This window comes from Amblyomma americanum, chromosome 4, assembly GCF_052857255.1.
Source record: "Amblyomma americanum isolate KBUSLIRL-KWMA chromosome 4, ASM5285725v1, whole genome shotgun sequence".
In the NCBI taxonomy this organism is placed as follows: Eukaryota; Metazoa; Arthropoda; class Arachnida; order Ixodida; family Ixodidae; genus Amblyomma; species Amblyomma americanum.
This window is the reverse complement of record NC_135500.1, coordinates 51,921,911-51,991,774: the sequence shown is the minus strand read 5'-3', so window position 1 is coordinate 51,991,774 and position 69,864 is coordinate 51,921,911. Positions and strand designations below refer to the sequence as shown.

At 49.7% G+C, this 69,864-nt stretch overlaps 1 protein-coding gene across 1 annotated transcript; it reads right to left on the bottom strand.

The window, feature by feature from the left end:
• Positions 1-30,090: 30,090 nt before the first annotated feature.
• Positions 30,091-47,054, bottom strand: LOC144129495 (structural maintenance of chromosomes protein 5-like). Its single transcript, XM_077663660.1, has 5 exons — positions 47,046-47,054; positions 44,746-44,874; positions 37,284-37,379; positions 33,007-33,207; positions 30,091-30,189 (listed from the first exon to the last, which is right to left on the bottom strand). Exons 1-5 carry the CDS (start codon positions 47,052-47,054, stop codon positions 30,091-30,093), a joined length of 534 nt encoding a protein of 177 aa, XP_077519786.1.
• Between the last annotated feature and the right edge of the window lie 22,810 nt (positions 47,055-69,864).

The following is a 69,864-nucleotide window of genomic DNA, read 5'->3' as shown; positions in this document are numbered from 1 at the left end:
AGAGTGACTGAGTGAGCAAGGAAGGGAGCGAGCGAACGAGAACGAGTCACTGATTCAGTAAGGAAGAAAGCATGCGTGTGAGAGAGTAAGGAAGGCAGAGAGCGGGCGAGTGAGTGAGTAAGGAAGGGAGTGAACGAGCAAGCGAGAGAGTGATTGAGTGAGTAAGGAGGGAACCGAGAGAGAGAGATAGTGACTGAATAAGGAAGGGAGCGAGCGAACGAGAGTCACTGAGTGAGTAAGGAAGGGAGCGAGCGAGTGATAGAGTCAGTAAGGAAGGGAGCGAGCGAGCGATCGAGAGTGACTAAGTAAGGAAGGGAGCGAGAGAGAAACTGAGTGAGTAAGGCAGGGAGCGAGCGAGCGAGAGAGTCACTGCGTGAGTAAGGATGGAAGCGAGCGAGCGAGAGAGAGTAACTGAGTGAGTAAGGAATGGAGCGAGTGAGCGAGTGAGAGATTGACAATATGTAAGGAAGAGAGCGAGCGAGCAAGCGACTCAGTGACTGAGTGAGTAATGATGGGAGCGAGCGAGCGAGAGAGTGACTGAGTGAGTAAAGGGAGTTAGCGAGCAAGCGAGAGAGTGACTGAGTGTATAAGCAAGGGAGCGAGCGGGCGAAAAAGTGACTGAGTGAGTAAGGAAGGGAGATGGTCAGCGAGAGAGTGACTGAGTGAGTAAGGAAGGGAGTGAGCGGGCGAGAAAGTGACTGAGTGAGTGATGAAAGGAGCGAGCGAGCGATCGAGAGTGGCTTAGTAAGGAAGGAAGCGAGCAGGCGAGAGAGAAAGTGACTGAGTGAGTAAGGAAGGGAGCAAGCGAGCAAGCGAGAGAGTGACTGAGTGAGCAAGGAAGGGAGCGAGCGAGTGACAGTGACTGAATGTGTAAAGAAGCCAGCGAGCAAGCAAGCGAGACAGTGACTGAGTAAGTGAGGAAGGGGGTGGGCGAGCGAGAAAGAGGCACTGAGTGAGTAAGGAAGGGAGCGAGCGAAAGAGTGACTGAGTTAGTAAGGATAGGAGCGATCGAGAGAGAGTGACTGAGTGAGTAAGGAAGGGAGCGAGCGAGCGAGAGAGTGACTTAGTGAGTAAGGAAGGGAGTGAGCGAGCAAGCGAGAGAGTGACTGAGTAAGGAAGAGAGCGAGCGAGCAAGCGAGACAGTGACTGAGTGAGTAAGGGAGCGAGCGATCGAGAGAGGGACTGAGTGAATAAGGAAGGGAGTGAGCGGTCAAGCGAGAGAGTGATTGAGTGAGTAAGGAAGGAAGCGAGCGAGAGAGAGAGAGAGAGTGACTGAGTAAGAAAGGGAATGAGCCAGAGTGAATTAGTGAGTAAGGAAGAAAGCGAACAAGCGAGAGAGAAAGTTATTGAGTGGGTAGAGAAGGGAGCGAGCGAGCGAGAGAGGGAGTCACTGAGTAAGTAAGGAAGGGAGCGAGCGCGCAAGCGAGAAAGTGACTGAGTGAGCAAGGAAGGGAACGAGCTAGCGAGAGAGTCACTTAGTGAGTAAGGAAGGGAGCGAGCAAGTTAGAGAGTGATTGAGGAAGGAATTGAACGAGTGAGACAGAAAGAGAGTGACTGCGTTAGTAAGGAAGGGAGCGAGCAAGGGAGAGAGTGACTGAGTGAGTAAGGAAGGGAGTGAGCGGTCAAGCGAGGGAGTGATTGAGTGAGTAAGGAATGAACCGAGTGAGAGAGAGAGATAGTGACTGAGTGAGTAAGGAAGGGAGCGAGCGAGCGAGAGTGACTTAGTGAGTAAGGAAGAGAGCGAGCAAGCAAGAGAAAGAGAGTGACTGAGTGAGTAAGGAAGGGAGTGAGCGGGCGAGAAAGTGACTGAGTGAGTAAGGAAGGAAGCGAGCGAGCGATCGAGAGTGACTTAGTAAGGAAGGAAGCGAGCAGGCGAGAGAGAAAGTGACTGAGTAAGTAAGGAAGGGAGCAAGCGAGCAAGCGAGAGAGTGGCTGAGTGAGCAAGGAAGGGAGCGAGCGAGTGAGAGTGACTGAATGTGTAAAGAAGCCAGCGAGCAAGCAAGCGAGACAGTGACTGAGTAAGCGAGGAAGGGAGTGGGCGAGCGAGAAAGAGGCACTGAGTGAGTAGGGAAGGGAGCGAGCGAAAGAGTGACTGAGTTAGTAAGGATAGGAGCGATCGAGAGAGAGTGACTGAGTGAGTAAGGAAGGGAGCGAGCGAGCGAGAGAGTGACTTAGTGAGTAAGGAAGGGAGTGAGCGAGCAAGCGAGAGAGTGACTGAGTAAGGAAGAGAGCGAGCGAGCAAGCGAGACAGTGACTGAGTGAGTACGGAAGGGAGTGAGCGGTCAAGCGAGAGAGTGATTGAGTGAGTAAGGAAGGAACCGAGTGAGAGAGAGATAGTGACTGAGCGAGTAAGGAAGAGAGCGTGCGAGCGAGAGTGACTTAGTGAGTAAGGAAGAAAGCGGGCAAGCAAGAGAGAAAGTGACTGACTGAGAAAGGAAGGAAGCGATCGAGCAAGCGAGAGTGACTGAGTGAGCAAGAAAGGGAGCGAGCGATTGAGAGAGTGACTGAATGTTTAAAGAAGCGAGCGAGCAAACAACCGAGAGAGTGACTGTGTAAGTAAGGAAGGGAGCGAGCGCGAACGAGTCACTGACTGAGTAAGGAAGAAAGCGAGCGAGTGAGAGAGTAAGGAAGGCAGGGAGCGGGCGAGTGAGTGAGTGAGTAAGGAAGGCAGTGAACGAGCAAGCGAGAGAGTGATTGAGTGAGTAAGGAAGGAACTGAGAGAGAGATAGTGACTGAGTAAGTAATGAAGGGAGCGAGCGAGCGAGAGTGACTTAGTGAGTAAGGAAGAAAGCGAGCAAGCGAGACAGTGACTAAGTAAGGAAGGGAGTGAGCGAACGAGAGTCACTGAGTGAGCAAGGAAGGGAGCGAGCGAGTGATAGAGTCAGTAAGGAAGGGAGCGAACGGGCGAGCGAGCGAGAGAGTGACTAAGTAAGGATGGGACCGAACGAGGGAGAAACTGAGTGAGTAAGGCAGGGAGCGAGTGAGCGAGAGAGTAACTGAGTGAGCACAGTAGGAAGGAAGCGAGCGAGAGAGTGGCTGAGTGAGTAAGTAAGGAAGAGGCGAGCGAGCGAGAGAGAAAGTGACTGAGTGAGTAAGCAAGGGAGCGAATGAGCAAGCGAGAGAGTGACTGAATGAGTAAGGAAGGGAGCGAGCGAGCAAGCGAGAAAGCGACGAAGTGAATGAGGAAGGGAGCGAGCGAGCGAGAGAGAGAGTCACTACGTGAGTAAGGATGGAATCGAGCGAGCGAGAAAGAGAGTAACTGAGTGAGTAAGGAAAGGGCGAGCGGGCGAGAGAGAAGTGACTGAGTGAGTAAGGTAGGGAGCGAGCGAGCAAGAGAGAGAGTGACTAAGTGAGTAAGGAACGGAGCGAGCGAGCGAGTGAGAGATTGACAATGTGTAAGGAATTGAGCGAGCGAGCAAGCGACTCAGTGTTTGAGTGAGTAAGAAAGGCAGCAAGCGAGCGAGTGAGAGAGCGACTGAATGTGTAAGGAAGGAAGCGAGCGAGCAAGCGAGACAGTCACTGAGTGAGTAATGAAGGGAGCGAGCGAGAGAGGGAGTGACTGAGGGAGTAAAGGGAATGAGCGAGCAAGCGAGAGAGTGACTGAGTGAATAAGCAAGGGAGCGAGCGGGCGAGAAATTGACTGGGTGAGTAAGGAAGGAAGCCGGTCAGCGAGAGAGTGACTGAGTGAGTAAGGAAGGGAGCGAGCTAGCGAGAGAGTGACTCAAGTTGTTTGGAAGAGAGCGAGCTAGAGAGAGAGTGACTGAGTGAGTAAAGAGAGTGAGCGAACAAGCGAGAGAGTGACTGAGTGAATAAGCAAGGGAGCGAGCGGGCGAGAAAGTGACTGAGTGAGTAAGTAAGGGAGCTAGTCAGCGAGAAAGAGACTGAGTGAGTAAGGAAGGGAGTGAGCGAGCAAGCGAGAGAGTGACTGAGTGAGTAAGGAAGAGTGCGAGCGAGCGAAAGAGTGACTGAGTTAGTAAGGATGGGAGCGATCGAGAGAGAGTGACTGAGTGAGTAAGGAAGGGAGCAAGCGAGGGAGTGACTTAGTGAGTAAGGAAGGGAGTGAGCGAATAAGCGAGAGAGTGACTGAAAAAGAAAGGAATCGAGCGAGCGAGAGAGTAACTGAGTAAGGAAGGGAGCGAGCGAGCGAGATAGTGCTGATTGAGTAAGGATGGAGCGAGCGATCGAGAGAGTGACAGAGTGAGTAAGGAAGGCAGTCAGCGGTCAAGCGAGACAGTGATTGAGTGAGTAAGGAAGGAACCGAGTGAGAGAGAGAGAGAGATTGTGTCTGAGTGAGTAAGGAAGGGAGCGAGCGAGCGAAAGTGACTTAGTGAGTGAGGAAGAAAATGAGCAAGCAAGAGAGAAAGTGACTAAGTGAGTGAGGAAGGAAGCGATCGAGCAAGCGAGAGAGTGACTGAGTGAGCAAGGAAGGGAGCGAGCGAGCGAGAACGAGTCACTGATTCAGTAAGGAAGAAAGCATGCGAGTGAGAGAGTAAGGAAGGCAGAGAGCGGGCGAGTGAGTGAGTAAGGAAGGGAGTGAACAAGCAAGCGAGAGAGTGATTGAGTGAGTAAGGAAGGAACCGAGAGAGAGAGAAAGTGACTGAGTAAGGAAGGGAGCGAGCGAGTGATAGAGTCAGTAAGGAAGGGAGCGAGCGAGCGAGTGAGAGAGTGACTAAGTAAGGAAGGGAGCGAGCGAGAGAGAAATTGAGTGAGTAAGGCAGGGAGCGAGCGAGCGAGAGAGTAGCTGAGTAAGCAAGGAAGGAAGCGAGCGAGCGAGAGAGTAACTGAGCGAGTAAGGAAAAGGCGAGCGGGCGAGAGAGAAAGTGACTGAGTGAGTAAGGTAGGTACCGAGCGAGCAAGCGAGAGTCACTGAGTGAGTAAGGAAGGGAGCGAGCGAGTGATAGAGTCAGTAAGGAAGGGAGCGAGCGAGCGAGTGAGAGAGTGACTAAGTAAGGAAGGGAGCGAGCGAGAGAGAAACTGAGTGAGTAAGGGAGGGAGCGAGCGAGCGAGAGAGTAGCTGAGTGAGCAAGGAAGGAAGCGAGCGAGCGAGAGAGTAACTGAGCGAGTAAAGAAAAGGCGAGCGGACGAGAGAGAAAGTGACTGAGTGAGTAAGGTAGGTACCGAGCGAGCAAGCGAGAGAGTGACTGAGTGAGTAAAGGATGGACCGAGCGAACGAGTGAGAGATCGACAATGTGTAAGGAAGAGAGCGAGCGAGCAAGCGACTCAGTGATTGAGTGAGGAAGAAAGGGAGCAAGCGAGCGAGTGAGAGAGCGACTGAATGTGTAAGGAAGGGAGCGAGCGAGCAAGCGATACAGTCACTGAGTGAGTAATGAAGGGAGCGAGCGTGAGAGTGACTGAGTGAGTAAAGGGATTGAGCGAGCAAGCGAGAGTGACTGAGTAAATAAGCAAGGGAGCGAGCGGGCGAGAAAGTGACTGAGGGAGTAAGGAAGGGAGCTAGTCAGCGAGAGATCGACTGAGTGACTAAGGAAGGGAGCGAACGAGCAAGCGAGAGAGTGACTCAGGTAGTTAGGAAGGGAGCGCGAGAGAGAGAGTGACTGAGTGAGTAAGGAAGGAGCGAGCGGGCAAGCGAGAGAGTGACTGAGTGAGTAATGAAGGGACCGAGCGAGCGAGTGAGAGAGAGAGTGACTGACTGAGTAATAAAGGGAGCGAGCGAGCGAGAGTGACTTAGTAAGGAAGGAAGCGAGAAGGCGAGTGAGAGTGACTGAATGTGTAAAGAAGCGAGCGAGCAAGCGAGACTGTGACTGAGTAAGTGAGGAAGGGAGTGAGCGAGCGAGAAAGAGGCACTGAGTGAGTAAGGAAGGGAGCTTGCGAGCGTGCGAAAGAGTGACAAAGTTAGTCAGGATGGGAGCGATCGAGAGAGAGTGACTGAGTGAGTACGGAAGGGGGCAAGCGAGCAAGAGAGTGACTGAGGGAGTAACGAAGGGAGCGAGCGGGCGAGAAAGTGACTGAGTGAGTAAGGAAGGGAGCGAGTGAGCAAGCGAGAGAGTGACTGAGTGAGGAAGAGAGCGAGAGAGCAAGCGAGACAGGGACAGAGTGAGTAACGGAGCGAGAGATCGAGAGGGAGACGTAATGAGTAAGGAAGGAACCGAGCGAGAGAGAGATAGTGACTGAGTAAGAAAGAGAGTGAGCGAGAGTGAATTAGTGACTAAGGTAGAAAGCGAACAAGCGAGAGAGAAAGTGAGTGAATGAGTAAGGAAGAAAGCGAGCGAGCGAGAGAGAGAGTCACTGAGTAAGTAAGGAAGGGAGCGAGCGACCGTATGAGTGAGAGAGTAAGGAAGGGAGCGAGCGAGCAAGCGAGAAAGTGACTGAGTGAGCAAGGAAAGGAGTGATCGAGTAAGAGTGACTTAATGTGTAAAGAAGCGAGCGAGCAAGCAAGCGAGAGAGTGACTGAGTGAGCAAGGAAGGGAGCGAGCGAGTGAGAGAGCAAGGAATTAAGGGAGCGAGCGAGTGAGAGAGTGACTGAACGTGTAAAGAAGCAAGCGAGCAAGCAAGCGAGACTTTGACTGAGTAAGTAAGGAAGGGAGCGAGCGAGCGAGAAAGAGTCACGGAGTGAGTAAGGAAGAGAGCGAGCGAGTGAGAGAGTAAGGTAGGAAAGAATCAAACGAGCGAGAGAGAGAGTGACTGAGTTAGTAAGGAAGGAAGCGAGCGAGAGAGAGAGAGTGACTGAGTGAGTAAGGAAGGGAGCTAGTCAGCGAGATAGTGACTGAGTGAGTAAGGAAGAGAGCGAGCGAGCAAGCGAGAGAGTGACTGAGTGAGCAAGGAAGGGAACGAGCGAGTGAGAGTGACTGAATGTGTAAAGAAGCCAGCGAGCAAGCAAGCGAGACAGTGATTGAGTGAGTAAGAAAGGGAGCAAGCGAGTGAGTGAGAGAGTGACTGAATGTGTAAGCAAGGGAGAGAGCCAGAAAGTGAGACAGTCACTGAGTGAGTAATGAAGGGAGCGAACGAGCGAGAGAGCGACCGAGGGAGTAATGGGAGTGAGCGAGCAAGCGAGAGAGTGACTGAGTGAATAAGCAAGGGAGCGAGCTAGCGAGAAAGTGACCGAGTGAGTAAAGAAGGGAGATGGTCAGCGAGAGAGTGACTGAGTGAGTAAGGAAGGGAGCGAGCGAGCAAGCGAGAGAGTGACTCAAGTAGTTTGGAAGGGAGCGAGCTAGAGAGAGAGTGACTGAGTGAGTAAAGGGAGTGAGCGAACAAGCGAGAGAGTGACTGAGTGAATAAGCAAGGGAGTGAGCGGGCGAGAAAGTGACTGAGTGAGTAAGGAAGGGAGATGGTCAGCGAGAGAGTGACTGAGTGAGTAAGGAAGGGAGCTAGTCAGCGAGAAAGTGACTGAGTGAGCAAGGAAGGGAGCGAACGAGCAAGCGAGAGAGTGACTCAGGCAGTAAGGAAGGGAGCGAGCAAGAGACAGAGTGAGTGAGTGAGTAAGGAAAGAAGCGAGTGAGGGAGCGAGAGAGTCACTGAGTGAATAAGGAAGGGAGAGAGCGAGCAAGCGAGAGAGTGACTCAGTCAGTAACGAAGGGACCGAGCGAGCGAGAGAGAGACTGACTGAGTAATGAAGGGAGCGATCGAGCGATCGAGAGTGACTTAGTAAGGAAGGAAGCGAGCAGGCGAGAGAGAAATTGACTGAGTGAGTAAGGAAGGGAGTGAGCGAGCAAGCGAGAGAGTGACTGAGGGAGTAAGGAATGTAGCGAGCGAGCGAGTGAGAGATTGACAATGTGTAAGGAAGAGAGCGAGCGAGCAAGCGACTCAGTGAATGAGTGAGTAAGAAAGGAAGCAAGCGAGCGAGTGAGAGAGTGACTGAATGTGTAAGCAAGGGAGCGAGCCAGCAAGCGAGAGAGTGACTGAGTGAGTAAGAAAGGGAGCAAACGAGACAGCGACTGAGTGAGTAAGGAAGGGAGCGAGCGAGCGAGAGAGTGACTGAGTGAGCAAAGGGAGTGAGCGAGCGGCTTAGTGAATAGTGGCTTAGTGAGAGTGGCTTAGTGAATAAGCAAGGAAGTGAGCGGTCGAGAAAGTGACTGATTGAGTAAGGAAGGGAGCAAGTGAGCGAGAGAGGGACTGAGTGAGTAAGGAAGAGAGCGAGCAAGCGAGAGAGTGACTCAGGTAATAAAGAAGGGAGCGAGCGAGAGAGAGAGAGTGACTGAGTTGGTAAGGAAGGATGCGAGTGAGCGAGCGAGAGAGTCACTGAGTGAGAAAGGAAGGGAGAGAGCGAGCAAGCCAGAGAGTGACTGAGTGAGTAACGAAGGGGCCGAGCGAGCGAGAGAGAGAGTGACTGACTGAGTAATGAAGGGAGCGAGCGAGCGAGAGTGATTTAGTAAGTAGGTAAGCGACCAGGCGAGAGAGAAAGTGACAGACTAAAGATGGGAGCGTGCGAGCAAGCGAGAGAGTGACTGAGTGAGCAAGGAAGGGAGCGAGCGAGTGAGAGTGACTGAATATGTAAAGAAACGAGCGAGCACGCAAGCGAGACAGTGACTGAGTAGAGGGAGCGAGCGAGCGAGACAGAGGCACTGAGTGAGTAAGGAAGGGAAGGAGCGAGTGAGAGAGTGAGTAAGGAAGGGACGGAGCGAATGAGAGAGTAAGGAAGGGAGCGAGCGAGCGTGACAGTGACTGAGTGATTAAGGAACGGAGTGAGTGAGCAACCGAGAGTGACTGAATAAGGAAGGGATCGAGCGAGGAAGAGAGTAACTGAGTAAGGAAGGGAGCGAGCGAGATAGTGCTGATTGAGTAAGGAAGGGGCGAGCGAGCGAAAGTGACTGAGTGAGTAAGGAAAGGAGCGAGTGAGCAAGCGAGAGAGTTACTGAGTAAGGAAGAGAGCGAACGAGAAACCGAGACAGTGACTGAGTGAGTAAGGGAGCGAGCGATCGAGACAGTGACTAAATGAGTAAGGAAGGGAGCGAGCGAGCAAGCGACAGAGTGACTGAGTGAGTAAGGAAGGGGCGAGCGAGAGTGAGTGACTGAGTGAGTAGGGAAGGGAGCGAGCGAGAGAGGGACCGAATGGGTAAGGAAGGGAGTGATCTAACAAGCGAGAGAGTGACTGAGTAAGCAAGGAACCGAACAAGCGAGAGAGAAAGTGACTGAGTGAGTAAGGAAGGAGGAGAGCAAGCGAGAGAGAGAGTCACTGAGTAAGTAAGGAATGGAGCGAGTGACCGTATGAGTGAGAGAGTAAGGAACGGAGCGAGCCAGCAAGCGAGAAAGTGACTGAGTAAGCAAGGAAAGGAGCGAGCGAGTGAGAGTGACTGAATGTGTAAACAAGCGAGCGAGCAATCAAGCGAGACAGTGACTGATTGAGCAAGGAAGGGAGTTAGCGAGCGCGAAAGAGCCACAGAGTGAGTAAGGAAGGGAGCGAGCGAGTGAGAGAGTGAGTGAGAAAGGAATCGAACGAGCGAGAGAGAGAGTGACTGAGTTAGTAAGGAAGGGAGCGAGCGAGAGAGATAGTGACTGATTGAGTAAGCAAGGGAGCGAGAGAGTGACTGAGTAAGGAAGGCAGCGAGCGAGCGACCGAGTGATAGAGTCAGTAAGGAAGAGAGCGAGCGAGCGAGCGAGAGAGAAACTGAGTGAATAAGGCAGGGAGCGAGCGAGCACTGAGTGAGCAAGGAATGAAGCGAGCGAGCAAGAGAGTGGCTGAGTGAGTAAGGAAGGGGCGAGCGAGTTAGCGGGCGACAGAATTACTGAGTGAGTAAGGAAGGGAGTGAGCGAACAAGCGAGAGAGTGACTAAGTGAGTAATGAACTGAGCGAGCGAGTGTGAGACTGACTGAATGTGTAAGGAAGGGAGCGAGCGAGCAAGCGAAACATTGACTGGGTAAGGGAGCGAGCGATCGAGAAAATGACTGAGTGAGTAAGGAAGGGAGTGAGCGAACAAGCGAGAGAGTGACTGAGTGTAAAGGAAGGGAGCGAGCGGGCGAGAAAGTGACTGAGTGAGTAAGGAAGAGAGCTAGTTAGCGAGAGAGTGACTGAGTGACTAAGGAAGAGAGCGAACGAGCGAATGCCTGAGTGAGGAAGCAGGGGAGCGAGCGAGCAAGGGAGAGTGACTGAGTGAGTAAGGTAAGGAGCGAGCGAGAGAATGACTGATTGAGTTAGAAGGGAGTGAGCGAGCGAGAGAGTGACTAAGTGAGTAAGGAAGGAAGCGAGCAAGAGAGTGACTGAGTAAGGAAGGGAACGAGCGAGCGAGGGAGTGACTGAATGTGTAAGAAAGGGAGTGAGAGAGCAAGCGAGAAAGTGACTGAGTGAGTAAGGAAGGGACCGACGAGCGAGAGAGTCACTGAGTGAGTAATGAAATGAGCGAGCGAGCGATCGAGAAAGTGACTTAGTGAGTATGGAAGGAAGCGAGCGAGCCAGAGAGAAAGTGACTGAGTAAGGAAGGGAGCGAGCCAGCAAGAAAGAGAGTGACTGAGTGAACAAGGAAGGGAGCGAGCGAGTGAGAGAGTAACTGAACGTGTAAAGAAGCAAGCGATCAAGCAAGCGAGACTGTGACTAACGAAGGGAGCGAGCGAGCGAGAAAGAGTCACAAAGTGAGCAAGGAAGGGAGCGAGCGAGTGAGAGAGTGAGTGAGGAAGGAAGAGAGCGAGCGAGTGTGACTTAGTGAGTAAGGAAGAAAGCGAGCAAGCAAGAGAGAAAGTGAATGTGTGAGTAAGGAAGGAAGCGAGCGAGCAAGCGAGAGAGTGACTGAGTGAGCAAGGAAGGGAGCGAGCGAGTGTGAGAGTGACTGAATGTTTAAAGAAGCGAGCGAGCAAGCAACCGAGACAGTGACTGATTAAGTAAAGAAGGGAGCGAGCGATCGAGAACGAGTCACAGAGTGAGTAAGGAAGAAAGCGAGCGAGTGAGAGAGTAAGGAAGGGAGAGAGCGGGCGAGTGACTGAGTGAGTAAGGAAGGGACTGAACGAGCAAGCGAGAGAGTGATTGAGTGAGTAAGGAAGGCACCGAGCGAGAGAGAGAGATAGTGACTGAGTGAATAAGGAAGGGCGCGAGAGAGCGAGCGAGAGTGACTTAGTGAGTAAGGAAGAAAGCGAGCAAGCGAGACAGTGACTGAGTAAGGAAGGGAGCGAGCGAACGAGAGTCAATAAGTGAGTAAGGAAGGGAGCGAGCGAGTGATAGAGTCAGTAAGGAAGGGAGCGAGCGAACGAGCGAGAGAGTGACAAAGTAAGGAAGGGAGCGAGCGTGAGAGAAACTGGGTGAGTAAGGCAGGGAGCGAGCGAGCGAGAGAGTGGCTGAGTGAGTAAAGGGGCGAGCGAGTGAGAGAGAAAGTGACTGAGTGAGTATGCAAGGAAGCGAGTGAGCAAGCGAGAGAGTGACTGAGTGAGTAAGGAAGGGAGCGAGCGAGTGTGAGCGACTGAATGTGTAAGGAAGGGAGCGAGTCGGCAAGCGAGACAGTGACTGAGTGAGTAATGAAGAGAGCGACCGAGCGAGAGAGTGACTGAGTGAGTAAAGGGTGTGAGCGAGCAAGCGAGAGAGTGACTGAGTGAATAAGCAAGAGAGCGAGCGGGCGAGAAAGTGACTGAGTAAGGAAGGGCAAACAACCGAGACAGTGACTAAGTAAAGAAGGGAGCGAGCGAGCGAGAACGAGTCACTTAGTGAGTAAGGAAGAAAGCGAGCGACTGAGAGAGTAAGGAAGGGAGAGAGCGGGCGATTGACTGAGTGAGTAAGGAAGGGAGTGAATGAGCAAGCGAGAGAGTGATTGAGTGAGTAAGGAAGGAACCGAGCGAGAGAGAGAGATAGTGACTGAGTGAATAAGGAAGGGAGCGAGCGAGCGAGCGAGAGGGACTTAGTGAGTAAGGAAGAAAGCGAGCAAGCGAGACAGTGACTGAGTCAGTAAGGAAGGGAGCGAGCGAACGAGAGTCACTGAGTGAGTAAGGAAGGGAGCGAGCGAGTGATTAAGTCAGTAAGGCAGGGAGCGAGCGAGCGAGAGAGTGACTGAGTGAATAAGCAAGAGAGCGAGCGGGCGAGAAAGTGACTGAGTGAGTAAGGAAGGGAGCTAGTCAGCGAGAAAGTGACTGAGTGAGTAAGGAAGGGAGCGAGCGAGCAAGCGAGAGAGTGACTCAGGTAGTAAGGAAGGGAGCGAGCGAGAGAGAGAGAGACTGAGTGAGTAAGGAAGGAAGCGAGTGAGGGAGCGAGAAAGTCACTGAGTGAATAAGGAAGGGAGAGAGCGAGCAAGCGAGAGAGTAAGGAAGGGAGCGAGCGAGTGATGGAGTCAGTAAGGAAGGGAGCGAGCGGGCGAGCGAGAGAGTGACTAAGTAAGGAAGGGAGCGAGCGAGTTAGAGAGTAACTGAGTGAGCAAAGTAGGAAGCGAGCGAGCGAGAGAGTGGCTGAGTGAGTAAGGAAGGGTCGAGCAAGCGAGGGAGAAAGAGACTGAGTGAGTAAGCAAGGGAGCGCGCGAACAAGCGAGACAGCGACGAAGTGAATAAGGAAGGGAGCGAGCGAGCGAGAGAGAGAGTCACTACGTGAGTAAGGATGGAAGCGAGCGAGCGAGAAAGAGAGTAACTGAGTGAGTAAGGAAAGGGCGAGCGGGCGAGAGAGAAGTGACTGAGTGAGTAAGGTAGGGAGCGAGCGAGCAAGCGAGAAAATGACTGACTGAGTAAGGAACGGAGCGAGCGAGCGAGTGAGAGATTGACAATGTGTAAGGAATTGAGCGAGCGAGCAAGCGACTCAGTGATTAAGGGAGCAAGCGAGCGCGTGAGAGTGACCTGATGTATATGCAACGGAGCGAGCCAGGAAGTGAGACAGTGACTGAGTGAGTAAGAAAGGTAGCAAGCGAGCGAGTGAGAGAGCGACTGAATGTGTAAGGAAGGGAGCGAGAGAGCAAGCGAGACAGTCACTGAGTGAGTAAAGAAGAGAGCGAGCGAGAGTGTGACTGAGTGAGTAGAGGGAGTGAGCGAACAAGCGAGAGAGTGACTGAGTGAATAAACAAGAGAGCGAGCGGGCGAGAAAGTGACTGAGTGAGTAAGGAAGAGTGATGGTCAGCGAGAGAGTGACTGAGTGAGTAAGGAAGGGAGTGAGCGGGCGAGAAAGTGACTGAGTGAGTAAGGAAGGAAGCGTTTGAGCGAGCGAGAGTCACTGAGTGAGTAAGGAAGGGAGAGAGCGAGCAAGCGAGAGAGTGACTGAGTGAGTAACGAAGAGACCGAGGGTGCGAGAGAGAGACTGACTGAGTAATGAAGGGAGCCATCGAGAGTGACTTAGTAAGGAAGGAAGCGAGCAGGCGAGAGAGAAAGTGACTGAGTGAGTAAGGAAGGGAGTGAGCGAGCAAGCGAGAGAGTGACTGAGTGAGTAAGGAAGGGTGCGAGCGAGCGAAAGAGTGATTGAGTTAGTAAGGATGGGAACGATCGAGAGAGAGTGACTGAGTGAGTAAGGAAGGGGGCAGGCGAGCAAGAGAGTGACTGAGTGAGTAACGAAGGGAGCGAGCGAGCGAGGGAGTGACTTAGTGAGTAAGGAAGGGAGTGAGCGAGCAAGCGAGAGAGTGACTGAATAAGAAAGGGATCGAGCGAGCGAGAGAGTAACTGAGTAAGGAAGGGAGCGAGGGAGCGAGCGAGCGAGATAGTGCTAATTGAGTAAGGAAGGAGCGAGCGATCGAGAGAGTGACTGAGTGAGTAAGGAAGGGAGTGAGCGGTCAAGCGAGACAGTGATTGAGTGAGTAAGGAAGGAACCGAGTGAGAGAGAGAGATTGTGACTGAGTGAGTAAGGAAGGGAGCGAGCGAGCGAGAGTGACTTAGTGAGTGAGGAAGAAAGTGAGCAAGCAAGAGAGAAAGTGACTATGTGAGTGAGGAAGGAAGCGATCGAGCAAGCGAGAGAGTGACTGAGTGAGCAAGGAAGGGAGCGAGCGAACGAGAACGAGTCACTGATTCAGTAAGGAAGAAAGCATGCGTGTGAGAGAGTAAGGAAGGCAGAGAGTGGGCGAGTGAGTGAGTAAGGAAGGGAGTGAACGAGCAAGCGAGAGAGTGATTGAGTGAGTAAGGAGGGAACCGAGAGAGAGAGATAGTGACTGAATAAGGAAGGGAGCGAGCGAACGACAGTCACTGAGTGAGTAAGGAAGGGAGCGAGCGAGTGATAGAGTCAGTAAGGAAGGGAGCGAGCGAGCGAGCGAGAGTGACTAAGTAAGGAAGGGAGCGAGAGAGAAACTGAGTGAGTAAGGCAGGGAGTGAGCGAGCGAGAGAGTCACTGCGTGAGTAAGGATGCAAGCGAGCGAGCGAGAGAAACTGAGTGAGTAAGTAATGGAGCGAGCGAGCGAGTGAGAGATGTAAGGAAGAGAGCGAGCGAGCAAGCGACTCAGTGACTGAGTGAGTAATGAAGGGAGCGAGCGAGCGAGAGAGTGACTGAGTGAGTAAAGGGAGTGAGCGAGCAAGCGAGAGAGTGACTGAGTGTATAAGCAAGGGAGCGAGCGGGCGAAAAAGTGACTGAGTGAGTAAGGAAGGGAGATGGTCAGCGAGAGAGTGACTGAGTGAGTAAGGAAGGGAGTGAGCGGGCGAGAAAGTGACTGAGTGAGTGATGAAAGGAGCGAGCGAGCGATCGAGAGTGACTTAGTAAGGAAGGAAGCGAGCAGGCGAGAGAGAAAGTGACTGAGTGAGTAAGGAAGGGAGCAAGCGAGCAAGCGAGAGAGTGACTGAGTGAGCAAGGAAGGGAGCGAGCGAGTGACAGTGACTGAATGTGTAAAGAAGCCAGCGAGCAAGCAAACGAGACAGTGACTGAGTAAGTGAGGAAGGGAGTGGGCGAGCGAGAAAGAGGCACTGAGTGAGTAAGGAAGGGAGCGAGCGAAAGAGTGACTCAGTTAGTAAGGATAGGAGCGATCGAGAGAGAGTGACTGAGTGAGTAAGGAAGGGAGCGAGCGAGCGAGAGAGTGACTTAGTGAGTAAGGAAGGGAGTGAGCGAGCAAGCGAGAGAGTGACTGAGTAAGGAAGAGAGCGAGCGAGCAAGCGAGACAGTGACTGAGTGAGTAAGGGAGCGAATGATCGAGAGAGGGACTGAGTGAATAAGGAAGGGAGTGAGCGGTCAAGCGAGAGAGTGATTGAGTGAGTAAGGAAGGAACCGAGCGAGAGAGAGAGAGAGAGTGACTGAGTAAGAAAGGGAATGAGCCAGAGTGAATTAGTTAGTAAGGAAGAAAGCGAACAAGCGAGAGAGAAAGTTATTGAGTGGGTAGAGAAGGGAGCGAGCGAGCGAGAGAGGGAGTCACTGAGTAAGTAAGGAAGGGAGCGAGCGCGCAAGCGAGAAAGTGACTGAGTGAGCAAGGAAGGGAACGAGCTAGCGAGAGAGTCACTTAGTGAGTAAGGAAGGGAGCGAGCAAGTGAGAGAGTGATTGAGGAAGGAATTGAACGAGTGAGACAGAAAGAGAGTGACTGCGTTAGTAAGGAAGGGAGCGAGCAAGGGAGAGAGTGACTGAGTGAGTAAGGAAGGGAGTGAGCGGTCAAGCGAGGGAGTGATTGAGTGAGTAAGGAATGAACCGAGTGAGAGAGAGAGATAGTGACTGAGTGAGTAAGGAAGGGAGCGAGCGAGCGAGAGTGACTTAGTGAGTAAGGAAGAGAGCGAGCAAGCAAGAGAAAGAGAGTGACTGAGTGAGTAAGGAAGGGAGTGAGCGGGCGAGAAAGTGACTGAGTGAGTAAGGAAGGAAGCGAGCGAGTGATCGAGAGTGACTTAGTAAGTAAGGAAGGGAGCAAGCGAGCAAGCGAGAGAGTGGCTGAGTGAGCAAGGAAGGGAGCGAGCGAGTGAGAGTGACTGAATGTGTAAAGAAGCCAGCGAGCAAGCAAGCGAGACAGTGACTGAGTAAGTGAGGAAGGGAGTGGGCGAGCGAGAAAGAGGCACTGAGTGAGTAGGGAAGGGAGCGAGCGAAAGAGTGACTGATTTAGTAAGGATAGGAGCGATCGAGAGAGAGTGACTGAGTGAGTAAGGAAGGGAGCGAGCGAGCGAGAGAGTGACTTAGTGAGTAAGGAAGGGAGTGAGCGAGCAAGCGAGAGAGTGACTGAGTAAGGAAGAGAGCGAGCGAGCAAGCGAGACAGTGACTGAGTGAGTACGGAAGGGAGTGAGCGGTCAAGCGAGAGAGTGATTGAGTGAGTAAGGAAGGAACCGAGTGAGAGAGAGAGAGATAGTGACTGAGTGAGTAAGGAAGGGAGCGTGCGAGCGAGAGTGACTTAGTGAGTAAGGAAGAAAGCGGGCAAGCAAGAGAGAAAGTGACTGACTGAGAAAGGAAGGAAGCGATCGAGCAAGCGAGAGTGACTGAGTGAGCAAGGAAGGGAGCGAGCGATTGAGAGAGTGACTGAATGTTTAAAGAAGCGAGCGAGCAAACAACCGAGAGAGTGACTGAGTAAGTAAGGAAGGGAGCGAGCGCGAACGAGTCACTGACTGAGTAAGGAAGAAAGCGAGCGAGTGAGAGAGTAAGGAAAGCAGGGAGCGGGCGAGTGAGTGAGTGAGTAAGGAAGGCAGTGAACGAGCAAGCGAGAGAGTGATTGAGTGTGTAAGGAAGGAACTGAGAGAGAGATAGTGACTGAGTAAGTAATGAAGGGAGCGAGCGAGCGAGAGTGACTTAGTGAGTAAGGAAGAAAGCGAGCAAGCGAGACAGTGACTAAGTAAGGAAGGGAGTGAGCGAACGAGAGTCACTGAGTGAGCAAGGAAGGGAGCGAGCGAGTGATAGAGTCAGTAAGGAAGGGAGCGAACGGGCGAGCGAGCGAGAGAGTGACTAAGTAAGGATGGGACCGAACGAGGGAGAAACTGAGTGAGTAAGGCAGGGAGCGAGCGAGCGAGAGAGTAACTGAGTGAGCACAGTAGGAAGGAAGCGAGCGAGAGAGTGGCTGAGTGAGTAAGTAAGGAAGAGGCGAGCGAGCGAGAGAAAGTGACTGAGTGAGTAAGCAAGGGAGCGAATGAGCAAGCGAGAGAGTGACTGAATGAGTAAGGAAGGGAGCGAGCGAGCAAGCGAGAAAGCGACGAAGTGAATGAGGAAGGGAGCGAGCGAGCGAGAGAGAGAGTCACTACGTGAGTAAGGATGGAAGCGAGCGAGCGAGAAAGAGAGTAACTGAGTGAGTAAGGAAAGGGCGAGCGGGCGAGAGAGAAGTGACTGAGTGAGTAAGGTAGGGAGCGAGCGAGCAAGAGAGAGAGTGACTAAGTGAGTAAGGAACGGAGCGAGCGAGAGAGTGAGAGATTGACAATGTGTAAGGAATTGAGCGAGCGAGCAAGCGACTCAGTGATTGAGTGAGTAAGAAAGGCAGCAAGCGAGACAGTCACTGAGTGAGTAATGAAGGGAGCGAGCGAGAGAGGGAGTGACTGAGGGAGTAAAGGGAATGAGCGAGCAAGCGAGAGAGTGACTGAGTGAATAAGCAAGGGAGCGAGCGGGCGAGAAATTGACTGGGTGAGTAAGGAAGGAAGCTGGTCAGCGAGAGAGTGACTGAGTGAGTAAGGAAGGGAGCGAGCTAGCGAGAGAGCGACTCAAGTTGTTTGGAAGAGAGCGAGCTAGAGAGAGAGTGACTGAGTGAGTAAAGAGAGTGAGCGAACAAGCGAGAGAGTGACTGAGTGAATAAGCAAGGGAGCGAGCGGGCGAGAAAGTGACTGAGTGAGTAAGTAAGGGAGCTAGTCAGCGAGAAAGTGACTGAGTGAGTAAGGAAGGGAGCGAGCGAGCAAGCGAGAGAGTGACTCAGGTAGTAACGAAGGGAGCGAGCGAGAGAGAGAGTGACTGAGTGAGTAACGAAGGGACCGAGCGAGAGAGAGAGAGACTGACTGAGTAATGAAGGGAGTGATCGAGCGATCGAGAGTGACTTAGTAAGGAAGGAAGCGAGCAGGCGAGAGAGAAAGTGACTGAGTGAGTAAAGAAGGGAGCGAGCGAGCAAGCGAGAGAGTGACTGAGTGAGTAAGGAAGAGTGCGAGCGAGCGAAAGAGTGACTGAGTTAGTAAGGATGGGAGCGATCGAGAGAGAGTGACTGAGTGTGTAAGGAAGGGAGCGAGCGAGGGAGTGACTTAGTGAGTAAGGAAGGGAGTGAGCGAATAAGCGAGAGAGTGACTGAAAAAGAAAGAAATCGAGCGAGCGAGAGAGTAACTGAGTAAGGAAGGGAGCGAGCGAGCGAGATAGTGCTGATTGAGTAAGGAAGGAGCGAGCGATCGAGAGAGTGACTGAGTGAGTAAGGAAGGGAGTCAGCGGTCAAGCGAGACAGTGATTGAGTGAGTAAGGAAGGAACCGAGTGAGAGAGAGAGAGAGATTGTGTCTGAGTGAGTAAGGAAGGGAGCGAGCGAGCGAAAGTGACTTAGTGAGTGAGGAAGAAAGTGAGCAAGCAAGAGAGAAAGTGACTAAGTGAGTGAGGAAGGAAGCGATCGAGCAAGCGAGAGAGTGACTGAGTGAGCAAGGAAGGGAGCGAGCGAGCGAGAACGAGTCACTGATTCAGTAAGGAAGAAAGCATGCGAGTGAGAGAGTAAGGAAGGCAGAGAGCGGGTGAGTGAGTGAGTAAGGAAGGGAGTGAACGAGCAAGCGAGAGAGTGATTGAGTGAGTATGGAAGGAACCGAGAGAGAGAGAAAGTGACTGAGTAAGGAAGGGAGCGAGCGAGTGATAGAGTCAGTAAGGAAGGGAGCGAGCGAGAGAGAAATTGAGTGAGTAAGGCAGGGAGCGAGCGAGCGAGAGAGTAGCTGAGTAAGCAAGGAAGGAAGCGAGCGAGCGAGAGAGTAACTGAGCGAGTAAGGAAAAGGCGAGCGGGCGAGAGAGAAAGTGACTGAGTGAGTAAGGTAGGTACCGAGCGAGCAAGCGAGAGTCACTGAGTGAGTAAGGAAGGGAGCGAGCGAGTGATAGAGTCAGTAAGGAAGGGAGCGAGCGAGCGAGTGAGAGAGTGACTAAGTAAGGAAGGGAGCGAGCGAGAGAGAAACTGAGTGAGTAAGGGAGGGAGCGAGCGAGCGAGAGAGTAGCTGAGTGAGCAAGGAAGGAAGCGAGCGAGCGAGAGAGTAACTGAGCGAGTAAGGAAAAGGCGAGCGGACGAGAGAGAAAGTGACTGAGTGAGTAAGGTAGGTACCGAGCGAGCAAGCGAGAGAGTGACTGAGTGAGTAAAGAATGGACCGAGCGAACGAGTGAGAGATCGACAATGTGTAAGGAAGAGAGCGAGCGAGCAAGCGACTCAGTGATTGAGTGAGGAAGAAAGGGAGCAAGCGAGCGAGTGAGAGAGCGACTGAATGTGTAAGGAAGGGAGCGAGTGAGCAAGCGATACAGTCACTGAGTGAGTAATGAAGGGAGCGAGCGTGAGAGTGACTGAATGAGTAAAGGGATTGAGCGAGCAAGCGAGAGTGACTGAGTAAATAAGCAAGGGAGCGAGCGGGCGAGCAAGTGACTGAGGGAGTAAGGAAGGGAGCTAGTCAGCGAGAGATCGACTGAGTGACTAAGGAAGGGAGCGAACGAGCAAGCGAGAGAGTGACTCAGGTAGTTAGGAAGGGAGCGAGCGAGAGAGAGAGTGACTGAGTGAGTAAGGAAGGAGCGAGCGAGCAAGCGAGAAAGTGACTGAGTGAGTAATGAAGGGACCGAGCGAGCGAGTGAGAGAGAGAGTGACTGACTGAGTAATAAAGGGAGCGAGCGAGCGAGAGTGACTTAGTAAGGAAGGAAGCGAGAAGGCGAGTGAGAGTGACTGAATGGGTAAAGAAGCGAGCGAGCAAGCGAGACTGTGACTGAGTAAGTGAGGAAGGGAGTGAGCGAGCGAGAAAGAGGCACTGAGTGAGTAAGGAAGGGAGCTTGCGAGCGTGCGAAAGAGTGACTAAGTCAGGATGGGAGCGATCGAGAGAGAGTGACTGAGTGAGTACGGAAGGGGGCAAGCGAGCAAGAGAGTGACTGAGGGAGTAACGAAGGGAGCGAGCGAGCGAGAAAGTGACTGAGTGAGTAAGGAAGGGAGCGAGTGAGCAAGCGAGAGAGTGACTGAGTGAGGAAGAGAGCGAGCGAGCAAGCGAGACAGTGACAGAGTGAGTAACGGAGCGAGTGATCGAGAGAGAGACGTAATGAGTAAGGAAGGAACCGAGCGAGAGAGAGATAGTGACTGAGTAGGAAAGAGAGTGAGCGAGAGTGAATTAGTGACTAAGGTAGAAAGCGAACAAGCGAGAGAGAAAGTGAGTGAATGAGTAAGGAAGAAAGCGAGCGAGCGAGAGAGAGAGTCACTGAGTAAGTAAGGAAGGGAGCGAGCGACCGTATGAGTGAGAGAGTAAGGAAGGGAGCGAGCGAGCAAGCGAGAAAGTGACTGAGTGAGCAAGGAAAGGAGTGATCGAGTAAGAGTGACTTAATGTGTAAAGAAGCGAGCGAGCAAGCAGCGAGAGAGTGACTGAGTGAGCAAGGAAGGGAGCGAGCGAGTGAGAGAGCAAGGAATTAAGGGAGCGAGCGAGTGAGAGAGTGACTGAACGTGTAAAGAAGCAAGCGAGCAAGCAAGCGAGACTTTGACTGAGTAAGTAAGGAAGGGAGCGAGCGAGCGAGAAAGAGTCACGGAGTGAGTAAGGAAGAGAGCGAGCGAGTGAGAGAGTAAGGTAGGAAAGAATCAAACGAGCGAGAGAGAGAGAGTGACTGAGTTAGTAAGGAAGGAAGCGAGCGAGAGAGAGAGAGTGACTGAGTGAGTAAGGAAGGGAGCTAGTCAGCGAGAGTGACTGAGTGAGTAAGGAAGAGAGCGAGCGAGCAAGCGAGAGAGTGACTGAGTGAGCAAGGAAGGGAACGAGCGAGTGAGAGTGACTGAATGTGTAAAGAAGCCAGCGAGCAAGCAAGCGAGACAGTGATTGAGTGAGTAAGAAAGGGAGCAAGCGAGTGAGTGAGAGAGTGACTGAATGTGTAAGCAAGGGAGAGAGCCAGAAAGTGAGACAGTCACTGAGTGAGTAATGAAGGGAGCGAACGAGCGAGAGAGCGACTGAGGGAGTAATGGGAGTGAGCGAGCAAGCGAGAGAGTGACTGAGTGAATAAGCAAGGGAGCGAGCGGGCGAGAAAGTGACCGAGTGAGTAAGGAAGGGAGATGGTCAGCGAGAGAGTGACTGAGTGAGTAAGGAAGGGAGCGAGCGAGCAAGCGAGAGAGTGACTCAAGTAGTTTGGAAGGGAGCGAGCTAGAGAGAGAGTGACTGAGTGAGTAAAGGGAGTGAGCGAACAAGCGAGAGAGTGACTGAGTGAATAAGCAAGGGAGCGAGCGGGCGAGAAAGTGACTGAGTGAGTAAGGAAGGAAGCAAGAGAGTCATTGAGTGAGTAAGGAAGGGAGAGAGCGAGCAAGCGAGTGACTGAGTGAGTAACGAAGGGACCGAGCGAGCGAGAGAGGGCCTGACTGAGTAATGAAGGAAGCGAGCGAGCGATCGAGAGTGACTTAGTAAGGAAGGAAGCGAGCAGGCGAGACAGAAAGTTACTGAGTGTGTAAGGAAGGGAATGAGCGAGCAAGCGAGAGAGTGACTGAGTGAGCAAGGAAGGGAGCGAGCGAGTGAGAGTGACTGAATGTGTAAAGAAGCGAGCGAGCAAGCAAGCGAGACAGTGACTGAGCAATTCAGGAAGGGAGTGAGCGAGCTAGAAAGGGGCACTGAGTGAGTAAGGAGGGGTGCGAGCGAGCGAAAAAGTGACTGAGTTAGTAAGGATGGGAGCGATCGAGAGAGAGTGACTGAGTGAGTAAGGAAGGGGGCAAGCGAGCAAGAGAGTGACTGAGTGAGTAACGAAGGAAGTCAGCGATCGAGAGAGTGACTGAGTGAGTAAGGAAGGGAGTGAGCGAGCGAGAGTGACTTAGTGAGTGAGGAAGAAAGCGAGCAAGCAAGAAGGAAGCGATCGAGCAAGCGAGAGAGTGACTGAGTGAGCAATGAAGGGAGCGAGCGAGCGAGAACGAGTAACTGATTCAGTAAGGAAGAAAGCGTGCGAGTAAGAGAGTAAGGAAGGCAAAGAGCGCGCGAGTGAGTAAGGAAGGGAGTGAACGAACAAGCGAGAGAGTGATTGAGTGAGTAACTAAGGAACCGAGAGCGAGAGAGATAGTGACTGAGTAAGGAAGGGACCGAGCGAACGAGAGTCACTGAGTGAGTAAGGAAGGGAGCGAGCGAGTGATAGATTCAGTAAGGAAGGGAGCGAGCGAGCGAGCGAGAGAGTGACTAAGTAAGGAAGGGAGCGAGCGAGAGAGAAACTGAGTGAGTAAGGCAGGGAGCGAGCGAGCGAGAGAGTAACTGAGTGAGCAAGGAAAGATGCGAGTGAGCGAGAGGGTGGCTGAGTGAGTAAGGAAGGGGCGACCGAGCGAGAGAGAAAGTGATTGAGTGAGTAAGCAAGGGATCGAGTGAGCAAGCGAGAGAGTGACTGAGTGAGTAAGAAAGGAAGCGAGCGAGTGAGAGAGCGACTGAATGTGTAAGGACGGGAGCGCGCGAGCAGGCGAGACAGCGACTAAGTGAATAAAGAAGGGAGCGAGCGAGCGAGAGAGAGTCACTGCGTGAGTAAGGATGGAAGCGAGTGAGCGAGAGAGAGTAACTAAGTGAGTAAGGAAAGGGCGAGCGGGCGAGAGAGAAAGTGACTGAGTGAGTAAGGAATGGAGCGAGCGAGTGAGATATTGACAATATGTAAGGAAGAGAGCGAGCGAGCAAGCGACTCAGTGACTGCGTGAGCAATGAAGGGAGCGAGCAGGCGAGAAAGTGACTGAGTGAGTAAGGAAGGGAGCTAGTCAGCGAGAGAGTGACTAAGTGAGTAAGGAAGGGAGCGAGCGAGCAAGCGGGAGAGTGACTCAGGTAGTAAGGAAGGGAGCGAGCGAGAGAGTGACTGAGTGAGTAACGAAGGGACCGAGCGGCGAGAGACAGAGTGACTGACTGAGTAATGAAGGGAGCGTGCGAGCGAGCGAGAGTGACTTAGTAAGGAAGGAAGCGAGCAGTCGAGAGGGAAGGTGACTAAGTGAGTAAGAAAGCGAGCGAGCGAGCAAGCGAGTGAGTGATTGAGTGAGCAAGGAAGGGAGCGAGGGAGTGAGAGTGACTGAATGTGCAAAGAAGCGAGCGAGCAAGCAAGCGAAACAGTGACTTAGTAAGTGAGCAAGAGAGCGAGCGAGCGAGAAAGAGGCACTGAGTGAGTAAGGAAGGGAGCGAGCGAGCGAGCGAAAGAGTGACTGAGTTAGTAAGGATGGGAGCGATCGAGAGAGAGAGGGACTGAGTGAGTAAGGAAGGGGGCGAGCTAGCAAGAGGGTGACTGAGTGAGTAACGAAGGGAGCGAAAGAGCGAGAGAGTGACTGAGTGAGTAGGGAAGGGAGCGAGAGAGTGACTGAGTAAGGAAGGGAGCGAGCGAGAGAGTGGCTGGGTGAGTAAGGAAGGGGCGAGCGAGCGATAGAGAAAGTGACTGAGTGAGTAAGCAAGGGAGCGAGTGAGCAAATGAGAGAGTGACTGAGTGAGTACGGAAGGGAGCGAGCGTGCGAGTGAGAGAGCGACTGAATGGAAGGACGAGAGCGTGCGAGCAAGCGAGACAGCGACTGAGTGAATAAGGAAGGGAGCGAGCGAGCGAGAGAGTCACTGCGTGAGTAAGGATGAAAGCGAGCGAGTGATAGGGAGCAACTGAGTGAGTAAGGAAAGGGCGAGCCGGCGAGAGAGAAAGTGACTGAGTGAGTAAGGTAGGTAGCGAGCGAGCAAGCGAGAGTGACTAAGTGAGTAAGGAATGGAGCGAGCGAGCGAGTGAGAGATCGACAATGTGTAAGGAAGAAAGCGAGCGAGCAAGGGACTCAGTGACTGAGTGAGCAAGAAAGGAAGCAAGCGAGCGAGTGAGAGAGCGACTGAATGTGTAACGAAGGGAGTGAGTGAGCAAGCGAGACAGTCACTGAGTGAGTAATGAAAGCGAGCGAGCGAGAGAGTGACTGAGATAGTAAGGATCGGAGCGATCGAGAGAGAGTGAATGAGATAGTAAGGATCGGAGCGATCGAGAGAGAGTGAATTAGTGAGTAAGGAAGGGGGCAAGCGAGCAAGAGAGTTACTGAGGGAGTAACGAAGGGAGCGAGCGAGCGAGAGAGTCACTGAGTGAGTAAGGAAGGGAGTGAGCGAGCAAGCGAGAGAGTGACTGAATAAGGAAGGGATCGAGCGAGCGAGAGAGTGACTGAGTGAATAAGCAAGTGAGCGAGTGGGCGAGAAAGTGACAGAGTGAGTTAGGAAGGGAGCTAGTCAGCGAGAGAGTGACTAAGTGAGCAAGGATAGGAGCGAGCGAACAAGCGAGAGAGTGACTCATGTAGTAAGGAAGGGAGCGAGCGAGAGACAGAGTGGCTGAGTGAGTAAGGAAGGGAGCGAGCGAGCAAGTGAGAGAGTGACTGAGTGAGCAAGGAAGGGAGGAGCGAGTGAGAGTGACAGAATGTGTAATGCAGCGAGCGAGTAAGTGAGGAAGGGAGCGAGCGAGCGAGACAGAAGCACTGAGTGAGTAAGGAAGGGAGCGAGCGAGCGAAAGAGCGACTGAGAGAGTAAGGAAGGGAGTGAGCGGTCAAGCGAGGGAGTGATTGAGTGAGTAAGGAAGGAACCGAGTGAGAGAGAGAGATAGTGACTGAGTGAGTAAGGAAGGGAGCGAGCGAGCGAGATTGACTTAGTAAGGAAGAGAGCGAGCAAGCAAGAGAGAGAGAGTGACTGAGTGAGTAAGGAAGGAAGCGAGCGAGAGAGCGAGAGAGTGACTGAGTGACCAAGGAAGGGAGCGAGCAAGTGAGAGAGTGACAGAGTGAGTAAAGAAGGGAGCGAGCGAGCGAGCGAAAGAGTGACTGAGTTAGTAAGGATGGGAGCGATCGAAAGAGAGTGACTGAGTGAGTAAGGAAGGGGCAAGCGAGCAAGAGAGTGACTGAGTGAGTAACGAAGGGAGCGAGCGAGAGAGTGACTTAGTGAGTAAGAAAGGGAGTGAACGAAATAGTGCTGATTGAGTAAGGAAGGGGCGAGCGAGCGAGAGAAAATGACTGAGTGAGTAAGGAAGGGAGGGAGCGAGTGAGAGAGTGAGGTAGGAAGGAATCGAACAAGCGAGAGAGAGAGAGTGACTGAGTTAGTAAGGAAGGGAGCGAGCGAGAGAAAGAGTGACTGAGTGAGTAAGGAAGGGAGCGAGTGAGCGAGAAAGTGACTGAGTGAGTAAGAAAGGAACCGAGTGAGAGAGATAGTGACTGAGTGAGTAAGGAAGGGAGCGAGCGAGCGAGATTGACTTATTGAGTAAGCAAGAGAGCAAGCAAGCAAGAGAGAGAGAGTGACTGAGTGATTAAGGAAGGAAGCGAGCGAGAGAGCGAGAGAGTGACTGAGTGACCAAGGAAGGGAGCGAGCAAGTGAGAGAGTGACAGAGTGAGTAAAGAAGGGAGCGAGCGAGCGAGCGACAGTGACTTAGTAAGTGAGGAAGGGAGTGAGCGAGCGAGTAAGAAGCATTGAGTGAGTAAGGAAGGGAGCGAGCGAGCGAGCGAAAGAGTGACTGAGTTAGTAAGGATGGGAGCGATCGAGAGAGAGTGACTGAATGAGTAAGAAAGGGGCAAGCGAGCAAGAGAGTGACTGAATGAGTAACGAAGGGAGCGAGCGAGCGAGAGAGTGACTTAGTAAGTAGGGAAGGGATCGAGCGAGCGAAATAGTTCTGATTGAGTAAGGAAGGGGCGAGCGAGCGAGAGAAAATGACTGAGTGAGTAAGGAAGGGAGGGAGCGAGTGAGAGAGTGAGGTAGGAAGGAATCGTATGAGCGAGAGAGAGAGAGTGACTGAGTTAGTAAGGAAGGGAGCAAGCGAGAGAAAAAGTGACTGAGTGAGTAAGGAAGGGAGCGAGTGAGCGAGAGAGTGACTGAGTGAGTAAGGAGTGGAGTGAGCGAGCAAGCGAGAAAGTCGCTGAGTGAGTGAGGAAGTGAGCGAGCGAGCGAGAGAGTGACTGAGTGAGTAAGGAAGGGAGTGAGCGGTCAAGCGATAGAGTTATTTAGTGAGTAAGGAAGGAACCGAATGAGAGAGAGATAGTGACTGAGTGAGTAAGGAAGGGAGCGAGCGAGCGAGAGTGACTTGGTGAGTAAGGAAAAAAGCGAGCGAGCAAGCGAGACAGTGACTGAGTAAGTAAGGAAGGGAGCGAGCGAGCGAGAACGAGTCACTGAGGGAGTAAGGAAGGGAGAGAGCGGGCGAGTGACTGAGTGAGTAAGGAAGGGAGTGAACGAGCAAGCGAGAGAGTGATTGAGTGAGTAAGGAAGGAACCGAGCGAGAGAGAGATAGGGACTGAGTGAGTAAGGAAGAAAGCGAGCAAGCGAGACAGTGACTGAGTAAGTAAGGAAGGGAGCGAGCGAACGAGAGTCACAGAGTGAGTAAGGAAGGGAGCGAGCGAGTGATAGAGTCAGTAAGGAAGGGACCGAGCGAGCGAGAGAGTGCCTAAGTAAGGAAAGGATCGAGCGAGAGAGAAACTGAGTGAGTAAGGCAGGGAGCGAGCGAGCTAGAGAGTAACTGAGTGAGCAAGGAAGGAAGCGAGCGAGCGAGAGAGTGGCTGAGTGAGTAAGGAAGGGGCGAGCGCGCGAAAGAGAAAGTTAGTGAGTGAGTAAGCAAGGGAGCGAGTGAGCTAATGAGCAAGCGAGAGAGTGACTGAGTGAGTAAGGAAGGGAGTGAGCGAGCGAGTGAGAGAGCGACTGAATGTGTAAGGACGGGAGCGCGCGAGCAAGCGAGCGAAAGAGAGAGAGTCACTGCGTAAGTAAGGATGGAAGCGAGCGAGCGAGAGAGAGAGTAACTGAGTGAGTAAGGAAAGGGCGAGCGGGCGAGAGAGAAAGTGACTGAGTGAGTAAGGTAGGGATTGAGCGAGCAAGCGAGAGAGTGACTGAATAAGGAAGGGATGAAGCGAGCGAGAGAGTAACAGAGTAAGGACGGGAGCGAGCGAGCGAGATAGTGCTGATTGAGTAAGGAAGGGGCAAGCGAGCGAAAGTGACTGAGTGAGTAAGGAAGAGAGCGAGCGAGCAAGCGAGACAGTGACTGAATGTGTAAGGGAGGGAGTGAGCGAGCAAGCGACGGAGTGACTGAGTGAGTAAGGAAGTGGCGAGCGAGATAGAGTGACTAAGTGAGTAAACAAGGGAGCGAGCGAGCGAGAGAGTGACTGAATGAGTAAAGAAGGGAGTGAGCGAGCAAGCGAGAGAGTGACTGAGTAATAAACGGAGTGAGCGAGAGTGAATTAGTGAGTAAGGAAGAAAGCGAACAAGCGAGAGAGAAAGTGACTGAGTGAGTGGGGAAGGGAGCGAGCGAGCGAGAGAGGAAGTCACTTGGTAAGTAAGGAAGGGAGCGAGCGACCGTATGAGTAAGAGAGTAAGGAAGGGAGCGAGCGAGGAAGCGAGAAAGTGGCTGAGTGAGCAAGGAAAGGAGCGAGCGATTGAGAGTGTCTGAACGTGTAAAGAAGCAAGCGAGCAAGCAAGCGAGACTGTGACTGAGTAAGGAAGTGAGCGAGCGAGCGAGAAAGAGTCACAGAGTGAGTAAGGAAGGGAGCGAGGGAGTGAGAGAGTGAGTGAGGAAGGAATCGAACGAGCGAAAGAGAGAAAGTGACTGAGTTAGTAAGGAAGGGAGCGAGCGAGAGAGAGTGTGACTGAGTCAGTAAGGAATGGAGTGAGAGAGCAAGCGAGAGAGTCGCTGAGTGAGTAACGAAGTGAGCGAGCGAGCGAGAGAATGACTGAGTGAGTAAGGAAGGGAGTGAGTGGTCAAGCGGGAGAGTGATTGAGTGAGTAAGCAAGGATCCGAGTGAGAGAGAGAGATAGTGACTGAGTGAGTAAGGAAGGGAGCGAGCGAGCGAGAGTTACTTAGTGAGTAAGGAAGAAAGCGAGCAAGCAAGAGAGAAAGTGAATGAGTTCGTAAGGAAGGAAGCTAGCGAGCAAGCGAGAGAGTGACTGAGTGAGCCAGGAAAAGAGCGAGCGAGTGAGATAGCGACTGAATGTGTAAGGACGGGAGCGCGCGAGCAAGCGATGCAGCGACTAAGTGAATAAGGAAGGTAGCGAGCGAGCGAGAGAGATAGTCACTGCGTTAGTAAGGATGGAAGCGAGCGAGCGAGAGAGAGTAACTGAGTGAGTAAAGAAAGGGCGAGCAGGCGAGAGAGAAATTGACTGAGTGAGTAAGGTAGGAAACAAGCGAGCAAGCGAGAGAGTGACTGAATGAGTAAGGAATGAAGCGAGCGAGCGAGTGAGAGATTGACAATGTGTAATTAAGAGAGCGAGCGAGCAAGCGACTCAGTGAGTAAGAAAGGGAGCGAGCGAGTGACAGAGCGACTGAATGAGTAAAGGGAGTGAGCGAGCAAGCGAGAGAGTTACTCAATAAGGAAGGGATCGAGCGAGCCAGAGAGTAACTGAGTAAGGAAGGGAGCCAGCGAGCGAGATAGTGCTGATTGAGTAATGAAGGGGCGAGCGAGCGAGAGAAAGTGACTGAGTGAGTAAGGAAGAGAGCGAGCGAGCAAGCGAGAGAGTGACTGAATGAGTAAGGAAGGGAGTGAGCGAGCAAGCGACAGAGTGACTGAGTGAGTAAGGAAGGGGCGAGCGAGATAGAGTGACTAAGTGAGTAAACAAGGGAGCGAGCGAGCGAGAGAGTGACTGAATGAGTAAGGAAGGGAGTGAGCGAGCAAGCAAGAGAGTGACTAAGTAAAAAACGGAGTGAGCGAGAGTGAATTAGTGAGTAAGGAAGAAAGCGAACAAGCGAGAGAGAAAGTGACTAAGTGTGTAGGGAAGGGAGCGAGCGAGCGGGAGATAAATTCACTTGGTAAGTAAGGAAGGGAGCGAGCGACCGTATGAGTGAGAGTGTAAGGAAGGGAGCGAGCGAGCAAGCGAGAAAGTGACTGAGTGAGCAAGGAAAGGAGCGAACGAGTGAGAGTCACTGAATGTGTAAAGAAGCGAGCGAGCAAGCAAGCGAGAGAGTGACGGAGTGACCAAGGAAGGGAGCGAGCGAGTAAGAGTGACTGAACGTGTAAAGAAGCAAGCGAGCAAGCAAGCGAGACTGTGACTGAGTAAGGAAGGGAGCGAGCGAGCGAGAAAGAGTCACAGAGTGAGTAAGGAAATGAGCGAGGGAGTGAGATAGTGAGTGAGGATGGAATCGAACGAGCGAAAGAGAGAAAGTGACTGAGTTAGTAAGGAAGAGAGCGAGCGAGAGAGAGAGTGACTGAGTGAGTAAGGCAGGGAGCGAGAGAGTGACAGAGTAAAGAAGGGAGCGAGCGAGCGAGAGAGTGACTGAGTTAGTAAGGAAGGCAGTGAGTGGTCAAGCGAGAAAGTCATTGAGTGAGTAAGCAAGGATACGAGTGAGAGAGAGAGAGATAGTGGCTGAGTGAGTAAGGAAGGGAGCAAGCGAGCGATTGAGAGAGCGACTGAATGTGTAAGGAAGGGAGCGAGCGGGCAAGCGAGACAGTGACTGAGTGAGTAATGAAGGGAGCGAGCGGGCGAGAGAGTGACTGAGTGAGTAAAGTGAGTGAGCAAGCAAGGGAGAGAGTGACTTAGTGTATAAGCAAGGGAGTGAGCGGGCGAGAAAGTGACTGACTGAGTAAGGAAGGGAGCTAGTCAGCGAGAGAGTGACTGAATGTGTAAAGAAGCGAGCGAGCAAGCAAGCGAGAGAGTGGCTGAGTGAGCAAGGAAGGCAGCGAGCGAGGGAGAGAGTTACTGCATCTGTAAAGAAGCAAGCGAGCAAGCAAGCGAGACTGTGACTGAGTGAGTAAGGAAGGGAGCGAGCGAGTGAGAGAGTGAGGTAGGAAGGAATCCAACGAGCGAGAGAGAGAGAGTGACTAAGTTAGTAAGGAAGGTAGCGAGGAAGACAGAGAGTGACTGAGGGAGTAAGGAAGGGAGCGAGTGAGCGAGCGAGAATGACTGAGTGACTAAGGAAGGGAGTGAGCGGTCAAGCGAGAGAGTGATTGAGTGAGTAAGGAAGGAACCGAGTGAGAGAGAGATAGTGACTGAGTGAGTAAGGAAGGGAGCGAGCGACCGTATGAGTGAGAGAGTAAGGAAGAGAGCGAGCGAGCAAGCGAGAAAGTGACTGAGTGAGTAAGGAATGGAGCGAGCGAGTGAGAGAGTGACTGAACGTGTAAAGAAGCAAGCGCTCTTGAATGTCAGATTGTGCCGAACAAGCGAGCCAGCCTTCAAAATCCTTAAAAGACTCACTGTTCTTTTTTAAGGTGAACTGTTAGGCTTTGGCACATATCAACGGCCTGCTCACAGGCAGATGGGTGTCACATGCAGTCGTGATCCACCGCAGTACAGCTACGTCAAGCTCTGGGTAAGCCGCCGTCCACAGTCACTTGCTGTTGGCGCTGAACTTCTCCCTGTCAAATGGCTCCGTGATGCTGTCCTTGTTCTTGACAAATGTGGCCAATGTGGTCCTTTTCACATCATACTGGCCCATTACGCCATGACATGGAAAGCTGTTCCTGAGGGCTTGCAACATCTGCACTTTTGAAGCGAATTCTTTGCCTGATAGTTTGGCCATTTTGCCGGTGTTGTCATGGTGACAGAACACGCTGGCAGAGGACTCTACACATGCACAAACCGCAGCACTATGGTTAATGCACTGAAAACACAGGCACACACTGAAGACGTTGGTGGAGCACGCAAAGACAAAAGGACGCTGAAAAAAGGCGGTGCCGCTGAGGGAAGAACTGTAGGCAAAGAAACCATAGGTAAAAAAATGACCCCATCACTGCAGTTGGCTGAGGCGTACAATTTGTAGAATTTGAAGAGCCTAAGGGGTTTCCTTTTAAGCAGTGCTATGGGGCTCCTGTAGGACCTATGAAAGTCCTAAATTATGGATGGGTGAGAAAAACAGTTCCCCTTATTTTCAAAGCATAATAAGCCACAGATCTAAAGAGCATATCTGTAAATGTTCGGTTGAGGCATTCAGTAAACCCATTGACCTTGAAGATGATAGGCTGTGGTCAATCTGTGTTGGCTGCAGCAGAAGCAGGGAATATCATTGAGGACATTTGAGAGAAAGTAACGAGCTCGAGTGGTAACTCTCCGGGAGCACTATGATGGACACCGTCTTGTTGAAGAAAACCCGCAACATCGGTACCACATCATGTTGCTAACGGACTCATTCTGGTTGTATATACAGTGACAACAGAAATCCACCGGTCGCCTGCCTAATCGGGACGTTGGGAAAGGTGCCAGAAAGGTGGTTTATGGTTTACGAGGGTTTAACGTCCCAAAGCGACTCAGGCTATGGGGAACGCTGCTGTGGAGGGCTCCGGAAATTTTGAACACCTGGGATTCTTTAATGTGCACTGACATCGCGCAGCACACGGGCCTCTAGAATTTCGCCTCCATCGAAATTCGACCGCCATGGCCGGGATCGAACCCGTGTCATTCGGGTCAGCAGCCGAGCACTATAACCACTCAGCCACCGCGGCGGCACAAAGACGAATGTAGGACGACTCTTAGGCCTAAATGATCACGACCGTAGCAACAAAGCACACATACGGTGGAGCACCAACGACAGATGCGGAAGAGAGCTTGTGACACTAGAACTAAAAACTCTGACGAGGGCAAACATGCTCATGCAATGACTATATTGATGGCCTATACTGCGAATTAGTCTTTCAACTGTACACTAATGCCACACTTTCCCTTTTCTTTTTCCTTTCTGGCCACGCTACCCTGGTGATAATCCTCATAGCCTCCGTTGCACCTCTCTCCCTCTGCAATGACTCAGGGGGCTGCAGTGCTACGTTGAATTAACCGATGTGCGCTAAAATTCGCTTGAAATAATAGGAGTTCCGCAGCATAGACTTCTGTACATTTTTGTAGGGTCCAGGCGGGCAGGTTGAATTAACAGATTTCAGAGTTAAAGGGGGACGAATTACCAAGCTTTTACCGTACGATGTTTTGCTCTGCAAAGTAGGAGCACAACCAAAAGAAAATATGTAAGCAGACTTGTTCGTCCTGCACAAGCAACCAAAAAAATATGACAAGCTAGGCTTAGAATCTTTTTCCAAAAATGCGTAATCCAAAAATGCCCTTCAGGTATTCATCTCAAAGCCCAAAACACGGCGAAACTGCATGTTTCGCCGTGTGTTGGGCGCTCGTTCACAACTATTTTCAAGATGGCTGTCACTCTTTATGCCGAAGAGATGAACAACTGCGCGCCGGACCGCAAGTTTGACGTTTGCAACGGGTGATGCAGGTGTGGCAGCTGCAGCGAGGCAAAATTTTCAGCTGTTCCAAGCGATGTCGTGAAGTGGCTGTTTGCGAAGTGTGGAATTTCGCTGCACGACGATGTTAGAACGATGAGCTGTGGGACCGCAGCAGCGAACACGACGGCAGCGGTATTGAGGACAATGGAGGAAGTGTGGACGAGTAGTCCAGTGACTAATACATTTTCGTTTTGGAATGTGCCCACAGGCGCTCCCGTGTGTGGCAGCCGATAGCGGCTGGCGATAAGCAGAGGTGGAGGTGGCAGGATAGTGCTATCACGTTCTGTAATTGAAAGCCAAGTGTAAGCGACCTCCAAGCTTTTTTTAGAATTTTGATGTGGGGGGGGGGGGGGGGGCTCAACTTACATTCGAGTCGGCTTACAATCGTATAAATACGGTATGTCACGGCAAAGCAGATCTAAACAATACTCTTTGGAAATGCCCTCTTGACCCCCTGAAGAGAAAAAAAATAGTCACTTAACCAATGGGAGGCTCGCCTACTCAGTTCCGATTGGGAGATTATGACAAAGGTCGTCCAACTGGGCAAAGACGCCGCCAGAAGCCAGGACTTTCTGGCCATCATTTAGGCGAAGGGCCTACTGTTAAAAATAAGTCTTACAATCCAATCCAATTTAAAGCAAAAGCAATTGCTGCCTCCTTGTGGGCCTAATTAGTTAACCCTACCTCCAAACAAGCGATTGCTTCCTGCCACACGTCCACTGAGACGAGCCAGAGTGGAATCAATGGTCAGGAAAAAGAAATAAAAGCACAGGGCGAAAACAAGAACACCAAACACAGGTTTTGTTAAAAAGCAAAAGACAGTATCGCTGCTGGACAGAAGCCTCGTTTGCAGAACAAGGAAGTCCTAAAGACACAGCTGAAGTATGCCTCGGAGGCTGCTCCACACATCTTGCGTACGTAAGCCGAAGATTACCACCACTACTGCAATTCAGAGATTTTTTCCGATGGTATGGGATTTCAACACACATTTTCCGACCATCGAGACAAGAGCTAGCACACACCTCGCCGACGCAGCCCAGCTCGCAAAAGAAGCGGCCGAAAGATATGTTGACTCGCTGCAGCAGCTCTTCCACGTCGTCCAGCCAGCGGGCCCCCGTTTCAGCCATTTCCGCACGGGCCAGTGACAGCTGGTGCTCACTGCCAGCCACCTCCTTCTCCAGCCGAGAGACAGCCGCCCTACACTGCAGGTACTCGCGCTCCACCTGCGGAAAACCAGTCGTTCAATTGCACCGAACTGACCGCAGCACCATTCTCCACCTTTCACAGTGCAGTGGTTTACAATGCCCACATTCTTGGGCACCAAATACACTGTACTGATTTGTTATTTTGAAAAAGTGGTTCTGAGGAAAGGAAATCTCGGAGGACACCTCAGCTGTACTGCTAGAGAAGGAATGGAGAGAGTGAAAGAAATAGGAGACAAAGAGAGAACAGAGAAAAAAATCTGAGGGAGAGCTTCCCCCTTTAAGACAGTAAGGAGAACTCTACCAATTTTTTTTGTTAGCAAAATCTGATAGTTTGGCATTTCATGGCTTTGTTGCCGCTCGTCCGGGATCGAAAGATGAATTCAATTCAAAGAAGTTTGGATTCCAAGTTGAAAAAGTTTTTCCCGCCCTCCGATTCAAACTCTGTGCACTCTTATGACGTCACGGCGTACTCTTAAGACGTCACAGGACGGAGTGACGTGAAACGTGACGTAAACGCAGACTCCGTGATTTCTGGCAGCTAGCGGTGAGTTCTAGCAGCAGCCAAAATGAAAGCTACCGCCGCCGCACGTTGAAGGCATCTATCAGGGTTCGCCACCATCACTTCGTTTCCGTTTGCACCGGCATCTTGCCAGCGTTACGATGGATCCCGTTCCCAAACCCGCCAACAAAGTTCTCGCAAAAACTCCGGCCTGCATTTCAGTGACCTCAGCCCCACAGAGTGTGCGATGCTTTTGAGGGAGCACGGTTAGGTTAGGCGCCGGCAGGTCGTTTCCCCCTTCCTCAGTAAGCAGCCGTTGCTAATTAAATATCTTAACCCCAGTGCACGGAGTCGCAAGGGGCGAGGACACGGTCGGCACGTCGCACCCATTGGAGGCTGGCCGGGGCTTTGGGGCCAATGGATTACGATTCCTTGAAAGGCGCTGTTGCACGGTGCAGCAGGCGGTGTCGAGGAGGTTTACTACAAAAAACGAAAGGGTGCTCAAGGGCGCTCGCGTTTAAAGTTGGCAGTTTGAAAGTAAAACTGATGCACGACGCTTCAACAGGTTCCGCGCGTTTCCGGAGGTAAGGGGTCCACTGGATCAGGTTCTCTTGCCCACCTGCATGTATACCTTCAGATTTGTACCGTCAATGGATTAAATTAGCCGAGAGCTCGAAGACAGCAGCTCTGCCCAACTGCCAAAGCTACTGAATGGAGCCGCAAACAAACAAGTTAGAGGAGAGCGGAGTCACGGTCTCTACAGGTTACAAATCTCTTTTAAAGCGAAAGCTTTACTGGCCGCGAACTTGCGATTCCGCCATGGCAGTGGTCTGAGGAGGCACACGACATCACAACGCGTGCCTCGCCGCGGAGCCGAACCGCTCTGGCGCGAAATAGAGACATGCTCCAAGTTTCCGCCAGTGCAGTCAGAGTGCACCGAAGCCGCCAAACGCGTCGGCGGTCAAGCGCAGTTGGAGTATAGAGGGTCTCGCTTTGGCTGACGTGAGGTCGCCGTGCAGCATGCGCGCGTTACGCCGGAGTATAAACGCACCTTAACAGAGCCTGCGCTTAACCGCTAACCAATGTATTTGGTGGCGGCATCTATGGGAGCCACTGAAACCCCCCACATACTCACCGAATAAAAAAAGAAGACTGTACAGAGACTCGGAATCGAGCCAGGGCCTCTGACGTTTGAGGCTGAGATGCTACCACTCCGCCACGACGGCTGATGCTATAGCCATGAATAAAGGCGCATCTAGTGAATGCACTGTTCCGATGCAGAAGTCTCCGCGCTTTCGCTACGCAGATCCTGGCCTAACAGAGCTAGGCCATCAGAAATTTTTTCTTAACTGCCTTGTATATCTTGTTTCCCGTCCGTAATAAACGATTTCCGTTAAGTAGTTCGAAGTTGACTGGCACAGCCAGGAACGTTTCACCAGGCAAGCGTACGAAGACACAAGTGCTCTTTATACTGCTAACTGCCTTGTACGATCACCGACCATCGTGCCATCATAGTTTTTCATTGACCGTGGCGATAATCTGACCAGCCTTAACAGGTTCCTTCAAATGTCAACTGGCACTTGAAGCGGCACTTGGAGTTTCTCTGCTGTTCGGCGCTTGTAAACCGAGGCGCGTCAGAAACAAAACCACGGGGCGCGCAAAGCTCATAGACGCGAAGCGCCATAACATACTGAAACTCTCCTGGCCGCCTGTGGCGTCACCAAGCATCGGTTTCCTTTGATTCCAACATTCAGGTTGTCTTTTTTTCTGTCTTCCTTTTGTAATAAAAGTGCACTATCGGTTTCAATACAAAACTTACTTCAATATTGAACCACGCAACTTTCCTTCGTCAGCCTCAGATATTCGTGGCATTCATGGAGTAAGAAAAATTCCTCCAAGGTGGCGTCCCTTGTTCTATGACGTCACCACGCTTGTACTTGCGAGATTGGCCTGTGGCGGCGATGCCTGTATTTTGGTTCTTGCTATTTTCTACTTTACAAGAGCTTTGTTTTCAGTAAGAGTGGCATTTTTGTGATCAGAAGTTGGATTTCTAATGATACAAGTCAACTTCAATTTGTCCTCAGTGTCCCTTTAAGGGTATGACGCGACTCCATGAATTGCTCCGGTCAGCAGTTCCTCTTGCCCATGCAGACATGGACACTTTCCATTTTGTGTGAAAGACCAAATGACATACTACCATATAAACGCGTGTGGGGGCGCATCCTGTTTTCCCGAAGGAAATATTTAAAAAAATAATATCCGTGTAAGGGGGAGAGACACACCCAAACTTTCCAAGACCCACGCAGGAATAGCCTTCGAAATGTACGCGCCATGGCCTCCGCGATCAGCTCCGGCTGTGAGCAACGGTGCACTTGATCGCGGAGATGACACATGCGCACAGGAGCTTCCAGATGCCGCCCATGAATGGTGCCCGAGGCCGCATCTCATCATCATCATTGTCAACTTTTTACTCTCCCACAGGCTCCCGTTGTCCATATCGGCATCAGTACCACCAGCTCCAGCCTTATGTGGCTGTCAAAGGCATGGGAGTTGCGGTAGCGTGTTAGTGCACCGTAGTTGTGACTTTCGCGTGCTGCCGCCAAGCGTTACAGTTTAAGCTACACGGCTGGGAGTCTGCTTTCAAACACTGCAAGTGTGCAGCGGGCAGCAAATTCGATGTGGCCGAAAAGTGCGTCCCTTGGCGGTGCAACCAAGAGGATGCATAGAGGAACACAAGCTGCTAAAAGCGCGCTTTCCGAGGCAAGCCCTCTGCTAAGTGATGGAAGCATGGAACAGCGGCTATGTGTTGAGAGCGGACATGCTGCACGACTTCTTGTGGGATGAGCGTGCATCAGAGCACAGCACCAGCTTGGAGTCGGAATACTCCGCGAGTGACGATTGAACATAGAATAAATGCCGCTTATTCCCTGATTGGTGTGCTTTAACTTTTTTTTTCGCTCATCGCGTGTATGGGCCGCACCCCAAAATTTGGCCCTCAAATCTGGAAAAAAAAAGTGCGGTCCTTCCACGTATTTATACGGCACATGTCATCCCTGCTTTGACCAAGCTGTACGAATGTGTCATATGGCCTGACAGCAGAGTGTCTGACTCGCAACCCAAGGGTCAGGGTTTCGATTACCAAAATTTTTTTCACCACAGTTCATTTATCTTTATATGCTTACAACCCTCTCGAGCCCTCACGACTCTCTCGGCCAATCGGGAACTTTCACTCACGATGCCGCTGCTGATGACAACGTCGGATTTTCTGCACGACGCAAGCTTTACGTTGTCGCGTAATAAAAAAGGAGAGGGCTCCCGATTAATTTCGACTACCTGGGGCCCTTTAACGGGCACCGGCGCCCCTGGATCTTGGCAAACTTGTCTCGTGGTGCACATGTCCTCCCGTTGGTCCAACACTACTCGCACAGCTGCACTGCCTACAGTAAGCTTTCTAAGTTGGCACAGAAGGAAGACTGCAGTGGCAAGACCGTGCAGACAAAATGCCCAGACAGAGCCAAGGCAGCATAACGAAAAGAAAGCAAGCAGGAAGATACTTCTCCCATCTGCACACACTGTGAGGCAGCAGATCACTCACCGATGCATCCGCTGGAAGCATGCAGCTAAGCGCCTGTTCTTCAAACAACAGCTGGTCGTTGACCTCCTTGGCTGTTTTTGGAAGCGCCCGGAACTCCTGTGCAATGTCCAAAACTGGCATCAGCAGTTGGTCAGAAATGCATTTATTTCAATGACAAAAACAGCTAGGAAAAGAGACAAGGACAGGATGGGCGCTACATTTACAAGTCAACCAATCAGAATTCAGCACATCCGCAAGCAATAAATATGCACACAAAAGCACTAAAAGGTGAGGAAGGAAAAGAAACACGATAATGAGTGAAACGGAAAACAAAAAACTGCAGAAGGCTTTACTGCAAAGCATGCGAGAAAGTAAAAAGCCGACTGTTAGGTGACCTTAAGCATCTCTGAAGGAATCAGCAGTGGCAGTGTTTGGGCTACAGTCGAATCTCAATGATACAATCTCAGCTAATAGGGATAATTTCAAGATGACACGAATTTGTACACTTTCCTGGTGACAGTGCATTGTGTACGATAAACAGAAATTCAGATGTTCCGAAAACTACCCCCCCCCCTCAACTCACAATGTCGTGAGAGAGTGGGGTCGCATGCAGCTGCAAATAAATCCCGTCAGCCAAAAACATGTCTGCGTATACATATACCCTACTTTGGTTGTGGGATACACTGGTATCCCTCCTCGTCCCCCGCATCAGCCGCAATTGTGACTTGCGCGCGCGCGCTGCCGGGAATATGGAGAGAAGGCACCCCTGCGACTCTGCTCATTTCCGCCCCAGCTCTGACGTGACGTCACGGCAGCGCGCTGCCTACTGCGGAGAGGGTTGCATGCGTGAGCATGACGGCAACGATTTGCTGCTAGGGAGGCAATGTCCGAGGGGATAAAAGGAGGAACTCATGGCGGGAAATGCTCTCTCGCTGCCGGACCTGCCCTGAGTGCCACGAGGAACCCTTTCGCTCCCCGCCGGCTCCCGAACCCAACGCCGGTCGGCGTCAATGACTTGGTGAGCTACTGAACAACTATTTTGCGAATAGAACATTCTTTCACTGTGTGCTTTGCCTCGCATTAGGATAATAAACTATTTTCTTGCAAAGCCACGGTGCTTTAAGAACTTGAAGACGCTGCCGCGCAGCTACAACTTTAACAAAAAGGCGTGGATGTCGTCTTCGCTCTTCAGCAATTCTTTGCAGCGGTTGGATTGCAAAATGGGTTCCAAGGCAAGGAAAATATTGGTTTTCGTGGACAACGCACCATGCCACCCACCCGATACGTCCAGCCTAAGGAACGTAAAGGTTGTTTTTTTTTCCGCAAAACTGCACAAGCCAGCTGCAGCCGCTGGATGCCAGCATCATTAAGTGCGTGAAGCAAGGGTACCGGAAGCGGTTAGTGCAGCGTCGGCTGGCGGCTATGGAGCGCAGCGAGTCGGAAAGAAAGATCGCTGCGCACGACGCAATGCATTTTATTGCCAGTTCATGGAACGCAGTGTCGCAAAGCACAATCGCCAACTCGTTCAAGCACTGTGACTTCAGCGAGAGACTGCCTCCTCTGCTGGGGACGCAACGACCTCGATGCCGCTTGAGGCATATGCAGGCTTTGCCGATGACGATATCGAGGGTTTAAACCTCGCCACGACCTTCGCCGAGTACGTGGAGGCTGACGCCAACGTTGCGATCTGCGGCGAGGTGTCGCTGGATGATGCAATTGTGGAGGCTTTGCAACAGGTTTCAGAGAGTGTTTGTCAAAAACTGCAGCTCATTCCTTTTTCCGATAAAGAGTGGCGTACCCCAGGGAAGTGTGCTAGGTCCGCTGTTGTTCAATACATACGTTAATGACTTGGTGAATATTGATAAGACAGTAAAACTAGTGATATATGCTGATGATAGTACTATTCTCATTTCTGGCCCAAATGCTGATGGTTTAATCATGCAATGTAATGAATTTTTAGCTAAACTATCCACATGGTCCAAGTTAAACAGACTTCAAATCAATTGCACTAAAACTAAAGCTATTATATTCCGCGCTAAAAACAAATTAGTTGAAATAAATCACACTATAACCTATGAGCACCAAGAAATTGAAATCGTTGACAACCATAAAATATTAGGTGTACATTTTTCCTCACATCTAACCTGGGATGCTCACATTGATCACCTTCGTAAAAAACTTTCCTCGATTACAGGAGTTATATCGCGCTGTCGTACTGTACTTCCACCCAAGATAAAACTTCAAGTATATCATGCTTTGTTTAACTCTCATTTAAGATACTGCAGTCTAGTTTGGTGCACAACCACAAAAACCAATTTAAATAAACTCCTGCTTTTACAGAAAAAATTCATCCGTTACATAGCAAATATTGAGCCCATGGAAACTACAAAGGGTGCATTTGAATCATTCAATATCATAAGTGTAGACAAGTTGTATGAATTTCGCCTATTACAGTCAATCTACTTTTCCTCCCCTGAAGTTACTAACCTTCTAAAGTCCTTGGCATCCTTAGAGCGACGAAATATTAGCGTGCAAACAAGAAATGTTGATGCGTGGGCAGTTCCTCATTTTCGTACATTTTATAAATATCAGTCACTTACCCATAACCTCCCTACAATACTAAACAAATATAAACACACAGTGGGCTTGAACAAAAAACAATTACATTCCTGTTTTGTGCAGTTGTGATCCATTAATTTTTGTTTGTTGTTTCCGCGTATGTGCTTTTCAGTTGTTATATTTTGGTTTCAGTTCATTACTGGTAGCTTTATGTGATTGACATCATTATTACCTGTCACAGTGACTGTTTTATTATTTCCCTATTACTGTCTACCTATGTACTATTCATCTATTATGTTTCTATTCTTTACGCTGCTGCCTTGTAATGGTCTCTTGGGCCTCGTCAAGCTTTTGTGTAGCTTTTAGCCCAAGAGACCATCCAGTTGTCTTCTGGAAATAAAGATGTATTGTATTGTATTGTATAGTGTCGAAACCACTGCGACTTTGGACGAGGACAATGACGACGCCACAGATGCCACAGATGCCTACCACGTTCGGTGAGGTGCTACGGCACATAGACGGCATCCGGAACTTCATCTGTTCACGCGACGCTGCAGAGGACCTCCTTTTGGACATTGCCCACCTCGAGCGAAAGCTTTTGCAAGTTCACGGATCAAATAAGGTCCAAAAGAAACTGGCCGACTTTTTTTAAAGTTCGCGCCGGCTGGCGGGAATCGCGGCAGTGGGCAGTGGATTGCCGGAAAGGTCCGTTTGAATAAAGCATGATCGGTACCTGTACTGCAGCATTAATTCTTATTGCATTTACTTTTTCGGTAATTTCTGTTTCCAAGCCCTGTGGAGTATGTTAGTAGTTTACATTTAAGTTTCTCGTAAATTCGTCGCGCGAAAAAAGTAGTATTTTTATAGGCATAATTTATATTCGGATTTTACGACGCCCGCATTTTACGACGCCTTTTCGCGGTCCTGAGAAAGTCGTATAATCGGGGTTCCACTGTACTTCTACATAGTCAATGTTCTGCCCCTGTGACTATGTAGTTGTGCAGCTTTTCAAGTGACAACTTTTTAGGCAATGACAACCGCTAGACGTATTCATCACTTGCCAAGCTCCACCCCATGTCAGGCGTCAGAAAAAGGCCCCCATCTCCATATGCCTTGTGCTAGCTGCCCTTGGCACCCGTGTCATCAAACTTGATTCACGAATTTCATGCCAAGAAGAGTAGCTCTGGCACCTGCATTCAGTCCAGACTTGTTCATCTAAGTCAAGAGAGCCATGCACCTGCAGATTACAGAGAGTTAACATAGCGCGATATACGGCCACTATCGTGATCCACGTCTACGGGGAGCCACTCCACGTGTGCAGATTGACATCAGGACACCACAAGGTGCACAGGCCAGCCGTTTGCACACCTGCCCCGTTGGGGCCAATCAGCGCATGCACACTGCTGGCACACGGAAGTGGATCACCCCATGCTAAATCTCTCTACTGATGCACACTGCTGCCGTGCCAGTCATGGCGCATGTGCACTGTGGGCAATGCGTCCGCAGAAACCTAGCAAGTACAGCTCTGGGAGCCGCGCTTCCACTTGCAAGTCGCGTCTGTTGTCGCAAGCATGTGTAGACTGGCTCTGGCATACATGCGAGAGTGCAGGCACACGGCTCGGAGTCGGTGCTTTGGCAGCGGTGCCATCCCGGAGGAGGTACTTCGAGATTTGGAATACCAAACATTCCGAATGAATCAAATACATTACTATACGACCGAATATTCAAAATTATCGAATATTAACAAAAGCAACACAAGGGCCATGCGGGATGTCGCAGTGGAGGGCATGACAATGTGCTCGTGGGTGTCTTTAGCGTTTCACCTCTATCGAAATACAGTCGCTACGGCCAGAATATGATATGATCCCATGACCTTGGGATGAGCAGCTGAATGCCAAACCTACTGAGCCACTGCAGTGGGTCAGAGTTGCTGTTCCTGACTCTTTCAAAAGTGGCAGCTCAGACAATTTGTGAAACTTGTGAGGCAATAACCATTTCCTCCAGTTGCACAATATTTCCCTCGCAGACAGTCAGATGAACCAAAACATACCGTATTTACTCGCGTATAACCCAAAGCACAATTTGAAAAAAAAAATGCGCTTGAAAAGTGGGGGGTGAGGGTTATCTGAGAATTTTTTCTTTTGTGGGGGGGTTGGCTTCACGGTAATGCGCGACGGCCTCCCTCGTGGAGTCCCTCATCCCCATCGTCATCAACGCTTGTCAAGCCGACGAGGGGCTAACAAAAGACATAGCTAAATCCACATTCATAGTCTGTTGATTCTTCCCCACGCCATTGGCCATGTTTTCTTCAGCCAGCGTTGTTGAGCCAGTGCCTTGCTGGCATACCGGTCGATGCTCGTACCGGATTTCTTCCGAGGCCACTGCACTGATGCAGTGAAGGCTCACCTCGCAGAGACCGGTACCAACCTCGTTATAGTACTTGGCGGCATGACGTCCATGTTATAGTCACTCGACATGTGCCTGAACAAGCCGTTCAAGGCACACGTAAAGCAGCTGTATGCCCAGTGGATGGCCGACAGCCTTTACACACTCACACTGACGGGACGCATGTGAAGGCCCGATATTCCATTGCTGTGCCAGTGGACTGTGGATGCGTGGAAAGCGATAGCGGCCGACTTGGTGCGTAAAAGCTTTAAAAAATGTGCCATCAGTAACAGCTTGGATGGTTCCGAGGACGACTACGTCTTTGAGAGTGGCGATGAAGCCTCGGATGGCCGCAGCGAGAGCGGCGACGATTGCAAATTAGATAACCAGTGACGTGGTGGTGGTCGTTTGAATACCGTAAAAACCCACGTATAGTACGAGGTTTTTTTTCTATTATTAACACCTCAAATTTCCGCCTCATATTATCTGCGGATCCAAAAAAAATTTTCATTTTTGCTCGAACTTCGGTTTCGTTATTGCCGCGTGGCTACGGCTTGGCTTTGTTATTGATGTGTGGCTACGGCTTGGGTTGTTACTCGTGACAGCGAGGCTAGGGCTAGCGTGGCCTTCCTGACAGCATACGTGCCGACGCATGAACCACGCTTCGCGAAGGGAAGGTTTTATTTTTTTTTCTGCCGTGGAGGAGCACGATGTCAGGGCCACGAAAAATGTATTCGGCTGCTTTCAAGAGAAAGGCTATTTTAGTTGCCGAGAACATCGGCAACAGTGCGGCCACAGACGGCCACAAGCTCCCGCCCTATGTCGTGTTCAAAAGCAAAACAATGCCAAAAGGTTAGGAGCTGCCAAAGAATGTCATCGTGAGATGTTACGAGAAAGGAAGGATGAACGAGGGTCTTGTCCTTGACTGGGTGAAGTCCGTGTGGTTTAGGCGGCCCAGTGCACTACTGTCCTTTCCGTCGATCCTCGTGCTGGACGCGTTTCGCTGCCATTTGGCCGACTCGGTCAAGTGAGTGTTACGCGATTGCGGCATTGAACTTGTAGTCATCCCAGGCAGAATGACTTCCCAGCTGCAGCCACTGGACGTTTGCGTAAACAAACCTTTCAAGGATGCGGTCAAGCGGTGCTACGCAGAGTGGATGCGATCAGGTGAGCCTGCATTGACGCCAACTGGGCGGCTGAAGCGGGCATCGGCAGCCACGCTGTGCAAGTGTATTGTGGACGCGTGGGCGAGCATTCCTGCGGACCTTATGCGTCGGTCTTTCAAAAAGTGTGGCATATCGAACGCCGTCAATGGCACAGAAGATGAGTGCCTGTGGGAAGATTTGTCGGACAAAGAAATCTCCAAAGAAAGCGCTGTTGAAGGTGAGAGCGATTGAAGTGCGGTGTCCGATTTCAATAAATGGCTTTCTTTGTGCTTACCTGGCTTACCTCACTCGCATTAAACGCAGAGAAATTTTTTTTCAATTTTTTGTCTCTAAAATTTCACCTCGTATTACATTCGGGTTCGTATTATACGCGGGTTTTTACGGTAAATGTTCCGAAAACAAAATGATCACTAAGTGTGCAGTTGTATCTTTTTAGTGCTCATTTTTTTTCAGGTAAACATGCGGGTTATACGCGAGGTTTTTTTTTGTGGAGTTCAAAGTTAGGGGTGCGGGTTATACGTGCGTACATACGGTATGTCCTCTAGGACAAACAAGGCAGCAACAGCCCCACCCGTGCACACTGTGTAAAAAAAAAGCGCACCCTGAGTACAAGTACAATGCATAGTAATGTAAAACGATTACAGGCTCTGTGACAATACAAAGAAAGAATGCCAACAGCACAACCCACATTCAACAAAAGCAAGAAAGAAAATATCACAGTGCAGCACAAAACAAAAAAATACCACCATACGTTCAAGACTGATGATCACAGTGACGAGTATGGCGCACCATTACATTTCAGCTGAACATCAGTGCCACTCGTGCTGTAGTTGCGAGACTTCTAAGTCACTCATTCACCATCATCGCCACCTCATCTCCAGCCCCCTATGCTATGTGAGCTCTGCCACCTGTCTGAAATTAAGCGAAGCGCTGGCCAGATTCCTCTGAATTAACGAGAGTTTCACATAATAGAATAAAGCACATGCAGAATAGCACGGACAAGAGGTCTGAATTATCTAGTTTTCCAAATTGACAAGGTCTAATTAACGTTGCTGTGTAGAAATTCAATGGGGGCATGTGCATTAGAGTGGCTTTTGTCTGTCTTGTGGAAAGAGGACAAGCTTTTTACCCCCTTGCACATTCAGTGTTTTCTTTTTATTGCACTTATCATGGTTACTATCTCTGCAACCTTTTGGACCTTTTGGTGTTTGCGCACGCGAGCTCGTTGCTCATGGATGGGCTGAATTTCGATTCTGTTCACTTTCAAGCGCAGCGCCCGTTCTTTCCTCGTCTTAGCACCATTTTTCGCCGTTCAAAAATGCGTGTGCAAAAGGAAGCATGCAGCAACAACTTAGCTGCTGAAAGCGCCTTGCCTCGATGAGCTCTGGCGGTATCTGCTTGGTTGTAGACGGACACTTGGTGGCCTCCTGGGCTTCACGCCGCTTCTGCACCACCTCACGCCGGGAGGCAGCCAGCCGCTTCTGGAGGTTCTCCAATGCCGCCTGTGCACGCCATGGCACAGAGTCACTTTCCCACCAAGCAGCAAGAATTCTTTAGGAACAAAACAGCTGACATGCATTCAGTAATTTCGCTGAAATCAATGTCCAGCCTTTTTGGTAGTCTATGGGCGATAAAACAGTGCAAAAGGTACCAATGCAGGCCAACACAGGTGTGCTGTGTACTCTACTACAACTTCTTTGTCCATCATTTCTGCGCTGTTTCATTGACCTTTCTCGGGTCTAACTGCACTGTAATTGAAATGCACACATAAACAGCAAATCAAGCTACTAACACTGCTACAACAAACACAGCAACTCAGATTCTCCATCACCAAGGCAATTGCAGTTATGCAGTTATCAGCCCCCACCCCACTTCGGGTTTTTTCACATCACGGTTCCACTTCAATAAAGTTTTTGGCAAAAGTGAACTTTGACAATTTATTTTTATTACCTTAAAAAAAACTGGCCTGCCAATGCATTCATTTTCACACATTGACAATACTTACAGAGTTTAATACCCCATTTGGGTGCTAAAAAAGGGTACAGAGATCAGCACTCTTAAGGAAGGGTGCACTTAATGATACTTTAGAAGATGTAATGGTTGCACCAACATTAAAGGGTACTATTTCTCCATAACACCTCTACGAATGCATGTTGGAAGGGTGCTCCACGTTGATACACCCATGAAGCAAAAGCCTTGGACTGATGCGCGCCCTCTAAACTTTCATGCTGTGCACCCTTGCTGAAGGGTGCTGATCTCTGCACCCTTTTTATCACCCAAAAGGGTGTTCGTCTGGGGACAGCTGATTTGCACCCTTAAGGGTGAGAATTTGTTTAGTGTGTAGTTTTTACCGAATCTGAGAACATATGATGATCTCACGAAATAAGGGAATTGAGAGAAGAATGGCCCCGTTGGCCCTATTTTCTATGATGGTGTAAACTGAACATAAGCACGCTGTTATGCATCGGAAAATCATAAAAAATAAAATTATTCAATACATGTTCCTTGTAGCTTAACGTGTTAATGTGCATTTTATACCAAGGCTAACAAAAGTTTCTCATTTTTCGCAGGTATATGCCGCAGTTCATGCAGCGCGTCGCATCCAGCGGCCGTTCTGCTGTGACTGTTTGGGGTGCTATGAACGCCGAAGGCCCGGGACCCCTGATTAGGATAGAGTCAGCTAAATGGAAGCTCCCACTCTGCCATCCTGGATGATGTGCTCTTCCAACCTCGCTGGGGGACCATTCTCTAAAAATGACTTTAATCTGCAGCAATGTCAAAACTCGCCCATCCACAAGGCCCAAAATTTGCTCCGTTTATTGAGCAGCGTGACATTGCAGTGCTGGATAGCCTCCGCAGTCGCCTGACCTCAGCGTCATTGAGAATATTTAGGGAAACATTATGGAGACATGAAGATCCGACAGAAGCTCCCTCCAGAATAGATGAAGGGTTTTATAGACACTGCAGGCGAATCCACCCGCTATTGAGCATAGTCAGGAAACTAGTTGAAGCCTGACATATACGCGAAAGGAAGAGTCTATACGCATGAGCGAAGCCTCAGTGGGCTGGGTGGCTAGCGAATTTTATAAAATCAGACTCGTGGTCCTAATGTTGTGGACTTTATTTTTTCTTCTTAAACTTTTGTTCGTCCGTGTAGGAACACGTTCGATGTCAGGTTGCGATTTGCCGTCGGTTGTTCCTTTTGATAGATAGTTGTTTGTTTCGTCATGATGAGATTTTTTGTGCGTGGTATTCGCTCTGTTTATAAAATGCTGAGAGAAAACAACCGACACATTTGTTGTCTATAATAGGGCACAGCGGAACCCTTTGATAGACTATGAGCACAACTGAGTACAAAGAGAATTCGCAGCTCTTTCTGAGAGCGTGCTGCGCGCAGGAGTTATTTTTTTGATCTTGGAGAATTTCGCATCTAAATGTTATTCCGCGACATAATGGGCGTGGCAGCTTGTCGACTGCCCTTTTTATGCATATTTTTTTCCCGCAGTAAGAACATCTGTGCTTTTTTATTTGCACGCATAATGAGGATCTTTGAAACACAAATTATTCCACGGTCCTTCGAGAGTTTCCTTGACAAGTCGCGGTATTTCGATGTTGCTGCTTTCATGTATTTCGCACATTTATGAAAATTTTTACAGCCGTGCAAACAATTTACCTTTGCCATTTTGCGCCGGAAAACTAACCTGTCATCTCTCTGAAAGCCCGGAATAAAACTTGTTTTAAATGCAAACAAAAATCACGTGTGAAAGACAAAAAAAAATACTGTGGTTGGCTATACGGGGCCGCGTCGTCTGCTGAGCTAGCCCAACATTAAACAAAATTACCTTTTTATACTGGACTATACCAGTAAATTCAGAAGAATTGAAATTCTAGAGCCTATTAATTTGTACGTGATTAGCTCCTTGCTTCGTGCTAGAAAAGTCATAAGAGCAGCCTATATTTTGCTGGTGATAGATTTTTGTTTGTCGATCTTAAAAACCAGCCGGGCTTCACTTGATACTTAAGTTCTACCCGACTTAGCTGCAAAAAGTTCCTTAATTTTTCACTTCCGTTCCCTGCACCCCTCATAAGAGTTGAGTTGAGTTGAGTTTATTGACATTTTAGTTCTCAGTACAGAAAACTAAGGGCCGGGGACAAAAGGTACAAAACTTGTACCTGGCTGGGTCCCCTGACCCCATAACAAAGATGGTAGCGATGATAAGAGGCCTCTGGCACCGAGTATCTGTTGCAGTCAGCATTCAAATGAATAGAAGAAAAATCTGAACACATTATAAGATACATCAGCGCTACGAAAAGCGTCCTGTGAGTTGTGGCTTGAGCTTCCAAATGCATTGTCGCACAGCCTGCTTAATGCTGGAATTAATGACACCCATATAAACAAAAATTTCGTGATGAGTTAAACTTATTCTGATTTCTTTCAAACTCATTACAAATGTTGATGACGTTCATCAGTTCTTTAATAAATTTCGAGGTAGACCGACGCAAGCTGCACTCTGCGAGATTTATCATGAGACCACTGTGGCCAAGAAGAATGAGGTCGATACCACCTGTCTGCACAGAGATGAGCAGCTGCTGCAAAGTATCTCATCCGCCTCACACAGCACGCACAGAAAATAAAGTCGTTGTCTTCTATCCACGTCACTTGCATAGTGCGGTAAAGCTCTGAGGATGCCTCGCCGCCCTGGCTCAGTGGAGAGCGCACGACCATAGAGTATCGGGGCACCCGACATCGATCTCAGCTGCGGAGACCCCGTTGGAGTGGAACTCAAACGCGAAGCAAATATATTCGCGACGTCAGTGTTACCCCCCCCCTGGTCGTCATCATTCAGGGCCCTATCGGCGTCCCAAGAAGATTGATTCGCTGTGCTAAGCCGCATAGCTGAACAATACCATTTCTTATAAACTTCCAGCAATACATACATTTAACCGCGATCATGGCACCGAGAAAGCAGGCCACTGCGTTGCAATCTGAAGCAAAGGCAACGCGCTGCAGTGATAGAAGCGCGCTTTCCCGCAACGCCATTTCGGCGGGCTCTCGTTGTCAGCGCAGTCTGGTGCGCTTCACCGCAATGGAAGCACAGCGCGCTTTCCCGCTGTAGCAGACGACAGGAAGCACCGTCTCCGGGCCCCCTTGCGCCTGCGCCGCTTAGCTTCGATGCGCGCCCGCTCCGGATGCACTGACGCTGAGCCATTTTCGCACATAATTTGGACGGCCCGTACATCTTGCTGCAAAGTAGAAAAATATCACGTATGCTTGTTCGAGGTTAATTCCAATGGCGTCTCTGCCTCTTTGAAGTCGCCCGTTTGCACTTAGCGGGAGGCGGTGGCTTCGTCGTTGGCTATAGAGGCGGTCGATGGACCGGTCACGTGATCACAGGTGAACGCTTTGCACCGGAAGACGACGTATAGGCAGTGCGAGGGGTGTGCATAAAGCAGGGGCTTCACGTCTGCAGGGAGTGCAGCGTACCCGTCTTCACAGCTTAGTGAAGGTGGTGTCATACGGATTCTCGTTCTATGTCGCATACGTGGACTACACAGCATACGTAACTCAGCTTGACGAAGTGGAAGGGCGGAAGGAATAGGCGAGCGAACCTGCAGTTTCATGGGACGCCTCGGTCTGAAAGAGAAGACCTCTTGGGAAACGTTAATGCCGCTGTTGCTAAGGTTCAGCTCCCGCAACTGTCCCGTGATGACGTGGACGACATGTATCGGATGTCTTCGAAACCGGACAAGATTCCTGCTATTATCGGCCGGTTCACAAAACAAGAAACCCGGGATCTGCGCTGGACAAACCGAAAAAAAGCGAATGACGGTAGCTAAATTCAGGTGCTTGAAAATCTGACCAAAAAGAAGCGCGAACTGCTGAAAAACAAAAACAAACGAAGGAATGGGCGAAGGAACACGACTTCAAATATATCCGGCGTAGTAATTAGAAAGTATGCTGGTGAGGGAAACTGATGGCATGTCAGCGATAGTCATTTCAAAAGAAAGTGAGCTTGACGCACTCCTTTAGGGGTTAGACCCTTGCTGTGAACGTAGTCAGCCCGATGATGGTGATGATGTATGAAGCACTGTTTTCTTCTGTTCTTAATTATCGTTTTCTGTGTGGGGTACCACTTCTTGTACTTATATTAACCGCTTGTATCTCCTTCAAAAGAAAGCTGTTTTAAACCTTATGAATGCTTCTCGACTAGGAGACACCGAACCGATTTTCAATGAACTTAGGATCATCCGCTTGCCAAAGCAGTGTGAAACTTTACTTCTATGGCGGTATAAAGCCTGTATTAATCAAAAAGGATAGCACTATTGCAAAATTGTCAGTATTGCGATGGAAAGAGTCTACACGAGCTACATTCAGATGGTTTGCACCTAAGATCTGAATAAATTGTGGTTATCAGATGCTGGGATACTCTCTCCTGCATTAACTAAACAATGATTCCGAATTCATGTACCGCTAATGCCAAATCTGTTATTTTTCTTGTTTTTCTGTGTAAGTACTATCACGTTGTATGCCACTGCAATGCCTCTGCAGGTTGCGTTGGCCTCGTCGTGCCTTCTGACTGGCTTTTTTGTCGGTGCACTCAACATCGCCATGATGTTAAATAAACATGATTCTGACTCTGATACGTTTCTTAATCAGGCTGGAGGCTAGCTCACGACAGATATTCGAACCGAGTGTTCGAGTCTTTAACCCGCCGCGGTGGCTCAGTGTTTAAGGCGCTCGTCCACTAAGCCGAAGTACTCGGGTTCGAACCCTACCGCGGCGGCCGCGTTTCGGTGGAGGCGAATCGCAAAAGGCGTCCGTGTGCTGTGCGATGTCAGTGCATGTTAAAGATCCCCAGGTGGTCGAAATTATTCCGGAGATGACCACTACGGCACATTTTTCTTCCTTCCTTCTTGCACTCCCTCCTTTATCCCGTGCCTTACGGCGCGGTTCGGGTGTCCAATGAGATATGTGAGATAGTTACTGCGTCATCTCCTTTCATCAAACCCGATTTTAATTTTTTTTCGAGTGTTTCACTCGGACGTTTATCGGTTCGGTGTTTGCAAAATATGCTTTCGGAGGCGCGTCTCTGTTTCATTTCCCATTGCGCAACCTGCGTCGAGGTCGAACGCTTACGATGACACACGACTGATCTCGCCTTCACACAGGCACGTAGCGTGCCTGTGCCCCCCCCCCCCCCTCCCGAAATTGAGGTGCGAAAGCACTCCGTCACTAGGTCTAACCGGGTCTATAAAATTTTTCGTCGCCATCACTTAACCGAGTGACAGAAGCTGCAAACTCGGGCTACCAACTTTGAAATGAGAATCGAACAAATTGGGGAACCGGATTAGGCGGATGTGCGTCTGAAACCTCTTGGAAGAAATTGGCCGGAGCTGGCAACTCGGGCTACCAAAACTGATATGGTAATAGAATCCACCAGGACCCGGGTCAGAGACGCTACTCTTATACGCCATGCAGGAACGTCCATGAGGCTTAGTTATAAAGCGGGGCTTTATATCTGTGTCGCTCCTGCCAACTTCGACAGCATATACATCACGGTCCTACTCATAAGCATGACTCTGGCAGGTGGTAGTTGACTGGAGACATGACCTAGCGGGCCATGGGATGAGTCAAAACCCACCCTCAAAATAAGGCCGGAAATGCCTTACATGTGGATGGACAGTCAAGATTTTGAAGCGTTCGAACAATACTGCATTTTTGTTGGAGTAAAACTGCCTCATTTTTTTCAGACCTCTGTTAACCTCGCACGGGTTTCTAAAGCACAGCCATATAAATTCCCACACTTGACAGCTATTCGCAGGTGTTCGCCTAGGCTTAGACGCTATCGCTAATCGGGCCGATAGCTCCAAGAAAAGAGCAGTGTTAATGATAATACTAAATTAGCTCACTCCAAACTTTTGTGTTTGAATAACAACGCATAAATCACACATGGGCAAGACTGAAGAACGATAAGAAAAAGGACATGTTCAACAGATAAGATTATATATGTCTTCCTCCGACGACTTTTCCTTGCGCACTGACCTCTCCATCTTGCGTTTTGCTTGTATTAGCAAGTCCTCCTCTCACTCAGTATTAAAAAGATAGTTTTGTTTGTTTGCCCCCCCCCCCCCCAGCCTGGAAAAAAGTCCTGTCTGCGTGCCTGCCTTCACAGCACGTAAGCAGCCTTAGGTGCCCTCTCAATTTTTTTACACGCACTCACTGCAGCATCACTCACGGTATATACAGAAGGGTTAGTTACCAAGGCCAATAGCTTAACTTTACAGTTACGTTCAGTTCTAGTGTACAGCGAAAAGGGGAAGACGGCTGGGGGAGTCCGAAATTTCCGGTGGGGAATCCTCGGACATTCCTCGCAACAAGCCCACGTGACCATGACGACATTTGCTTCCCAAGCGAAAGCCAGGCCCTGTCAGTGGACAGTGCGAAACTCGTTAGTTGTTGATGTTTAACTCTGTGGACATGGCACGTTACCACGCCCGGGGGAATAGCCAAGGTTCGGTGGTTAATCCCATCGAAATCACATGGGCATTTCGACGAAAAGAAAGTCAATAGTGGTTAATGCAGAATAGTGAAATGGTACAAAACTGGATAAGGGTAAGTACAGAAAAAGAAGAATAAAACAACTTCGAAGAACGAGAAAAAGCACATTACAACATTTTGTGACATGTGCAAGAATTTTGAATACAGTTAACAAGGAAACCTTCAAGCTGCAATAACGTAGTCGTGAAGGCATGCACAGGTGTTGCTTAACGCGAATCCGCTCGCCCCGAGCAAAAGAATAACTGGTAGTGAGACAGAGGGAGCCCTGATTTAGAGAGATAAGTCTTTCTTCAAAGTGCGAACCACCGGAGAGAGAGGAGAAGAGGTTCTATTGATTAAACTACCCAGCAGGAGTCATAACGATTTCTCGTTGTCAACGTGCATCTGCATAAATACAAGAAGGGAGCCGATTGTTGTCCACGCTGAACGTAAAAGCGCAAAAAGACAAGGACACAGAATAAGACAGACAACAGACAATAAGACAGACAACAATTTTAATTGGTTTCTTTTGCTGCATTTATGCTCCTCGTGGTCGCGTGCCATAGGCGGAGGAAGAAGAAGCCAGCACTCGCGTTCTGTCCTCGCGACGCCATCTCTGGAAGCGTGAGGCCGCGTTTCCCCGAAAAAGGTTCGCCGGCTGCAACGCAACGGGAAGGGAGCAGCCATGGAGGCGAGTGAGATGAGCGAGGCGAGCGTTGCGACAGAGGGCCCCTTCGAGGAGTCAACCAGCGGAACCCGCGAGGACGACGACGGACGCACACGAACAGCCATCGTGGTCATCTGCTGCCTGCTGCTTCTCCTCTTTCTGCTCTTTATGTTTCTCGGCTTCTTCAATGACTCCACTAGGTTGGACGACGAGAACGTGAAGACTAAGCCGCCCGTCTATTCTAGCAATCAAGGCTATGGCGGCGACCGCAAGCCAGCTTCAACGACGGACGCCATCGGCACTATGCCGTCCCGGGGCACGGGATCATCTGGGCAGAATTGGTCGTCGTGGGCCACGTCCCGTTCTTCAGGAACCGCGCAGACGCAGAGCACCATTCCTTCCGAAACTACGACCTCTGTGGGGAATGTTAGCACTGCTGGAACGTCACAAACCACGGCAACCACGACGACAACGACCGGGAGCACTACGACTACCACGACAGAGGACAGCTGGCACTACAGCCAGGACTACACCCTACCGGTCTGGACTTATTTGCACAAGTTTCTGTGTCCTTTCTGGTCCGCAAAGCAGGGTTTTCGCAGCCACCGGCGAACCTACGGCATCGCGTACTTCCCATACATGTTCTGCCACTACGCCATGTACTGCTGCTACACGCTGGACGACCAGATGCAGCTACAGCCCGAACGGCCCGAGGTTGACCTGCCTCCGCTGGACGCCGTGCGCCGCATGGCCGGCTTCAAGGCGGAGAACTACCACCTGAAGGTCTGGCTGGTGGTGCGGGGCGCGGATGCCGTCTTCCATAAACTGCTACAGAACAGCAACGGCGAGAAGGCCACGTTCCACCGCAACGCGATCGCCTGGATGAGGGGCAACAACTACGACGGAATCCGAATATGGTGGACCACGGCGCCCGACTCTCTGAACCGCAGCCTGGCCGAGCTTTACAACGACACCAACGACGTGTTCCACCTGCAAGAGAACCGGACGTTCGGCTTGGTCATTCCGTACGGGCACCACGTGCACGCAGCGTATAACACAAGTAAGCTGGCCCACAGGAGAGCGTACCACACCATCATTATGTACCACGACTACCCGCGCAACCTCACCAACCGAAAGGCGACCACGTACACCCTCCGGGAGCACAGAGTTTACTCGCAGATGCTGAACCAGACGGACCGGCCCGCATTCTGCCACCTGATGCCCTTCGTGGCACTCAGGTACAAGATCGATCCGGCTAAGTGTGGCGGCAATAGACCGTATCAAATTGTGCCGCTTGGGTACGGCCCGCCGGGGCCATTGACCAAGACAGCGGGAATTCTGTCCCTGCCGGAGGTGTGCGACATCGTCGACTCCACTTGGAACACGACAGCCGTATTCGCCGACAACGCGAACCTTCGGCCCAACTATCATTTCGCCTGCAAGGGCGAGGACTCCATTGCCTATACCACCGGCGAAGACGCGGAGTTGAACGTGGGCGCTCTGGATACAACGTTCGAGGAAGAGGTGTTCGGCGTCATGAATCCCGAGTACGACGACTTCCCCGGCATCTGTCCCGATGAGTTCGGCACTAAGTTCTATCCTATAGTGCGCGGCATTTTTCTAGTGTATCATCACGGATGAGGTTGCACACCGTGAGAGCACCTTTCGCAGAGAGCTGTCTTTGTGTGTATATTTCGTGCAGACTCATCGTTAACCTTGATAGCCATTTTTGCATAGTGTACTCGTTTCTTGTTTCAGTGCTATTTCGCCTAATTATACGGAACAGCGTGACGCTCATCCTGGTTTATGCCTACATGAAGACGGTGCTTCGCTCAGTAGGGTTGGCTTACTTCCTAAATGCACTGTGACCTTTCCTTCAATAATCTGGCTGCGAAAGGCGCTGTTCCCTTGCTCAAGAGTTTCGAAATAAGAGTAAGCAATGCATTCGCCTCAGAGCAACGCAGCCGTCACCACAGCGCACAAATTTGCCGCTGACTCTCCGCTGTGTGCGGTGTCGCTGAAAAGTGCGCGTGTCACCCTGGCAGCTTTCTGCAACAGACAACGAATGCTATAAATGCCGGTGTCATTCTGCTTTCCACACCGAAGACAGGACGGAGCTGGGCCTACTGCTGCTTACATGCGCTCTGCACAGTAAAAGGGAGCCTTGGGACTACGATCCGCAACTTCATCAACGCGGCGTTGTTCCCCGTGGTCCTGGAGTCCTGCGCTATTTTCGATTTTTTTTATTTCACTGTGGTTCAGTGCTGTGTTTTCTTGCAAGCGAACTCCTTTTCGGCCTGCACCCATACCGCTTAGGGACTCTTTGCAATCCCAGCTAGTGCGCGTCTCTCAGAGTATTCAACACGGGTTCTCGTCTACCTTACTCTGTGCGCTGCACTCGCCCTTTGCGCCTCTATTTTGTCCGTCGGTGTGGTGGGCTGCCGCTCTGCGCATTTGGGGAGAAGGTTTCAGTATTGTTAAAAAAAACCTCTGCATTGAGAGTGGACCCTTAATGTATTCCGTGCACGCTGCCTCTGAGCATGCTGAGCTGGGCACTGCTGCCAGCGTACACAAAACGTGGGCATACTGCGCATCGAATAAGTAAACGCGGTAATTATTATGTGGTTTGTTTTCTTAATTTCTGTGTTTGGGATATAACACACTACGATCGATGCTTCACGACTGTGATTGAGCACTCGCGTGAACAGCCCGCGCAGAATCGATTATTTGAGTTACAGGGGATCATGTGCCCGGAATTAAAGCTTGAGTATTCAATGACTTACCGCATGCATAAACGGATAGGTTGCGCTTTTGACTCTCTTATGTTAACTTTAAATGGACATTAGGTTTTGAACGTTAAAATTGTCCCCGACGTGCCTCGACACGAGGCAGTTTTGTACCGTAGCGCAGCGGTTTCTGCGATATATAGGCTGTGATAATTTCTTATCCTGGGTGTTGTCAATCGAACGATGGCATATAGTTTGGCTTGGTTGTATAATTACCGAGAGAAAAAAGGAATGGCTCCGTCAGACTTTAGCAGCAGAGCAACTGGCTTGGGACATATGTGTCCCTATGTACCAGAAGGGAAGCTCGCTTCTGCTTTTAATTCATGGACGAGAGCGAAGCTGCTGCTTTTTCGACTTCATAAATGCGATATAAGGAAAACGAATTGTATTTTGTTTTCGGTTAGTGTGTGTCTGTTAGCTATCCTCGCTCCTTTTTGTACCCGCTAATTTCCGCCTCGCAGGATAATGACAAGAAAGATGTGCAATTTTTTAGCTACCATAAGGCCGCATTACAACTTCACGGTGAAGATTTGGATTCCTAGGTGGAAGACATGAATAAGTTGGGTCAGAGATTAAAACTGAGCATCTAGACTCTCAGAGGCCTGCCAATACCCCGAGAAAACGCATAAGGTGAACGGGTCGACAGCGCTCACCTCTATAGTGATGTGCGCGCGATCAAAGCTAAAAAAATATCACATGGAAAAAGTCTCGCTCAGCAAAGAGATTTACAAATGACGCTTGACTGGAGCACTGGTTAGTGGAGCCCGTACTAGACCAAAACAAAGGTAGCGTCGTCGTACCACTTGCGATTTTTTTCGGCTGTGATGAAGTTCGATGCACTCGTTTCTGACGAACTCCTGAAAGAAAGTATCCACTGCATACAACAAAATGAAATTGTTTTCACAACTTCGAATGGAATGGAGAAATGAAAGCTTTTTATGCGTAAATTCTAGACACGGGAATGAACAACGCCCAGATTTGCTACACTAAGCTGCAAGCTAAAAACACGAATTTGCCTGCTGTCACCTCGATCGAATTTCGACAGGTTATTATGCTGTCTTTTATCGGCAGTTTTTCTAGCCGGCAGCGGGGCATGACAGATTTTGCGCAGACGGAGTGGCGCAGCGGGTCGGCTGTTTTGGGCTTTATTCTAGCAGCCATGCTTTCTCTTATGGTGAATTCCAATCGCAGGTCCGGGGCGGTCTGCACGCACTGTGACAGAGCGCCTGAATCCGGCGCAGAGCGCGCGACCTGAAATTGCGATTGGAGTACACTTGCTCTGGCCAGAGCATTTAGACTAGCCGCCGCAGTGGCTGAGTGGTTATGGCGCTCGACTGCCGGCCCGTAAGACGCGGGTTCGATCCCGGCCGTGGCGGTCGAATTTCGATGGAGGCGAAATTCTAGAGGCCCGTGTGCTGTGCGATGTCAGTGCACGTTAAAGAACCCCAGGTGGTCGAAATTTCCGGAGCCCTTCAGTACGGCGTCTCTCATAGCCTGAGTCGCTTTGGGACGTTAAACCCCCATAAACCATAAACCAGAGCCTGTAGGTGGCGCTCGCGAACTGCTGGCGGAAGTACCCGTCATTCCTTGCGCTTGCCCGCGCTTTTCGCGCGAATCACTTTCGAGTCTATAGCGCCGGGCGAAGCTGATCGTCTGCTACGGATACGGAGCGCGGAGAGGAGCCGGCGGGCAGTGACTGGTACAACCAGGTCAAAATAACGCGAGCGTTGTTTGAACCCATGACGTCGCATCCGGTTTTTTTGCTGTTTGAGCCATGTTTGAGCCGAGCCGAGCATTGTATTCAGTAGCACTATGGCCGGTCGACGGTAAGAGCGCGCTATCGTGTTGCACGTGAGTAATTTGTTCGTGCTATCTTTTGGTATGCACATACTGATTGCCCGTTATCTGACACTCGGCATTCCGTTGTCAACTTCCTTGCGCCCGAATATTTTGTGTTAGCAGATAACCCAGGACTAGCGCTGAGCCCCTTGCCCGGAAGTGGACCCAAAGGCCCGGAGGAAAAGACTCATCTGTTTTTTCGTAAGTTCTGTTCAAAAAGCTCTGTGCAGTTCAGCAGAAAAGAGCTTGCGCTGCGCGTGTTTATATCTTTTGTCAACCTAGCCCAACGTGTCTCATGGTCATGTAAAACGCGCATAAAAGCAGCTTTTGCGTGCTCCCGAAAAAAGGCGGGAAACTTTTGACAACGGTCCAGTTGAACTAACCGTTTGTGCGATGAGTTTTGATTTTTTGTGGCCCCGCTGCTGGGAAAGTCTGTACAGTGTTCACTTAATGGTGCACTTTATAATTGTGTGCTGCTGTTACAATTCGCTTTCTAAAACAGGTGCCTAAATTGCGGCGAGACAAGCGATTACGCTATGGTGTCTGCAGCGCGAAACATGTTCTTTTAAATTCATATTTATTTCAGAAAGTTGGACTTTAAAAACTGACTGGCAGTTTTGTGGTATGCACGGACCTTCCCGATTCCTGCTTCGAGTCCGGCGTTGGCTTGTTGGCGCAGAGGCTGAAGAAATCGGACGTTAAAATGCTGACGCAGCAAAGGCTCTAATGCGCCACAAGGTAAGCCCTCAACATTCTGTGAGAATGTTAAAATGATAGCTGTGCCACCTGCGCCGAGCATCGCTTTTACTTGGGAAAGGTGCTTGGACCCAGGTAGCCAAATAGAATGGAGTGCATGAGGCAACTGGAGAAGCAAGCTTAATTTCAAGACCTCTACGTTTAAGACCTTTTTACTGCTGATGGTGTAAAGAGCCCTTAAAGAGATTAACATTGTGGGCAATGTGCTTGATGTCTTTTGACTGTTTGGAAGCTTGTGAGGTGCATAAAGCTCACAAGGCACTGTTGCAGTGTGTGACAGGTCATTGTGGTGATTTTACAAGAAGACATAGTACAGCACAATCGGACAGAGAAAAGGAGCGCACAGGACAAGCGCTCGTCCTGTGTGGTCCTTTTCTCTACCCCATTGTGCTGCGCTATGTCTTCTAATATGCTATACGAACAAGCCCAAACTACAATTTTGTTAAGATTGGTCATGATAGGTTTCTTTGATTTGGCTGCACTCTCTGCACTAGTTCTGTGAAGTTCCGCAGTGGTGCCGGCAGCGTGCAACGTCAGCTCAGGCAGTTCAAATGCAGCTCGGCACTGGCCGCTTCCAAAACGAATGGTCGGGTGCAGGCCCTATTGTCCAATAGCCTTGCTGTCGTCACGAAATTGCAACCAACTGCATGCCGCCAACACCAACAACCACCAAAATCCTGAAACACTTGGAAGAATTTTCAAGCAGCAAATCGCATTGAAGTTTTACCATGAACCTGCTCTTGGAAATGGTCGTTTCACAGAAAGAAAAAAAATTGTTGCATGTATATTACACAGGCGACTTACGAATTAGCGCTGAAATGCTGCCCATGCGACTTGACTTGACCGCTTAGGTTTTCATTATGACTCCTCAAACAGTCGCTCCCCTCCTCTATATGTAGGTCGAAGAAGCAGAGAAGGTATGGCTCGAGTTATCTAATGAAATGGTGACAGTTATTTGCTGAAAGGTTATGGCTTATGGGGGCTTAGCGTCCCAAATTGACTCAGGCTATGAGGGACGCCGTAGTGAAGGGCTCCAGAAATTTTGACCACCTGGTGTTCTTTAAGGGAGCATAGACACCTAACTTTTGGGTGCGTGGTTTCTTCTCTTTAATGTAATGACGCCACTGCGGTGGCTCAGTGGTTATGGGGCTTGGCTGCTGACCCGAAAGACGTGGGTTCGATCCCGGCCGCGGGGTCGAATTTTTATGGAGGCGAAATTCTAGAGGCTCATGTACTGTGTGATGTCAGTGCACATTAAAGAACCCCAGGTGGTCGGAATTTTCAGAGCCCTTCACTACAGTGTCACTCATAGCCTGAGTCGCTTTGGGACGTTAAACCCCGATAAAACAAACCAATCTTTTTTTGTAATGAGGTGTAAGGCATTATTATACACGGATTACCACGTGCTATGCTCCTATGACTGCTAAATAATTTATAACTGAATTTCTTTCTTGTGCTGTTTCAGTCTCACTAGCTGAACGATGACTGTGACCTCAAAGAGAGGTTGTAGGTCATGTGAGGCGTGAAAAACTGCAACATAATTGGTGCTTCTGCATTTGGTGTCATTCCAGCTCTTGAGGAAGGCTGGATTCAGCACTGCAGTAAACTAAAACGATGAAGAAGCAATTATATCGCAGTTTTTCTATGCCTCATATGACCTAAAACCTCTCTTTGACGTCACAGCTCTCATTTGGCTGTTGAAACTGAAACAGCATGACAGAAATATTCGACTATAAATTATTTAGTGGTTGCAGGCAAATACCACGTGGTGATTCATGCATAGTAGTGTCTTCTGCATCATTATAAAGAAAAACATATGCCACCAAAATTAGGTCGCTATGCTCCCTTAACGTGCACTGGCGTCGCACAGTACACGGTCCCCTAGAATTTCGCCTCCATCGAAATTTGACCGACGCAGCCAGGATGAAACCCGTGACCTGAAAGACGCGGGTTCGATGCTGGCCGTGGTGGTTGAATTTCGATGGAGGAGAAATTCTAGAGGCCCGTGTACTGTGATGTCAGTGCATGGTAAAGAACCTCAGGTGGTCGAAATTTCCAGAGCCCTTCGCTATGGCATCCCTCATAGCCCGAGTCACTTTGGGACGGTAAACCGCAATAAACCGTAAAGCTTTCAACAAAGAACTGTCATCATGTCATTAAATGAGTAGTGCCATACCTTTTCCCTTTCGTCGACCTACACATGGGTACTGCCGTATTGCTGCACCGCAGCTGCGCTTCCATTTCGTCAAGTGCAAGCCAGCCTAGAACTCGTGCTGCACTTCTTGAACTAGTACAGAAAGTGCAGCAAAATGGAAGAGACCTTATAAGTATGTGGCTATTTCCTTTGCATTGGGTGGGCGACAGTTTTTGTCTTGGCCATTACATAGAAAGAAGAAACAAAAAGGAAACGTGGAAACATTCACTATTAAGACAACAGCTTTCACCTGCAGACCCCAAATGAACAAAACCTGCCTGTATAGTGAACAAAAAAAACTAGGCTGTCACGGATCTAGCAAATTATAACATTGAAAGTGGGCCTCCTGCTGTGAAACTGGTAACGTTTGTGCCCCTGGTGGCAAGCAGTGGCGAGAGGCGAGAAGCCAAAGACGAATGTATGTAGGACAGGGAGCTGAACGAAGAAGTAGTTCCCATAATTGAAGAATACATGGAAAGACAAGGACAAGACATGTTTATGTTCTTCCTTCTATGTTCGTCGTTTTGTTTTCACAAGTTAGGAATAGATGTTCGTTGTAGTTTCACTTTTTGTGGAAAATGGGGAAGGGGTTGTTCATCTTGAGACATGTAGCCCAAAAGACAGAGCACAGGAGCGACTCACACATTAGTGTTTGCGTTTTGTTCCTACTGTTCTGTGTGCTTGCACCCCGTGTCCCCAAATGAGGCATTGACATGATCTTACGTGGTGCTATGCTGGTCATAGAATGTGTGCTGCATGCATATGGGTGTGTGGCATTCAGATTCAAGTACCAACACACGGCTTCTAGTGCAGTAGGAATTATGGGAGGAAAAAAAGCCTCAAGGATGTAGATGAATAGTTTAGTTCTTCAGTTTGCCTTTTCTGAAAACTTCTGTGGCAGGAGGATCTAATACATGTCAGTTCACCCCACATGTAATACTCCCTTGTGGGCCTTCGAGGTGCAAATAAATAAAAAAGTAATGTCCTTTCAAACAGTGTAATTTGCACCTTTGGTGCAAGATTTTCGGCAGCCACTTCAGGGAGTGTTTGTCCAGAGCTTGTAGTGAATGCTTAATGGCGCTTGGTTCCAAGAACCGTACAGTTAACCAATTGCCCTTGTGCCTCTTGGTGAGAAAATCAAAGAGGTCAAAATGGCAATTTACTATAGCTCTTAGCAATAATGAGCTGGATGTATTGCCGAAGAGAACCGAGGTCGTCTGCTTGACAGTGGTAAGAATTTTGGGTTGGTTAGAGCATAGATGGCTTAACACCATCTTCCATATCTTAATAGATGTGGCATTGTTGGCATGTGTAATTAAAAATTTGTTTCGATGTGTGTGGCTGTTGAGCTGTAAGCTCGGGCATGACGAAGTTGTAAGCTCAACCAGAAGTACCTGCGCTGTTTGAGCTCAGGGCAAGAGCTTTGAGCGAGGCCACTGCACTACATCCTTGTACATTTGGCTTTCATGGTGCTCCAACTTCCTCCTTCCCCCACCTCGGTTACGAATGTCGCCATGGGGCCGAGCGAAAGTGGTGGGGTGTAATTATAGGAGGGGCATGGCCATAAGGTCCATCCGAACAGCACTGCGTAAGACTTGTTTGCTGGATTGGCCCCGCAGTCAGAACTGAGGTGAGTTATGAGTGGGCCACTGTGGAGAAAGACAGAAGAGCAGCGGAAAACATGCCACGAATAGTGGAGAGCTATAGTTTGGAGGCAACCTTTGATGCCTTTGTTGCCATTGTGGTCAAAGTTATCTGTGAGATCATCAAGGGCAGCACCTGTTCTGAATGCATCGCATAGAAATAGGTCAGAGCTTCAATTTTATAGTTGGATCATGGGCCTTACTGCAGGAGGTGTATGAATCGGTTGAGATTTCACGTTGAGACGCCTCAAATTCAGCAACGTTAGTACTCACAGGTACAGTAAAACCTCGTTAAGGCATACCTCGCGGCACTGTGGAAAAACTGTGTGCAAGGCGGCAATATTGTGACGAAGACGACGAAGCTGGCAGTGGTGCGAGAACGGAAAAGTCACGTTATAGGCGAGCGGCCATTAAAATCATCTCACTGCCATCATTCATTGCCGCTTATTATTCGGCTGGTCGCCACTTAACATTTGGTGTGGTGTGAGATGCGGGGTATCATCCCCATCCTGGTCCTGGATCTTCGGAGTCCTCCGCCTGCCGCTATAATCGGCCGTGTGCACCTGGTTCGCCCCGCTGTGCCCCAGCCCGCCGAACCTGAACCGACCTCGCTACTCACCCCAGTCCTGTCCCCCACCCAAACCACAATACACATTGACATGACAACGCTGCCGCGACCCGAGACGCTGCCCACACGTGAGGACACCCCCCCCCCCCCCCCCCTGCCCATGCCATTCGGTGAATTCAAGGGCTTCGTCCGTCGGCTACTGGCGACCTGTGTCCCGGAAGCTTCGTTGACCTGGATTCATTCACACATATCTTTCATCGTGGCGGCCAGCACTTCCCCCCATGCCATTTCTGTTGTACCGTCCTCCACTGAGCCGTCTCTCCGTCGTCGTCTTCTATTCACTATCGGGACGATCGCTCGGCAGCCCCAGGTAGTGTCACTAAAACGACGAAGCTGGCAGTGGCGCGGGAACAGAAAGGTCGCGCTATAGGCAAGCAGCCATAGAATGATCTCATTACCATCGTTCATCGCCGCTTATTATTCGGCTGGTCGCCACGTAACAATATGCCCAAACTGAAAACAGCCTGAGTATATCCGTTGACCTGGTAAAAGATGATACCTGAGGCATTTCCAAGAATGCTCAGGTGAATACCTTTTAATCACATAGCTACAAGTGCAGCCTCGAAGGCATGTAAGCCAGGTCCCGTGTCCCTGCTGCTCTATTAGACCGTATTTGAGTGAACAAGCAAGTGTCTAGCACGCATGCAGTTTTTTCCAACAGTACGGGTTTAGCGGTCTTCAGGTTCCATGTAGGCATTACTATCATTGGATGGCGCTTTGCGAATGATGGAAGGAACAGTGTCAATACCAAACTGTGCTGAAGAAGTCATGGACTGCAGTGTGTAATACATCACCAATCATGCAAAAAAATGAGTCTCCACAATGCCTCCTCTGCAACAAAATACCTCCTGTAGACAGGAGGGGATAAGTTGGGGATAAGAGTTAATGGAGAACACCTTAGTAATCTACGATTCACAGGTGCTATCACTAAGTCACTCAGGAGATGAACTGCAAAGCAAGATCAGTGAGCAGAATGGTGGGTATAAAGAATTAAAGGAGTATAGACACCTAACTTTCGGGTGCTTGTTTTTTGTTTGTAATGATGCGTGAGGCATTGTTAAACATGGATTACCAACTGGTATTCTTCTATAACCATTAAATAATTAATAATCTCATTTCTTTCTCGTTCTGTTTAGGTCTCAGTTTCAAGAGCCGAATGAGGACTATGACGCCAACGTGTGACTACAGGTGACGTGAGGCATGAAAAAACTGCAATATAATCGCTGCTTCCACATTAGTTGTCATTCCAGCTCTTGAGGAAGGCTGGCTTCAGCGCTGCAGTAAATTATAACGAAGAAGCAGCGATTATATGGGCGTTTTTCCATTCCTCACGTGACACAAAAGCACTCTTTGACGTCGCCGCCATTATTCGGCTGTTGAATCCGAAACAGCATGACAGAAAAAAATTTTAAATTATTTAGCGGCCATGGGCAAATATTACATGGTGATTCATGTGTAGTAGTATTTTCCACATCATTGTAAAGAAGAAAACATGCCGCCACAATTACGTGCCTATGCTCCTTTAACATGAAAACCTAATGGAAAATGCTCTTGGCCATTCTCTGCGTGCAAATGCTGTGTGGCGTATAATATTGTTACGTGGTGGCCGGCCAAAGAGTGAGACGCAATGAACGATTGCAGAGATATGATTTGCATGGAGGGAATGGCCGAGTGCTCTGTAGCGAGTGCTCTGTACCACACCATTGCCAGCTTTGTCGTCTTTGTCACAATATTCCTTTTTCTCATGAACATTGTCACATGTAGGAAACTGGATGGTGTATCATCGTTTGTGTAAGAATTTAAGGACATTTACAAGTTTCCTAAGCAGCCGCTGACCATATACAAGGCAAAATTACTTTTGAAAAGTAATTAAGTTACATTACAAATTACTGCTATCAAAAAGTAATGACATGACATTACAATTACAATTAAATGAGACAATAAAAAACCGACCACTCACGACCAACTTTATTAAACGTGTCAGTTGAGACTTCTTGTCGGTGGGGCGACGTCAAAGTACTTGCTCAAGCACTCGCAGTGCATCTGTGCAAAGGTGCCATATGGCATGCCTTGGTCATGGAGTTCTTCTGGTGGCCATGCAGTGTCTTTGTGTATGAAACCGTATGCAGTGCAGGAAGATGCGTATCAGTCCTGTGACTGATATGCAGACTTTTAACAAAGGCAGTGCTGGCGCCTGCGCGCACATCACCTCTCGTACGTGTACGCCGCTTCCCTGGGGTGCTGGCTATTACTGGTTGCGCGCTTTTAAGGCAAGAGCCTTAAGTGGTACATTAACGTCGATACCCGGCTATGTTGTCGATGTCCAGGAAAAGTGGTTCACAACCCCCAGTGACATCATCAGCAAAGAGAAAAATTTCTTCCGAGGCTGCAGAGAATTGAACCAAGGGCCTTCAGATTGCGATGTGATCGCGCAACCCATGGGCCACAAAACCGCATTACTTCGTGGCAAGTAATGATTCATTTAATGTATGTGTTGCCCTATGACTGTATGCTAATGAGAAGGTGTGTTGCTAGAAAGGAAGGAAACAATATAAATTAAAAAGTGAATGTTTTTCGCCTTCAAAGCATGGAACTAGTCTCTAGTGCCCTCCGTAATTTATTCTTGTTTTGGGAGTCGCCGCGGTGTCTCATTGGTTATATGGTGCTCGGCTGCTGACCCGAAAGACTCTGGTTTGATCCCGGCCGCAGCAGTCTCATTTCGGTGGAGGTGTAATGCTATAGGCCCCTGTACTGTGCGATGTCAGTGCACTTCAAAGAACCCCAGGTGGTCAAAATTCCCGGAGTCCTTCACTATGGCATCCCTCATAGCCCGAGTCGATTGCTTTGGGACATTAAACCCCCATATACCATATCTTTGCTTTGTATATGCTCATCTCCACAAACGCGAGGCCAAAGCATGGCAGATACGAGGAGATGCATGGACTCGGTACGCAGCAAAACTAATATCGCTAGTAATTAATTACTTTTCCGTGAAATCACTGCTTGAAGGTAGTTCATTACATTACTAAATTGCTGGCCACAAAAGTAATTAATTACCTTAAAAATTACAGAGAAAAGTAATTTAATTACTGTAATTTTATTGCAGTAATTTACTTGCTGGCTAATCCGCCACACACAGATTTCAAGGTGATTGCACACTGCTTTTCAATGAATGCGAAATCCTGACATGATAGCTTTTGCAAATGGTACGAAACAACGCCTTTTGCATTTTTAAGGCAAAGGTTTGTGCGACCTTACATTTTATTTTTTGTCTCTCCCCCCTTTCCCCTTCATATGTTTTTTTTTTGGCTGGTATGAATGCAATGTTTTAGCAATAAGCTTGAATTAGCCCCTATGAAAAATTTTTTTGCTGGTCTGCACGTGACTGTCTCTATGTCCAGGTTTTGCGCCATTTCCTAGTCCCTGGCATTTATTGGCACTTTCACTTCAATAAAACTTTTGTGAATGTGCTGGCACAAATTTTGAAAAGTTCCTTTGCTAGCGCTTGCAAGTTGTTCCCATATATTTGTTTTCCATGGGGGTGAAGTTTCATGGCATGTCTAATCCGTCAACTATTTGTTACCGTTCTCAGATACTTTGTCCCGTTACACTTGTGCATTGTGGAAGAGCCGCAGCTGCTCTTAAGATGCTTTGTGTCCTTGCCTTTATGCAGGGCAGCAGTGGCGTCTTCTCCGCAGTGCCTAATTGCATGTGGGCAAAGCATTAAAAAATGATGACTAGCTTGTCTGGCATTTTCTCTTGGTCTCTGTTAGAGGTCGTCTTGTTAATGCTCTCACTCTTGTTGTAGCGTAAGCTGCTGTTCATCGATTTTTTGTGTGATTAATGTTTCTCAACAATGCCACATCACGTCATACGCCTTTTCAGTGTCTGAACTGTGACAAGAGCATCTCCACCGCAGCCGTGGCCTCGTGCTTGAGTGCTCGCCTCGGCTACGGGAGGTCGTGGGTACGATTCCCGCCGCCTCCGGTCCACCAGCCAATTAATCCAATAGGAACAGGCGGTCCCCCGGCCTAGTGCTTGGCTCTCCAGGGCTGCACTGCGTGGGAAGGATAGCCTGCGCCTCAAAATTCCCGTCAAATGCGGGCACAAGAACGTCTCCACGTGGTTAAAACCCGCAGTCCAAAACTCTCGCCTTGTGCCAGTTACAAAACTCACAACGTTCACTTCTCTAGCCTCAAGATATATGTGCAATAAGCACTCTCCCCTCACAAACCCCCTTCGAGCAAAGTGCGGCGGTATTTGATTGCTACCGTTGTGGCTGGCTCACACGCATCAGCAGGTGTGCATGACGGGTTAAAAAAAAAGATGGGCTTCTGCCGCACGAGGTGGATTTAGGGTTGCTCGACGGCGGAACTTATCTCTGATCCATCAAGGCAACGGTTTGGTCGAAGACCCTTCTCCCAAGCATCTCACCCTAGATGAGCCAAGCACCATGGCGGGGAAATCTTAAAACCGGTGGGTACCCGGCGGCACTGGGAATCGAACACAGCACCTCCCGAATGTGAGGCGGATGCTCTGCCACAAGGTCGCGCTTCGGTGCTATGATCTTCACCAAAAGGCCGAGAAATGAAAAGCCGAAAGATTTTCGTTCGGCAGCTTACAGTCAAGCTGTCATGTTTTTTCCTGAACACAGTTATGGCTGAGGCTAATTGTACCATTCTACATGATTTCCCCTCATTCATTGAGACGCTCAATAAGTTTTAGGATGCGATAAATTATGAAGAGGAATGAAATATTTCTATGAAATGTTTCTTTTCATCACTGCATTGTGTGGAAACATGTTTGTATTGTAATTTCAAATGTTTTATAATTTGAACTACACGAATATAAAGCATATCGCAGTACTGGCCGGCATTTCGAAAGGCCCTGATATGCACAGCATGTGTATGAGAGCAGACGATGCAGCGGTCCCTGTGTCATTACTTTTGGAGCCCACATGACCAGGGTTGCTGCTCTTCTTCGGGAGTGACGTCATAATGCACCCCGAAACTCAGAAACCGAAATCGCTCAATATAAATAATGCGGTAATATTTAATGTTCATATTTAAATTGCGGAGCACGTGTCACGCACCGGGTGGGAGTATGCAATGTTTGAAACTGAGAACACTCCAACCAATAATTGGGTGTGTCTGCCCCTTTAAGGTTTTGGGTTTAGCATATGGAGCTTGTGACCTCCTGTGTGCCAGCGTCAGAAGCCTTTCAGAAACCCTTTCGTTGTTTGTCTTGACTGTTTTTATTCATTCTTGGTCTCTGCCTTGTACACACCTCTTTTTGTGTGTGGTTTCTCTGGCACATCTTGAACAATGTTCCTTTTAATTTTTTTTAAGGATCTTTCTAATGTCCATACGCAAAACCACTACATGAGTGCGTGGGCTGCTGCTGTAGCCTGTTGGGAGATGTCCTTATCTTTTTTCCCTCATATGCATTCCATTTTTTGTGTATTTGTTTGTGTGTTTCTCTTAGTGGTTTATTAGTTGCATATTATTGTTCTGAGCTTGCATACTTTTTTCTCTTTTCATGGCATCCAACCCTGTGAATGACTGACACTAGTGGAGGGACTGCAGCAGCCGACCTTGCATGGCGCGGCAATCTCTGGTCCAAGGCGCCTATTCCCCGTTCCAGGCTACTGGCTCAAGATTATGCCCACAAGTCTGCACCTTGGCCTACAGGCAGAGTCGCATTATGCCCACGTCGGCCAGGACTTCCTTGCCAAATAAAGTGTTCCTACCGAACGCCTTCTCAGTAATTGATGAAGCGTATGAATAAATGAGTTACAACTTCGTTGGCCGTATAGAAAAACCGTGTTACAAAGCAGTTTTTTTTAAGGCCATACCCAGCCACCACATTGTTTCCTCTGAGCAACCTGCTCATCTTTGAGGTAAGTGCTTGCCGTGTGTCGCATCACAGTCTGAAGTGTTGCTGCAGAACCGCATATTGCCTTCCTGTTTTTGCCATTGCAGCAGGAAATGCTCCACAAAGCTAATTAAAAAAAATCGCCATCATACTGCTTTGAGACAACTGGTAAACGGGTGCTGAAGCCCACTGAACATTGTAATTGAGGCTCTTTGAATTGAATGTTCTTTGTAGGTATTTTACAAAGGCAAGATAACCGTCCTAGCAGTGCTACTGGGATTGCAACTCGCTGCAAACGAGGTGTATTCTGTAGCGCTTAGCTCTTGCTGGCAGTTTGTGAAATTCGCATTACCCGAAACTGCACTGTAAAAGAGCATGAAGAAAACAATGTCTTCCTCGGTAATTCATGCCATGCAACATGACATGGAAACCACAGCATGGCCAGTTTATCCATTGCCTTCAGGTTCAAGACATCTGCCAGTTTCTATACGGTAGCTTGAGACTGTTGCACTGGAAAATTACATTTCTCTTGAAGGCACTTTTTGAGCAGGAATTGGGTTTGCCCTGGTTTTCGTGATTTATGTTTTGGGTGCACAAACTGGGTAATATCAGGCTTTAACTGCTAACAAGAGGCCCTAAATATTCGCTAAATTTGATTTATAGACTTCTCCTACTGTTGTAACCTATCTTTCCTCAAGCAGAACGGTAGCTGAGTGAATTCGCATCACCTGTTATTGTCAAATTTTTCTTTTCTCAGCTGCTGAGCGCCATTATTGCCAGAGGGGTATGTAAGGTGTGTACTGTAGACAGGTAAATCGCTTAATTCAAACCGACGGTATTTACAAACTGGCACTTCGCTCCCGTCAAAATCGCGTATTTTAGTGCGACAAAGCTGCCGGTAATGTAAGCATACGCAACGGCCGTACAGCTTACCTGTCCTGACCGATGAAGCATGGCAATGCAGCGCGCTGCATGTGGCCATCGTGGAGAACCACTCCTCTACTACCCCTGTCACACGGTGTTTTCGAAGTGCAGTTTCTCTCCCCAGCTGCGCTCCTGTTTCTGCCACGACGTGGGACCAGTTTATTTTACCGTATGCGGGGCCTATCGAGTGGAATCTATGAGGCGCCGCAGCCAGTGCTGATGAGCGGTCGCATAAGAATGAAAAGACCCGTACCAACGCCTCTGGTTGGGCTCTCTTTATTCCGAACTCTGCGTAAAGAACTATTTTTCGGTCCCCTTACCCTTTGTTTCTAATCAGCATAGTTTGAACAAATTTTCGGTCACTTAATAGTTTGAAGTAGCGAGGCGTCGAATGCCTGACCATTGGTACGTGGTCATATATATATATATATATATATATATATATATATATATATATATATATATATATATATATATATATATATATATATATATATATATTTCCCACCCATGGCGCGCGCACAATTTGTCCCTAAACGTAATGACCGTTGAAAATATTGTCTTCATCTTCAAAATACCTGTCAAAAATCTCAAAAGTTTATTATAGCGAGAAATTTATATATGAGACTGCTCAAAGGGAGC

What these genes read in the sequence shown, in the direction of transcription:
- LOC144129495 (XM_077663660.1), bottom strand. An exon ending in TGCTTCCAGCGGATGCATCG is followed by an intron (nt 33,208 to 37,283) that starts GTGAGTGATCTG and finishes GGTTTTCCGCAG; the next exon opens with GTGGAGCGCGAGTACCTGCA. An exon ending in AGCTGGGCTGCGTCGGCGAG is followed by an intron (nt 30,190 to 33,006) that starts GTGTGTGCTAGC and finishes GTAATGGGCCAG; the next exon opens with TATGATGTGAAAAGGACCAC.